Source organism: Triturus cristatus, chromosome 2_2 (genome assembly GCF_964204655.1).
Source record: "Triturus cristatus chromosome 2_2, aTriCri1.1, whole genome shotgun sequence".
Classification (NCBI taxonomy): domain Eukaryota; kingdom Metazoa; phylum Chordata; class Amphibia; order Caudata; family Salamandridae; genus Triturus; species Triturus cristatus.
Window position 1 is genome coordinate 963076026 of NC_140582.1, and position 72089 is coordinate 963148114.

Genomic DNA, 72089 nt, shown 5'->3' on the forward strand with positions numbered 1-72089 from the left:
CCCATGCCACCTTCCGAGGGTTGGTGAACCAAGACCTTGCTGGATTTGAGGCCTTTAGTACTCCACATCTTGATGATATTGCTGTCTTTAGCTGTATCTGGCAGGATCACCTGACCCACCAGGGGAAGGTTTTAAATGCCATGAAAACTGCAGGCCTAAATATCAAGTCATCCAAATGCCAGATAGGGCCGGGAACCATTGTATACTTGGGCCACCTTGTTGGTGGGGGCCAAGTACAGCCTTTACAACCCATGATTCAGTCCATCCTGGACTGGGAAGCTCCAACAACCCAGACACAAGTCAGGGCATTCCTTGGCTTGAGTGGGTTCTACAGGAGGTTTGTGAAAGGGTATGGATCCATTGTGACACACCTCACAGAACTCACCTCCAAGTAGATGCCCAAAAAGGTAAAGTGGACAGTGAGCTGTCAAATGTCTTTTGACACCTTGAAGGAGGCAATGTGCTCAGCACCAATTCTCAAAGTTCCAGATTATACCAAGAAGTTCATTGTGCAGACTGATTCCTCTGAGTTAGGGATAGGAGAGATACTATCCCAGACCAATGATGAAGGACAAGACCGGCCTGTTGCTTTTATTAGCAGGAGGTTGCTCCCCAGGGAGCAGGGTTGGAGTGCCATTGAGAGAGAGGCCTTTGCTGTGGTTTGGTCCCTGAAGAAGTTGACACCATACTGGTTTGGTACTCAGTTCACAGTTCAAACTGACCACAGACCTCTCAAATGGCTTATGCAAATGAAAGTGAAAAATCCTAAACTTTGTAGGTGGTCCATCTTCCTACAGGGAATGGGCTTTACAATGGAACATAGATCTGGGACTGCCCATGCCAATGCAGATGGACTTTCAAGGTTCTTCCACTTAGACACGGAAGACTCTCTAGGGAAAGGATTGTCTCATCCTCTTTCATTTGGGGGACGTTGTGTAGAAAAGTGCCACTTTTTGCATAGTTGCTCCCACTTTTGCCTAATGTTCAAGTACTTTGACTGAGTGCACCCTTGGTTCCTTCCAACCAGGTACCCAGGGCCTATGTTCTTTCCCTAAAACTGTACTGTTGCAAAACCCAATTGGCAACTCTCTGGCCACATGTAAGCCCCTTGTAAAAGGTACCCTAGGTACTAAGGGCACTGTGACCAGGGAAGGCCTCTAAAGGTTGCAGCACTTATTGAGGCACCCTTAGAGGCCTTGTACTTTTACACACACATACTGCCATTGCAGGCTGCGTGTTTTGGTGCGGAAAAAAAGTGAAAAGAGGACATGGCACACATCCCTGCTTGCCATGCCTACAACCCACTGCCATGGGATAGGTAAGTTACCCCTCTAGCTGTGTGCACTATACGAGTGGTGAGGTCACAGGTGCATGAGCCCTGTACCCCTATCATGTCTAAGTTCATTCTTAGACATTGTTAGTGCAGTAATGCCATGAAAAGTATAAGGTCTGGGAGTTTGTCATTGCGAACTCCAGAGTACCATAATGGCTTTACTGAAAACTGGGAAGTTTGATATCAAACTTTTCAGCACATTAAACCCACACTGCTGCCAGTGCACTCAGAGGGCATTTTAGAGAATGCCCCCTGAACAATTACCTAAATCTAGTGTCCTGGCTGAGTGACTGCTCGCCAGCTGCCATCATCAGACATGTTTCTGGACCCTTGGGTCAAGAGCCTGCCGCTCTCTCGGTCCTGAAACAAAGCACATCCTGGGTTGAGGTGCCAAGCCTCCTCCCCCAGGATGGGCTGGGTCCACAAAGAGGAAGCTTCAAAGGCTTGCTGCCTTTGTGAGCTATGCCAGCCATTTGCTACTCCCAGCGACTGGCCCCCACCAGATCTGACCCCAACTATGGGTGGGAGAATCGGCAGGAAAACCAAGTTAGGAAGAGAGGGGTCCCCACCTTTGCAAACCCCACCCCTCAGGTGGGGAGGAGAGGTGAAGCACAATTCTCAGTTCCCTTCATCTTGCGGATGGGGGGACCCAGCCAACCGGAGTGAGGCCTATGCCCCCCTTCCCACTGGCGGGTGGCATAATAGGGGGTGTACCCATCCCAAGGAAGGGACCTATTGGTATTTAGGGGCAACCCTGAACCTTTCCTCCTTGGACCCAAGCCGAAAAGAAGAAGCAAGAAGAAGAAGGACTGAACAGCTGTGTGGAGAGAAGAAGAGGAAGACACCAACTGACTTGGCCCCAGCCTTATTGGCCTGTCCCGACCTCAGACTCCTCCAACAGAACCTCGGTGCATCCTGCATCCAGCAGTCCTCAAAAACCTGGAGAACCTGCCCTGAGTTTGCCGCTAAAAAGGACTTGTACTCCCATGAGCACCAGGTTTGCTCAAAAGTAACCAACTCTGACTCCGTTCCCTGCGCCCCGAGCCTGAGTAAGCCAACATCCTGAGGGGGTCCTCCCAGCAATCCTAGCTTGGATCCCAGTGACCCTTGAACCTCAACAAGCTCCCAAACCCAACCTCCAGCCAACAACCGGAAGGTCCCCTCAACCACAATCGAAGGCGACAGACGGACTGACTCCGTGACCGAAGCGGTCCAGAAAGAGCAACCACGACTGTCCGACCTACTCTGTCACCGAACCCTTGCAGTCACATAATGACTGCTACCAAAGACCCCATTCACCTCAATGCATCCTACACCCAGCTGCCTCTGTGCCGCTGGCGGTGTAGTTCTTGTGTTGGCCATTTGGCCCTACTGTGCTGACCTTGACCCCAGGAGCTTTTGTTTCCCAATCTGGTGGCCTGCTTTCTGCAATCCCTTGCCCACAACCATGTTTAGCCCATTTGCTAACGTGTGGTCCCTGCACTCTGCACACGGCCGCCTCTGTGCCCCTGGTGGTGCGACTCGAGTGCCCAACTGACCTAATCCTACCCACGGACCCCTAAATCTAGTTCTGTCTGCTCAGGACTAAATGTGGCTCGTGAGTAATAGTGTAAACCTGTTGTAAGCTTACAAAACACATTTTCTCCTTTTCCCTTCCTGCAGGAAATGTACCAGCCTAGTACCTAGAGATTTGTGGCTGTGTAAGAAAAGCATCTGAAAGGTAATTCTGAATATTTGCGAATATAAAGTAACGATTCTGTAAACTGATTCACTGCATTCAAACTGTATTTGAACTGCATGTGCTTGCAAAGTATTTTTATTCTTACCAGTACCAGGCCTGGCTTGGTTCTAGAAAATAAATATAATAAATAATATTTTTATAGAAAACAAATTGGTCAGAGTTCAGTCCTTGAGCGTGTGCAATCATTTCTTGCCTGAGTGTGTACAATAGATGCTTAGCACTACCCTCAGATAAGGCCTTACCGCTCACCCACAATACTACAAATAAAGAGTAAGGTATTGTCTACTTTTACTTCTACCTACCTCTGGACTCTGTGCACACTATATCTTACTTTAGTATAGTATATACAGAGCCAGCTTCTAGCAATTTACTACTGCAGATATAATCTATACACTGGGGCAGAGTACTTTACAGTAGCAAAACCATTTACATTGTGCAGAATCCTTTGGTGAATTACTAACAGATGTAAATGAAGGCCTGTTGGACAGTAAGTGTAAGTTCACAGCCAAAAATACGTTTATGAATTAGCTTTAAAGTAAGCTCTTTCTCTTGAGGTCCCATTACACAGACATCACACAGATTGCATGGACCATAAACCTCAGGAGCCTTTTATGAGTGTATATTTGAGTTCTCAATAATGAGTCCCAGTTTAAATCTGCTGAGAATTTCACAGCTGTAGGAATTAGAAACCCAGCACAGCTACTTATTCATCTTAGTTATAGTGCTAATTGGACCATATGCCATGACAGGTGGCATAAATGATTCCAGAGATTCCTTCTCAATTGACTTTTAGATTGGGTAGCATGTTTCATTTCTCTCTTGTCAGGAACATGCATGATTCCCTAAATCATTGAATCTCAACATATGTGTAGGGGTGGGGACGATACCACTCTATAATCAATAGGCTTGTGCATGAAGCGAAAGGATGGAGCATTTGCTTTGGTGATGAAGTGTCTTACTTGTTAAGAAGTCACAAAATAATGTTGGCAAAATGTACATAACCACTGTTTTAGGTGCATCTAGAAACCACAAGCATGGGGAGTAAGATGCTTGAAAAGAGTATGTTCAGCATGTTTTTTATCTCGTGTGAACTGTTACAAGACGTGTAAGAAATTGGTGTATTAGTTGAGGGGAATAACTACCCACCTCAAGAAATACACAGTCCTTATAAGTGCGAATGACAAAAGTCCCTAAATTAATCTGAGTTCAACCCCTGGGTTAGCTATGGTACAGAACAGACAGGCTTAACTTAGAGGTAATGTGCACAGTACTTATGCCGTACCAAAACAGTAATATAGCCAAAACACAGCACAAGAAAAATCCCAAACCAATTTAGAAAAATAAAGGAAATGACAATAAAACAAAAAAATCCAATAAACGGAACTGGAAATATTATTTTTTTAAGTTTTAAACGAAAATAGGTCCGAAAAGCATTAAGTGCCAAACCAAGGTCAATTGGTCTTTAGTAGAGCAGTATATAGGTGTGATCTGAAGCCATCCACGATGGAGCACGGGTTGGATACAGAAACCATGTTCGACCTGGTCAGATGTGTTATGTTCAGTCTTAGTCTCTGGAATGGAAGTCCAAAACCTTAAGCAGGGTAAGGCAGCAGGCTGGGGCTGAGAAAAGCACCACAAGGTCAGAGAGCCATCAGACGAGGTCCCAGAGTCGCAGTTGACTTTTGAAAGGAAAGCACAGTGCCTGACGAATTTGAAGTTCGCGCTCAAGAAAGGCCAATTGCTAGCTGGATAATTATAGTGCCTTCACCTGGGGAAGACATCTACATTCTCACTTAGTTACTTTTTTGGAACTCGGATTCCTCCAGCAGGCTGTAGCTGAAGAGGGCTCCACAAGGCTTAATACTTCCTTTTTGCCATCTCACTGAATCAGATTTGCTGCTGTAGAAAAGCTTCGAGTGGAGAAACCTGTATCTTCAGGATAGCGGTAATGCACCTCAATGACAACACAACTCAGTGGCAGGTTTGTCCTACTCCTCTGGAGTTGTTTGGAGTCAAAAAGATTCTAAGTACCAGGTTTCTCAAGATGTTAGGAGTACTTATTGACACAGGGTTTTAGGACCTCAGTGTGATAAGCTGGCCTGGTATATGATGTACACTTATGCAAGTGGACACCTTGCACCAGTCCAGTTAACCCTTATGGTGATTTAAGAGGTCTTAGACAACCTTAGAAAGCTCTCTAAGTGGTAGCTGTGGAGAGCAGCCTTCAGGCTTAGTCCAGGAGTGTAAAGCAGCTTGTTTTATCAGAATGCAATCTTATAGTATAGATCAAATGACCACACAGGGTATTTATAAAAATATGTATTGATTATATAATACTCTCTAAAACGTTTAGGTATCTCCTGCACAGAGATAAACACAATGCACACAATACTTTGCAAAGAAATACAGTAAATTGCACAAAATACAAGTGGACCCCAGGGGGGAACCAAAGCATATACTAAGAGAGTGGTATAAGAACCATGGCTTGGGTTAAGACAATGTCGAGAGGACATGGAAGTGCTGGGGACCCAAGCAACCGCCCAAGGTGAGTGACTAGGAACTCCATGGAGAGCGTGTGCAGTGTGGGAACACAACTTTGTGCTCAGTACAACTCTACTTGTAAGTTGTAGTTGGAATTTTGAAGATTAAGGACCGTTCCCAGTGAACCATGAAGAAACCCTGTGGAAGACAGAAGGTTGGAGAGCCACCCCACTCATGGATACCTTAGTGCCCACGTTCCCTACACCATGGAAGCAGGTTGCATAGGTGTGAAGTGGTGCCGGAACCCAGTGGAGGACTTCAGGAAAGTGCCGCTGCTGATGAAGGAGACAGTGTCCGGTGGAATCCAAAGGTGGATTCTAGATGAGAGGTACCTGCAAGCAGAGGGTACAGAGTCTATGTCACTCAGGAGTGACCAGGAGATCTGGAAGACAAATGCCCACCAATGTCGGGAGTTGCAGGAGAGTTGACGAGGACCTTGACTCTGCAGCTGTGAGAACCAGGTGATGCTGAGGATACCAGGAGTCATGCACAAGTTGTCCCACGAAGGATGTCCAGTGCTGAGGGGTTGGTGTCTGGCGGGAACACCAACAAGCCTTTGCAAATACAACCAATGCAAGAGTTGAAGAAAGAGCAACGTCAGGACCAGCAAGGTCATGGGGACTCACCACAAGAAGGGGAGTCAGGGCAGGCCCCGTGCAATCAGGGAAGCCCAAGAGAAGCCAAGGTGACCCTTAAATGGACCCACAGGCTGGAGGCACTGAAGTCATGAGAGGACCTTAATCAGCTCACTGAAAGAGGCAGACCACGATGCACAACAGTGTGTTGGGGCTGAAATTTCTAGTCACTGGAGGTGCTCAAGGTTGGGGCTACTTGGAACCCAAAGATTTTCTAGGAAGTAAGCCAACAAGCCTTTGCAACTGCAAGTTGATGGGGTGCACAGGGGTTTGGTTATTGCAACCCACACGAGGGATACTGGCCTCAAAGTTTGTGAGAGGACAGGACAAGCCTCGGGAGCTGTGAAAAACCACCACCTGTGTTGCAGAACTTTTCAGAATCCGGAGGAGTTCAAGATCAGCAGACCAGTCGACTTAGTTGTGGTTCCTGTGAATGCAGGGGAGTGACTCCTTCACTCCAAAGGAGATTCCTTCAAGTGTCTTTAATGCCCACAAGCCTGGGAAGGGTTCCTGTATGGTACACAGGCACAGACAATGCAGCAGACTGGAAGGGAGACGAAGTCGAGCCCAAATAAAGTCCAGCGAAGTCCAGGGTGCCCAGACGGTAGAAGAAGAAGTTGTGTCTGATCTGAATCTTATCCCATGATAAATCTAGGGACCCACCCACAAGTAAGCCCTTAAGTACCCTAAGTAAAGGGTTGGGACGATTTAGGGGACCCTCCCATGTGAAGAGTCTGGACAGGGGGATGTTACTCCCATGTCCTTTGTCCAGTTTTTCGCCAGAGCGGGAGCCAACAGCTCCAGAGATTGTTTGAACTGGACTATGCATGGGGAAACCAAATGGGCCCCTCATGCAGACTGAGTGGTGCTGGCAATCGCACCCACCCTGCCCCAAAACACTAAAACCTGTCTGGGAGGTGGTCACACCTCCCTGTGACAGGATGCCTATGTTCTGTCTTCCCCTGCTCGAGCTTGGCTCAGATGCAGGAGGGCAGAATCATGTCTCTGGTCAGCAGCAACCATTTTGTGCTGTCTGGATCTAGAAGGCTGATACCAGGGACACTGAGAGCCTAAAGGAGAGCTCTTCCACTACTTGGAATCATACCTCCCACATCGTTTACTGTGTTCCTACCTCCCACACCGTTTATGGCGTGGGGTATAATTCCAACATGTTTGATACCAAACATGATAGGATTCATTGCAGCCAGTTTCGAGATGGGCATTGAGTAATTATGCAGTGCCCCTCTATATGGTATATGGCTGCTTCACTTGCAACCCGAGAGAATGGGCTTTGTAGGCTGTAGGGGGGGTCCTGCTCATGCAGGGGCACCCTCACTCTTAGAACCACGCGTCCTGCCTTCAGGATTGCAAAGGCCTGCTATAGGGGTGTGTTAGAAATGGGATTTCTGGCTGGCTAAGGTGTGCGCCAAAGCCAGGCAGAAAACACCACTCTAGTCAGGGCAAGGAAGTTACACACCAAAGATAACCCCTACTCACCCCTTTGGTAGCTTGGCACGAGCTGTCAGGCTTATCCCGGAGGCAATGTGTAAAGCATATGCGCACGCACACAGCAATAACATCCCAGGCCCACCACAAAAGAAACTCCAAACAAGGTTATATATAAAAATAGCCTTTGTATTATCATAACACATTAGAATCGTAAGCGCATATGATACAGGGTGCCACCTGGCACTAGGCCATATTTACAAGGGATTATTTACACATGACAGGGCCACCTCGACCACTGTCCGGACCATCACAAAGGGAACTTAGTAAATGTCGAACTTAGCATAAACATAGAACACAACCAGTAACTACTGGTAACCTCTGTACTTAGCGTCAGCCTGTAACATAAACCATATTATGCACAGTATCAAATTAGGCGCCAAACGCATTGTACGCCAACCTCATCAGCATAAACACATTATGCTATTCTCTCACAAGTCTAAACACATTAGACCCTAACCTCCTAAGTATAACTACATTAGGGAATAAATCTTACTAGCATACACCATAATATGTGAACCAACCTCATAACCATAAAACACATTGAGAAGTATCACCACAGGTGCATAAACCATTCTACAGGAATCACATTTCCTAGCACCAAAATCACATTAGGGCCTGGCGCCCTATTTACCTCCCAGTCCCCCTGGCCAACTGGCTATCTCAGAAAAGGGGCTCAAATGCCCTATGTCCCGAAAGTCAGGGCTGCTGCCAATGCAGCGACAGTTAAGGGTGCGCGCTTTGCGCAGGCCTAAACGTAGCAGCTGGCACTAATTGCTGCGCAGCTGGGGAAGGACTGGCACCTCTGTGCCACTTCTGTCCCTCTCAGGAATTGCGCCTAAACGGTGCAGCTGCCCACTACTTGCTTGGCAGCTAAAAGTAGGGAAAATGCGGTCTCAGTGACCCTTTAAACAAAGGCGCCAAACGTTGGAGCCACGCACGGGCTCTAAAAATACACATGTCCCAATGGAGCGCACTGGCTCCTGAAATAATCCTGCCATAATAAAGAGAAAGAACTGCCCCCTCGGTGGAGCCATCGGGTTCTAATATACTGAGGCCAATCGTTGGAGCCACCTAGGCTCTAAGAATAAACATGCCCACAAGCGTTGGAGCCATCTGGCTCTGAAAATAAACATGTCCTATTGTTGCAGCTGACCCCTGCAAAGTGGGGCAGCTGGAGAGTAATACCCCACAGGGGCGGCGCGGGACCTCGGGACCCCCCCCCCCCGGTGCCCTTTAAAACCAATATCGCCACGTTGGAGCGGCCCGCTGCACAAACGGGGCCGCTCTGACCGTGTGCCTCTGCCAGGCACCGTTTACTGTGAGCCCCACTCACCTGGGCTCTTCACTGGCGCAGGCAGCAGTCTCCTCTCGGCGGTGGCAGCAGGCGGGGCTCTCTCGCTCCTGAGAGCCTCGCGGGTGATCCGCTCCACCGCTCTTCACCCAGGCCCCCTCTCGGGACCCGGGACTTCTCCAGGGAACCCGCGGGGTTCCTTCCGGACTCCTCATATAGCGTAGGGGCTCCCTCCGGCTCACGGAAGCCCCACGTCGTCAGCAACTCTGGCGCCTCTTCCGGCCGGATCTCAGGCCCCGCCCAAGTCCTGGGCAAGGGGCGCCTGACTTCCGGTTTGGGCTCGGCCACGGCGGTGATCAAATGCATGGGTGGGCACCCTCAAAGCTCACCATGAATGCGGGGTGGGCACCCACAAAGCTCACCATGAATGCGGGGTGCGCACCCGCGAGTTAAAAAATGAATAGCACAGACACAGGGTGGGCACCTGCTTAATTAAATGAAAACAAGCAGATGGGGCACCCGCACTCACAAGGAGGGGGAATCCCTACGCTGGGGATTCGCTCCCAAAGGGCTGCCGCACATCGCTGCGCAGCCAACACGCTTTTCTGGAGGAAAATAAAAGAAGTACAGCACAGCACTCCCAGGACGGAAAAGGGCTGCCAAAGTCTCTGTAGGGTCCTGGGATAAAAGCAAGGCAGAAGGGACCCAAAAAGAAGTCCTCCAGGCAGCCAGGGGCTGGGCAGGGCTCAGGGAGGCAAGCCTTCCCCTGGGCCCCAGCAGCAGCACGCCCCTGGTAGTTGTAAGTCAAAAACAAGAACATTTTCATGGGGTCACAGCCCCTTCTTTTATACAGCATTTTCCTTTGTTCTGCAACTGTAGGGCAAGGGGAGAACCAGATACAACTGGTTCAGTAGCACTTTGTTTTGCTCAGCTCCCCTCTCTATTCACAGGACAGGCCAAGTACATCAGACGCACCACAGGAGGTGGAGCCAGCATTGTGAAGGGAATGCCCAGCCCCATTCAGGTCCCAGGTGCAACTCCTCCCTCCCATCTACATGCAGATCTCTCCATTCACCACCGGGTAGACTCACCCTGGCTCCTGGAATTTCCCAGCCCTCTCAGCTCCTGTCAATCACAAGCCAGACAGGAAATTCACAGCACACAGAAATGCCAACAGGCACTTCTCCACCAGTCACACTAAATCTGCGCACACCATTGCGCAGCATTTATTCTCACGAGTTCGCACATACCAAACTCGCCTCTGCACCCCTCTCACATCAGGAACTACCATGGACACACATATCCCCTATGCATTCCTATGGGAGGGCAGGCCAGTCTCACTAAATGTAACACAGAGCGCACGCACTTTACACGGAGATACAGTGCTTAAGTGCCTAGAGGCCTAAAACTACTAACACTACATAGGGAAAAAGGCCAGGATAAATGCAAAATGTTTAGGGGTGAACCTGCCAAAAGGACCAGGTCCAACAGGGTGACTTATAGGTTTTAAGTGCAGTGACCCTAGATATAGGAAACCTATATCTTTAGTAAGGGGTGCTAGTGGTGCAGGGATTCTGCTTATACACAGAACTATGCGTAGAACCCCAGGACCTCAGTGAATTGTGGTGTACCAGAAACTCACCTCAGAACCCAGAACCCAGTATCCGGCTAGCATAAGTGTCCCATTCGTTATCCGAGATTTAGCTCGGCGGTCCCAATGAAAAGACAACCCAGAACAAGCGACTCAGTATACTCTCAGTAATGGTGGGAATCGGAAATACCTGTTCGTATATTATTCTCACATCAGTCCACAACAATAATCAACAGAGACACGGTGTAAATAAAAAGAGTTTATTTTTATAGACCACGTGTCCTAAGATGCAGTACTTTGGCTAATTCAAGCAGACAAATGATTAAAATGAAAACCATCAACATCGTTACAATACCATAGAATATAAAAGGGGTGATCATGTTATAATGACAGTGGATACTACCACCTTCCCTTTACTAAGAAGCTAATATTATTATTAGACTAGTAGAAGGTCTCTTAGGCTTGAATAGGGGACCCCATACCTCAAAGATCAGCTTAGTGAAATCACATCACAGGAGCATCAGGAGTCTTCTCGCAGGAAGGCTCGTCTTCGGTCTGAATAATAAACATGATGTCTGTGATATTAAAAGCACCAACTTTCAGGTATTTGCAGCTGCTCGTGTGTTATGACTAAATAGTGGGTCGATCAACCTAGAGTGGAAAACATGCATTGTCTAACAAATCAGACTGTTTGTCACATCATGTGCAGACCAAGGTCGCTGCGCAGAGCTCGGGATGGTAACAACAGATTGCTCTCGTGTGAGGCAAAACTCAAGTCAGCAGTTTGTTTAAGCAATAACATGTGAACGCAGTGTCGTGCGCCAAAGCAGCAAGATGGCTTTCTAACCTCTAACGTGGTTATGCTAACTTAACAATGTATGTACGTATTAAGGGAGTCCTTACTACATGCCCTCTTGATCGAAGCACTACTTAGTATGCAAGAAAAGAGAGAACGCAGAGTTCAAGTGCGACAGAGCAGAACAAGGCGTATTCAATTTAAAAACAATGGTCAGTTCAGGCAAAGTCCGAGTATGAAAAAACCAAAAGTGGAAAGAAAAAACAAAAAACCTCAAACGTGCAGCGGGGGGTGAAAAAAAATGAAAAAACGCCTCACCGGGCAGAAGTGCAGACGCACAGGGACTGTTCAAGACACGTGAGAAAAACACAGTGGACGATAGTTCACTCAATCCATGAAAGTATATGCAGCATATGTGGCCACTGCTTCCAGCAGAAAATCATTGGCACGGCCACTGAAGGTTTCAGCCATCCAGTTAATCAAAGAAAAGGAACATACATGTTCTTCCATTAGCGGAGCCTCTAGCACCATCAGAGGGCAACCAGCGTGTACTTCCAAATAACTCATATGCAAGAAGTCATATGCCGCTCTCGCGACGTCCCAATTACCCAGGATACCATGCGCCGCACCGCAGGCCATAATCCGAACACCAGAACAGGCGAACTCGTGAGACACTAAGGGCCTCATCAGTCGATCATAATCCGGGTCCGGAGACACCATGTTGGTTAAGCACAAATCCATAGGCCATTGAAAGGGACAATCTAGGCAGTGGAAGACAGGTTGCACGCAGGTGAAGTAGGAATACCGGAAGGATAATCCATATGCCAGGCTCAAAGTCGCCAATGGCAGGACGCCATAGTATTCAAGCATCCTGTCACGAAGAAGCTGCAGACGGGACAGGCTGTCGTGTGGCACAGAAAGAGCAGCCATTCCGTAGGATGAAAAGTAAAAGCAGCACACCTGCCACCAGCGCCAGAATTAAAGGGACACCTCCAAAGACGCTCGAGAAAATAGAATGAAAAAATGCCGGAATCACACCAAAAATAGTTTGGAAAGAGGTCACGAGGCCCGAGCCCACAAGTTTAAAAAAATGAGCCAGGCCAGTTGTGGACGAGGCATTGAAAATTGTTTGGATCAAAGCTCTATCTACCCAGAGCATAGTGTTTCATACAAGAGGTAAACTTAAAAAGTGCGAACGGGAGAGTTATCAATCTGTGTAATAGCCACACTGCTGAATCTACTTCCGCTACAGAGAAAGGTAACGGCTCCAACTTCTCAATATGTAACAAGGAATATGAAGCATCTTTCATGGACATGAACTGCTGTTTGTCAGTAAGGTTAAAGGGAAGAAATAACGATGTCGTATTCAGATAGTCCCAAGGGACCTTCCCTGCCTTCAATGTTTGTAATGTCCATGCAAACTGCATAACAGAACGCAACTGGTTTTGACCATGATACAATACAGACATATCATCATGCACAATATCAACAATTGAAGAAACAATATTATCTAATGTATAAATTCGAGAAGAAAGAGTGCTAATGCTGTTATCAATAACTGCTAATACTTTTTCCATATTAGCCTGATCAATAGCCCTCAATCGTGAAGCTGCCTCAATTTGCGACAGTTTCCATACTTCGTTGTAAATAGCATACGCCCATCTTTTGGATCTGCCACCCACAGGACCCTTAACAAAATCATTCAAATCTATTTTGTCATGTAATTTTGATAAATGAACTTTGACAGATGCCAAGGTGGAATGTCGCAGCCAGGACTGACATAATTTCCCTACAGAGTACGTAGTTACTGTATGTGACGACTCAAACCGTGGGTCTACGCGTTCCTGAGTATACCCCGGTTTCAGTCCCAGAAAACGACGTTGACAGGTATCAGAACTGCTTTGCCAAATTAACCATCCCTCACTATTAAATTTCGAAATATTGAAAGATGAATTAGAAACTAATGACTGCAAAGCAGGAAGGGACAGATCTGTGTGGTTATCCCAATTTGGGTAAGCGCCCAGATCCGGCACAGAAGGCGAATTTAGTTTTTTAGAAGTGGCCAATCCGAAACAGGTGGTTTGGAAGATGGTTGAATTTAAAAACAACATATGATTTGGTACTTGACAGGCACGGTGTAAAGCTTCAGTTCCCTGAACCTGCCACGGTTTGGAACCCCAAACCGACTTAAGATCAATAGTAGCCTTCCATAGATCATAACCCTTGATTGACAACTCATCCATAAAGGACTAAGAATAAAGCAATTTGGTGTGTGTCAGTCTAACCTTGGAGGCAGACTCAGGCTTAACTTTAAAATAAAAGGATGCCGTGGCTGAAACACTGAAATCAGTAAAATAATCTACTTATCTACTAATGTATGTGAAATGCCAAACGAGGGGGTGGGACAGTGTTCCCATTGGGTAAAATTTACAAAATTTCTAAATGTATTCGCTTTATGCAGGAAGTGATTGCCATAATGTTGAAAACAATACTGTTCTGCATAATTAGCCGCATTTTCATACAAATCCTCAGCATCAAAAGCGGCATAATATTTCAAATCTGAAAACAGAGCCTCAATGGCGTGTACATCCCAATCATCAGAACGTATGTTCTGTTTAACTACATCACCCATAGAAACACGAAATACATTAGGAACATTAATGACCTCTGTAGGCCCATGAATTTGAAATTTAACTGCATCCCATGCTATTCCATCCATGACGGGCCAGGCAGTAATATTCACAAAAGTCTGGTCCCTTTTCATGATGTGGGACGAGGAGTGGGGGGCCAAAGTTCCATTGATAAGTCTAATTGTCGATCTCTCTTTGAGATAGTGGCCATCCACCAAACGGAAAAAAACTATAACAAATCCAATGGACATAAACAAAAAAATACTGAAAAGCAGCAACCAGATGTATGTCCAAGGGGCTATCAAAAAATGTCTCTTAAACCAGCTTACAAAAACAGCAATGTTCGATGGGGGAGTTGAGGGCAAAGAGTTAGTGTCAAAGGAGAAACGGGACTGGCCAAGTGCTGTAGATTGTAAAACAGGCGAGGGTCCACGTGTAGGATAAGCATACTCAGTTTCTTCGGGCAAACCACCAGCCGGTGGTATCAGCAAGGGATCAGTAACTGATTGCATCTCGATGGCAATATCAGACAAGGTGTTAGAAGCAGGAACCAACATTGAATTTCTTTGCATCGTCTGGCATGAAACTGCCGGCGTCATACTAAGAAGTATCGGCCACTCGCTGAAGTTTGACATTGTCAATAGAGATGTACCTGTTTTCTTTGCGACCAGGAAGTGGAGGTAAAATGACTGTTCTTGTACCCTGCACTCCAAGCACTGGAACCGGTGCACGATAAGAGGGGCCGAACTCCTTCTTGTTCTCCACCTTCTCACGGACCAGGTCTCCAACTCGGGGTAGCCAGCCGACTACCGGAATCTGAACCTCAGCTTCAGATGTGGAGGGCAAGTGTTCTTTCGAAAGAGAGTCTCTGGCTTCTTGTAGAGTCTGCAAAACAGCACAGTGATCATCTACGTCAAAGGGTGCGGTCGACGCCGCCATGTCTAGACCATCAAGGTCTGGAACAAACATTCTGATTCCGAAGAGCATCATGTACGGGGTCCGCCCACCCAGAGACCTTCTAGGGAGATTATTAAGTGCACGTTGGACGTGATACAAATGGGCTAGCCAGTTCCGGCCTGTGCCTAAAACACGTGCTGTCAATGATTGCTTTAAGTCACGGTTCATTCGCTCCACCACACTATTACCCTCAGGTCGGTAGGGGGACGAAAATTTGACTAGGACCCCCAAATTTCTCATAGCCTCCTTGTAAGCCTTTGAGGCGAACGCAGGGCCCTGATCAGAATGGAAGGTACCACACGCAAAAGTTCCCACAAAGACACGCAAATCCCTGATGACAGTCCGCGAGTCAGCACTCCTTTGTGGCCATACCCAAAGAAAACGTGTGCACGAATCCACTGCAACCAAGATATACTTGTACGCAGTATCAGAAGAAAAAGGACCGCAGTGATCTAAATAAACACAACCAAATGGCTTATTAGAGATGTACAGCTGTGTCTGTGGTGGGCGCGCAACAGTAGAAGGTTTAATCTGTTGGCAAATGTCACAATCAAGAACATATGCGCGCGCTTGTTTATATAAACCAAACCACCAGTAACGTTGTTGTAGCAGAGATATTGTAGCTGACACACCGGCGTGGGCTGATGCCAACCCCTCGTGCGCAGCTAGGATCAGTGCTGGTCTGCAGTCCGCGTTGGGAATAATTCTGTCACCAACGTCGTTAATCCTCACTAATGGGACGTTATCAGGACTTAAATGATAAATATAACGAGAGGGAAAACCCTTTGGGTAATCACTTCCCTTCTCTGTAGCAGCAATAGCTGCCAAGAAGTCATCATCAATCTTACTTTTGGATCTTGTAGCTGCTGCCACTAAGTATGTAGCCACTGCTGTTTTCGCTGCCTCGTCAGCTAAGCTGTTGCCGACAGCATGGACACCAAGTCGTTGGTGACCAAGAGTGTGAATAACATTCACGAGAGGGAGACGTTCTTTAAAGTCTGCCACTCGAACCCAAAGCGTTTTATGCTTAATTGTGCTACCTTTCGTGTCTCGATAATCATTCTGAGACCAGAAGTGTAAATTGTCATTGTAGGACTGGACACAGTAGAAGGAGTCACTCACTATAAGAGTAGTGACTCGGGGATCAGCAAACTCCAGTGCAAGCACCAGAGCCCGAAGCTCCGCTAATTGCGCGGTACAATCACCCAATGACTGCGTATGCACCTCATCAGATTGGAATTCACCATTTACGAATGTACCTACGACAATTGCGCAAGCCGCTGAATAAGCGTGCTTTGATCCAATTGCGGGCTGCGCAGACCCGTCAGTGTAAATGACACAATGGTATTCTTCGAGCGGGCGCAAAGACAGAGGTGCCGGATGAACGAATTCATACTGCAAGTACTCTTGAGTCTGTAATGAGGCATCAAAGATGTAAGTGACATCTGGCGACGTCAGTGTTGTGGCCCATTGTATCCACCGTGGATGCAAAGCTTTAGAATTTGGTACACTTGCCTTAGTCACTGCCTCTAAGGCAGGATACGGTGTTACAACCAGAATCTGTTTCCCATGCGACAGTGCGCGTTCCTTAAGGATCGCCATCTGCACAGCAGTCAGAACTTTTTCGACCGTGGAAAAACGTAATTCAGCAGAGGTGTACAAGTGGGATTTGTACGCAATGGGGACTGTATCGCCCTCATTAAACGTCAAATACGTGAACCCCACGGCGCCTGGCACTATTCTTATTACCAGGTTAGTGCGGTTATCACGTGTCAGCAAGTATTTTGAAGCAAGAAGGTCAGCCTGTAAAGACTGTAAAATTGCAGAGTGTTCTAGCTGTCAGCTAGACTTCGAAAACGAAGGTTGTACCAAGGCGTAAAGCGGCTTGATACGCTGGGCATAATCAGGAATATATGTACGGCCGAAATTCAGAAAGCCCAGCAGAGATTGTAATTTCTTCAGTGTCGTAGGAGCACTTAAGCGTGCACACTTCTCCAGAAAGTGGGGGGCTAACCCCTTACCTTCATTGTTGAGCTCGTAGCCCAAAAACAACACCGTATATTCTGCGATGTGAGACTTCGCAAAATTGAATTTGTAGCCATAGTCAGCAAAACTCACGATAATATTGTCGACTCGAGACAGATGTGGCATCAGCTCATCATCCGTAAGATAGATATCGTCAACATAGGAGTATGCATCGGGGTCAATTCTTTCTAAGAGAGAAACCACGCGAGCAGAAAAGACGCCAGGGCTATTTTTGTAACCCATGGCTAATCTTGTAAACTGTTTTGTTTGCCGCCCGAAGTAAACGCCGTCCACTGGCTACTCAGTGTGGACAGGTTGTGGCTAAAAAAGCCATTGGAAATGTCAAGTGTCGTTTTAAACCTTTTACGCACGAGACTGTCGACTAAAGCCGAGCTATGTGTATTTTGTACCGCGCAGGTCCGGCAATGGGAGTTTAGGTGCCGGTAATCCAAAACTAAACGGTACGAGCCGTCAGGCTTCGTTACAGTGAATAAAGGGTTATTCATAGGGGACACACATGTTTCAATAACACCCTGATATTCCAATTGTTCAAGGATCGCCGCGACGTGGGGTCTAGCTTCACGACGCATGGGATATTGTGGTTGAGGCTGGGGCATAGACCGCAATGGAATCTCATGGCAGGGGGACAAACGGTCCCATCCCACCTGAGTACGATACACCGCCGGCGCAAGCGCAAGCGCCCACTCCCCAGCATACACTTCAGCTTGGCCCTTAGGCACTGTGTGCGCAAAGGACGGGAGGATTACTTCCTCCCCTCTAGGAGCCTCTAAAATGAAAGCTGGGGGCCAATCTGCCTCCGCTAGGAGGATATCATAGGTGGTGGTCAGATTATCCCAAAAAATCCCTTTTATTGTACGTTGTATGTCACCCTCAATTAATAAGACTATTTCATAAAGTCTGTCAGGGGGAGCCACTCTGGTGTCAGCTGTTTCAACAGTAACCAATATATCAGTTGCTGTCACCGCCAGAAATGGACGCAGAGCTTGACGGACTATGGTAATTTCCGCTGCGCTGTCCAGTAGCGTCAGCGCCCATGTCCGGTTCCGAAGCTGTGTCCGCACTATCTGAGGCATACCTTGCCGTCAGAGCCGCCACTTTCTTCTTCTGAAACGGGGGTCTTTGTTGTGCAAATTCGTCCTGCTTGCCTTTACCCTCAGTCTGTCGGGGTTGGTCACGCTGTTGTGGAGCACCCCGACCTTTGCCACCGCCTCCGCCACCGGACTGTGTAGCCGATGTTTCCTGTGAAGAACGAGGAGAACGCTGTTCAGAAACCTGAAATCTATCAGGAGACTTAATAGTAGCACGATCGCGCAGATCATAAGTGCGTTCACTACTTGACTGTACGGGAGAGGCAGGCCGAGAGCCCTGTTTCTGTTGCTGCTGCTTTCCCTGTTGTTTAAACCGCCAATTTTGTTTTGGAAAACTTGTTCGGTCATCCTTACCAGAGGCTTCTGCCTTACCCTGCTGTTTTAGATCGGGATTTTTGATTACAGGCTTAACTCCTAAAGAGCTACGTCCCAAATCCCGGTATGCCTCTGCGATTATTTTCGCAAATTCCTGCGGTTTGTCCTCTTCAGCAACTCGCTTCAGTTCATTACGAACCTGGAAATGCAAAGCATCACCCTTAAGGTTTCCCATTATCATGGTAGCCACCAGGTCAAATTGTCCGAGGAGCCGCATCCCTAATTCTATCGCAGACTCCGCACCATGGTTCTCTTGAACTCGTTTGATAACGGAGGGCAGCTGCAACATAGACGGAGTGCCAAAGCACTGCGCGTACGTCGCTGCAAAGACCTTGCCCCAATTTACACAATCATCTATGTGGGGGACCAAGTCTTTAGGCAAACTAATGGTGAGGATCCTGTGTTTCTCCACAGGAGATGTATTCGGGTATACTGCTTCTATTTGGTCAAATTTTTCAGCAAGCCAAAAGGGGAAATCATCCCTAGTTTGGGGGCGCTTGCCCATAACAGAATTAACCATAACAGGACTAATGACCACCGCGTGGTGGTCAGTAGGCTGCCCCGCAACAGCAGGTGCCCCCGCCTGCACATTGCGCGACACATACTGCACTAACGCCCTATATACCGTAATAAGGGCAGTGTGTAGTACACGCAACTCAGCCACCGTCACCGTGAGGTAACGGGGATGAGGCGTAAATCCGGCTAGTACCGGCCAAGTGGCCCCTGCAATTGATAAAGGGCCCATTCTTGGCGGTATAACCACATGGGGAAGGGCGCCATTAAACCAAATAAGATGCTGCCAAGCAGATATTGGTATTTCTTGTGTCCTATACGGTGTATAGTTCGCTGGCACGGCAGCGGCAGTGTAAGAATGAAAGGTATTATCATCCTCACTCACCGCCGGAATCGTCACCCAAGAGTAGAACAACTCATAGGGATGAGCCGCATCGGCTCCCACCACAAAGATGACGTTCATACCAGTGTCCGGCACCCCATACTGCGTCAAATGACGTTTCAGAGCTGTACGGCTATGCGCCGCAATATCCACCGACATTAGGACAACACACACTCGAAGCTATCAGTAGCACAAGGGTTCAATAACCTTTTTAATGATCAAGCTTGAAGGAACCTATATCAATAGAACTAGGTAGGTTTAAATCCGTCAGACTTGTTATCCGGAAACAAGAATGAGGGTGTTGTGGACTAATACAAGCACTACTAAGGCGTTTCAACTCATAGACCAAACGTTAGGTGCGCCATGTTGCAGGGATTCTGCTTATACACAGAACTATGCGTAGAACCCCAGGACCTCAGTGAATTGTGGTGTACCAGAAACTCACCTCAGAACCCAGAACCCAGTATCCGGCTAGCATAAGTGTCCCATTCGTTATCCGAGATTTAGCTCGGCGGTCCCAATGAAAAGACAACCCAGAACAAGCGACTCAGTATACTCTCAGTAATGGTGGGAATTGGAAATACCTGTTCGTATATTATTCTCACATCAGTCCACAACAATAATCAACAGAGACACGGTGTAAATAAAAAGAGTTTATTTTTATAGACCACGTGTCCTAAGATGCAGTACTTTGGCTAATACAAGCAGACAAATGATTAAAATCAAAACCATCAACATCGTTACAATACCATAGAATATAAAAGGGGTGATCATGTTATAATGACAGTGGATACTACCACCTTCCCTTTACTAAGAAGCTAATATTATTATTAGACTAGTAGAAGTTCTCTTAGGCTTGAATAGGGGACCCCATACCTCAAAGATCAGCTTAGTGAAATCACATCACAGGAGCATCAGGAGTCTTCTCGCAGGAAGGCTCGTCTTCGGTCTGAATAATAAACATGATGTCTGTGATATTAAAAGCACCAACTTTCAGGTATTTGCAGCTGCTCGTGTGTTATGACTAAATAGTGGGTCGATCAACCTAGAGTGGAAAACATGCATTGTCTAACAACTCAGACTGTTTGTCACATCATGTGCAGACCAAGGTCGCTGCGCAGAGCTCGGGATGGTAACAACAGATTGCTCTCTTGTGAGGCAAAACTCGAGTCAGCAGTTTGTTTAAGCAATAACATGTGAACGCAGTGTTGTGCGCAAAAGCAGCAAGATGGCTTTCTAACCTCTAACGTGGTTATGCTAACTCAACAATGTATGTACGTATTAAGGGAGTCCTTACTACACTAGCACCAGCTTACACAGGCGGCAATGGAAGGCCTGTAGTTCCATTTCGAGTCATCTCCCATGGGTGGCACAATGCAAGCTTCAGCCCATGGGGGACATCTGGGGTACCTATGCCCTGGGTACATGGGTACCATATACTAGGGACTTATAAGGGTACCTCAGTATCCAATCTGGGATGTACTTAAGTACTGAACATAACAATTTAAGGGAGAAAACAGAGAGACTGGGGTCCTGATTAGCGGGATCACAGTTAAACTAATCAAAAACTGCTTAGCATCAGGCAAAAAGTGGGGGTAACCATCCAGAAGCATCCTACCTTCCTACACTCAGGAACAGCACTCACTCCAGTAGAAGTTAACAGCAGGGTCAAGGGCAGATGCAGTTGGAACTGATCAGCTGGGCAGTCGCAGGAAGGACTCTTGTAGCATGTTGTGCCACTGGTGCTTGATGATCCTTGGAGTCCACTTCTTTGTTCTGGGGAGGGGGAGAGTAGGTCAAGTCTTTTTAGGATTGTTCTCAAGTCTCAGACAGCAGGTTCAAATCTCTTCTGAACTTCCACATATTCTGTAGTGTTCTAAGGAGGATACTACAGATGCCACATTTATGCATGGCACTAGACTGTGGGTGGAGGTGATTCCATAATCAATAGGGTTAAAGTTTTCTGGGGTATCCTCTTTTCTAAGCATTTCCTGTGTGCCCTATAGCAAACAATCCTGCAGTGTCCCTTTCTGCCTAAATCCAAGATGTTAAAACTCTTCTCTCCTAATGCAGAGCCTGTGTGCTCACCCAAGAGATGTGGGCAGGAAAACGAGTGACCCCCTCCTCTTTGGTCACTACAAACTAGTTCTGTGGGCAACTCCTTACCCACTGTAAATGGAGCCTGGCTGACCAGGGGAACAATTAAGGTGTCTGACATCTGCCTGTGGAAGGGGTGGCCTTTTTGAAGTTAATTAAGTTCCTGGACACTGCTCAAATGGTCATCCTGCGAGACAACCGCAACACCTTCCCACACCCAAGCTTAAGACTCTGCTCTATGAGCTAATGCCTTTTTTCACCTTATTCTTCAAGACTGATAAAATAATTGACTCCCCCTCTCTCAAGGGACCTTCCCTGACACACTCAGATGCTGTCAAATATCTACACTACTTAAAAAACCCAAACTTTACCCCACTTTATTGGAAAAATACTGACTAACCTTTAACCTCCCCTGGCAGGGAAAACCATAGAAAAATGTGTCTCATTACAACACATTTAATTCATCAACAAAGAAAATCTATTAGCACCCCATCAATCCGGGTTCAGAGCGGGACACTGATATGAAAAGGCCACCCTAAAAATCCTGGATGATAACCACTGTGTCCTAGATTACGGTGATTCCTGTCTGCTTGTTTTACTCTGCCTTACAGCAGCTTTCGCCTCAAATGACAACTCCAGACTGCTTAACCTCCTTGAACTTTGTTTCAGAATTAATAGCCTAGTTCTGAAATAGTCTGCATCCTTCCTCTCAAAGTGATTGCAGATTGCAAAAATCATTAACTGTATATCCGATCCTGACCCTATCATCTATGCAGTGCCTCAAAAACCAATCTTATTTTCCGTTCTCTTCAACCTATATGTCGAACCACTAGCTGAAATCTGTATCAGTGGGCCAACGAAAATCAAATTTACCTAAAGACATTTACCATAAATGACATTCTCACCTTAAGAGCAATCCTGCTTCACACCTAATCTTGAGTAGAAAAAAAAACTTTGTCACTCTCATCTCAACTTAGGGCCTGATTTAGATCTCAGCGGATGGGTTACTCCGTCACAATAGTCCACCGAAATCTAAATTCCATAGGATATAATGGGATTTAGATTTCAGCAGGGGCTATCTGTCACTCTTATGTCAGAGTAACTCATCTGGCGAGATCTAAATCAGGCTCTTAATTCATTCTATTTTCTACCTGACTTCACCCCTGCTTTGCCAAAGTTGGTATGTTTATTTGAAAAAACATTAAAGCCCTCTCTAACCATGGCCCAACACACCAATAAACTGAAATGTATCCTGCAACCACCCTCCCTACAAGTGGCTGCCCATGCCTTTATACTATTAAAATTGGACTTTGGCAATGTGGTCTTTCTGGAACGCCTGGCCTACAAATGTTATTTTTTTTTTTTAATCCCTGCTCTCCTTCGGATGCCCAATAAACATCCACTTCTTCAAACTTTACCTGACTCAGTGATTTTTGCTGTTTCAGGACTAGTGCCCTACATGAACTTTATCATATGTACTATTTTAGCCCTACCCTCTACATCTCTAGCCCTTCCCTACACCTTCCAGCAGTCTCTCCATCTTACCACTCTCTTCCTCCACCCTACCCCCTTCTAACTCACCACCTATGCAGCCTCCTGTACCCGCCCTTTTCCACCCAAATTCCTCCTTCCCTTTCCCCTGACTCATACAACAGTTGTAACATCTTTTCATTTATGAAAACTTGACTTGTTCTTTGTAAGACCTATTGTTGCTGTTTTTGTTTGACTTGTAACGCATATCTATGCCTTAGGTGAAGATGGGAGGTATGTCTAAACTTACTTTTTGAAGATATGTTGAGTTGCTGTATGAAGGACATGTTTGATTAGTCTCAATGTGGACTCTGGATAAGCAGTAAGGGATCAGTTGCCTCTATTGATCTGTGATAAGATAAGGATTTAGACTCTGGAGTGGAAGTTTGTAAAAGAGAGAAAGGGCTTGCACAGGATTGTAATATTGTAACCAAGGACATTATTTTCTTGATGTGGTCAAAGATGCACAGAGGAGCATTAATGAGATTTAGCTGAATATGAAAAGCAGTGTACAAGCCATATAAGTCCATACTGGTGATCCACACTTTGATGAGCTGCTCAAGAGTTCCTCTATTTGATTGGCCACCCCCCAATCCGGATCTGAATTTAAGTATGCTGATAGTGAACAACACTTTCATGTATAGTTGCATCTTATTGTTACATTGGTGTACATCACTATGTAGTTAGCTGAGTAGAACTCTAAGTGGCTCCTCATACAGGCTGAACATCATGAAAGTTAGAATGGATTTCCTGTGGAACTCCAAAGGAGATGATATTAGATCATAAGTTATGCAGCAAACCTGTTGCAAATGTCTGCAGTGATAGACTTAAATGGAGAAAATATTCACAAAAGTAAAGTTTGGCACAGGCAGTTTCATGGTCAGTAAGCCTATTAGATGGTTGTTAATAAGTGTGGGATATATGTATCTATTTCACCACCAAATAAGACTCTTTAATGCAGGAAAGGCAATACAATGGGGGATGCCATACAATTTTACTTACAGAAATAAAAACAAAGGCCAATTTAATGAAATCCAGTACAAGCAGTATAGTTGAACATGAAGGATTGCACACAGGGTTGGAGAACAAGTGTACTGGGATGAATAATGTGAATGGGTGAAGCAGGGTTTAGTTCAATTAGAAGAAAGATTAAGCTGGAAGTTGGAAGTACAATTGATTATTAAACCTCTGACAGATCTAAAATGTGTTAGTGACCACTTATTGGTGCCAGCTGACATCATAGCAGGTGGTAAGTTCATTTTTTAGCAAGGCCAAAACAATTTCCCATACTTTTGAAGTCAATTAAATGAGTACAGTTAAGCGGGCGTCATAGTTTAACCCCTTATTTAGAAACCCTAAATTAGTAGTATGAAGCAATTATGTTGTTATTTCGTCATGCATGACCACAGCATAGCAGCCCCTAATACCACAAATTGCCAGGTGTATCATAAAAACTGCATTTTACAATTTTACAATGCTGACCTACCCGAGTCAGAGTTGAAATGTAGACCACTCATGGAGTTTGCCCCTTTTTATTCAGAAACTAACATTTAACCAATTAATTTCCATTGGGCAGTGTCCTTGTACTCTGTGGATTCCCTAAGTCTTCTTATTATCTCTTGTGTTATCCAACCTATACCTTCCAAAACTAATATTTATGGCAGGAGGACCAACTCCAAATTCCACATGTATGCGGATGATATGGAGATTTATTTTAAACTTCTTAACAGGCATGGAGGACTGTTATCTGTTAGCCGACTAATTGAAATGGATTAACAATGAGATGCACAATTAAAGTCTCTGTTTAAAACAGCTCTATGACAAAGCCCTTTTCTCCTCTCCCAGAACATTTTGCCCACATTTCCATTTTATTGGTATCAATCTCTTACTGACAACCAGGAATCCCTAATCTTCAAGATGAACATTCTTGATGAAAGCTTTGACAGTGACCTCATCTGATCTATTAAGAAAGCAAAGTCATTGCTGTTTCACTTAAAAACCAAAAGGTCATGGAGATTATGGTATCCCTATCTCAAAAAGATTATTTTCAAAGGCACCAGTTTGTTCAGCAATGACATTCAACGTATACAGCCTCTTTAATTACTAACTACTTACCAACAAGTGGTCCTGAACTCGGTAGCCTCATCAAGCTGGTCTAGATATAAAGACACCCAGGTTTCTTTTAAGCATATTCAGTCGCTTTCAATAAGGGAATAATTCAAAGCTAGAGTCATCTACCAGGTTAAAAAATGTATTAATAGCTTCAGACCAACATACCAAAAGAGACTATTACGCCAATACCACTATAATCGCTCACGGGTCTCATTGTCCCCATTTCTTCAAAAACATTAGGAATTTTATTCCACCCTTTTGAAAGGAATGGCAGCCTCTATGTTGGATCCATGTGTCTAGAATTCAATACCAGATAACAATAGAACCATAGCAGACCTGCTCCTATACTAAAGGCTTCTGAAAAACAGATATTAGATTCTCTCTGTCAATCTTCGCCGAGACCCTTGCATACTCTTATTCTATTTATCGGTAGAGTGATAGTGCTGTATTAATTATGTACCTCAATCCATCTGTACATCAAACACATCTTTCAAGTATTACCAGAAATTTCTTTAAAGGCCGGGTTTTGTGCAGATCCACCCAGGGATAAAACAGGGTTGACAAAAGAGCATTTCTCACTTTAACTCGCATGGGAGACCTGGCCACAACAGAACACAATTTCCAACCAGGAGTTCCTTATCTTGGTTTGTTTTAAATCTGTTCAATAGTATTTGCGAAATTAATGTTCTTAAAATGTTTTTTTGTTTCCAATATAGGGGTAATGTTCTATGGGGTCTGCGGCACCCAGATATGGCAGGTATACAAGTTTCTCAAGGTGGTAACAAATAACTTGAAATGAGAAGAAAAGAGAGAGAGCAGACTCATACTCAGTTTGGGTACAACAAAAACAGGATTAAACAAGGATGCTGAAGCACACTACTGTCTATAAGAGAATATCTCCTCTCCCTAAATGATGAGGAACAGACTATGCCTCTCCCTTTAACTCATTTCAGTTTGAGAGTTTCTGTCTGATTTTTTCACTGAGACTACCATGTGAAAATTGTTTCGTTTGGTCAAAATTGGTTTGTTGCCAATGCAATATGCATTGGACTCGCTTGATATTCCTGGATTTGTATTATAGGTCTTAGCCATGTTATGTATAAATATGAGATTTTGCCACCAAATTTCAACAGTCGAAGCCTATCATGTGGGGGATATCAACTAGTTCACTATATAGTTTTTATTGCTCATAGTTTACTCACTTTGAAGACCGTATTATTATTGCTTGACAAACATAGAATTGCCTCACATGTCTCATGTAATTAAGAAAAGTAATTAAGGTACTCTACATGACTTTTTAATTGAACTTGGATTTCTCTTTATATTGTGCATTAGTCCACATATTCCTTTTATCAACAAATTACTAACACTTGCATGTTGGTCCCTATTATCTTTTCATCATTTCCTGCCACTATATCATTAATATCATTAAGGTTAATAATAATGACATTACTAACTAGGATACGCAAGAACACATAAAGGTCAGAACACTATGTATTATCACAGCATTTCTCCATCTTCAGGCCTGATTATAATGTCGGTCGGAGTTGCCTCGGACCGACACCATTTCGGTGGAGGAACGACCTGACCATAGGTCAGCGGTTCTGCACACCGAATTATGATTCAACACAAACTCCATTTATCAATGTGAGCTGTGTGGTGGGTGGAAACCGGAGAAATAGGAGTTTGTAAACATCCCTCATGGTGCCTCCCACACCCAAGCCCAGATGCGGAAGGCTAGGGAGAAAGGAGGCCCTGCTAGGGGCACCCAATGTTGCTTTCTGACAGCCTTTTCATGTCGGAAAGGCCGACATGGAAAGGCTGTTGGAAACTGACATAATAATCCCAACTGTGAAAACGCCGTCCTTAAGGGATTATGAGGAGTTTCCGACCGATCGATGGGCTCCATGAGCCCGTTGGAAAGTGTTGGTCGATCCCTCTGACTGCTGCCTCTGACCGCAAGCATCGGAATGCGTCGGTTGGACCACAGCAGTAGATGCGGTTCGGACCGCTACCGACAAGCAATTGGGTGCGGCAGGAACCGCATCGTAATCAGGCCCATAGTGTTAATAATTAATCTGGTTCTCTTCCTTTATAAACAATTAATGTGTCCACAGATAATGCAGCGGGTTGTTCTTTCCCTTCTTTGTAATTGAAAACTTCATGACTCAATGATTACTGTGAATAGGATCCTGCTCTCTTAAACATCAATTAACCCATTATAAGATGGCCACTCCCTTTGTCCTAGTTCCTCATGGTCACAAAATGGCCACCCAGTGCCATGACCATTGACTCATATGACTTTTGCACCGGAAGTATCATATAATACCTCCCTCATGACAGCCGCTAGATAATTACTTAACAACAGGGAGTACCTCTTCCTTCAGAATGCAGGGACATCTTTTTCCAATAACCACATACATATAAGGTAAGCGCTGTGTCTTTCCTTTAGTCATATTTGCCTGAATACTTAGGCTAGGAACAAGACCGTTTCGGTAGGCGGCCCCTTGCATGGTGTTGAGCTTTTCATGCACTAAGAGACACATCTGTGCCTATTACAACAGATCTCATGTTTAGAATATTCTGGTTTCTCAACACTGCATTTTCTCTAGGAGAGCGTTAAATTCATTATATTATTGTACCCCTTTTCTTAAAGAAGTTTCTGCTTCCACGGCTGTCTATGGCCCCACATGCATAAAGATATTCATGTTATCAAGAGTGATTGCATGCATGCATGCAATGCCCCACAGTAATGTTGTTTTTACTGACATCATTTATACATACACACTATATTACATACTTTCTACAAGTGTAAACAATATATTATTTTGAGTAATGATATGGTTACAAATTAATATTGTTATATTTTTCTTCCTGTTTTTCTCTAATTTTTGTATGTTTGTCAATTTGTAAAGACACAAATTACCTGGAATTCAATTACAATATACCATTTATGATTTACAAGTTATCGCTATATTATGATTTTGTTTTACTTCTACAATTTTCTTCTTTTTGTGTATCTTTCATTAAAATATGGATGTATTATGTGTATTTTAATTGATGTGTCTTGTTTTTTATCTATTGATTTATGTTCAACACTATCATTTGCCGACCTTAATTGAACAATAAACACACCGCCTTGAGAAAGCCCCAAGTTTGCTCACCGCGGGGTGGAAACGTGTTGGCTGGTTGCAGCTCGCTTATTTCTGCATTATGTTAGCAATATTTGAGGAGCATCAGGAGCTTGCTAAGTATTAAATGTGATACATCCCAATATCAAGATAGCATATTCACTTGTTTTGAAAACCCATTTGGGTTTATTGATGTATATATTGTATATGACTAACCAGTACCTTTGGATGTAAAAAATGTTGGGTTGGTTTCAAAAAGGTGAATTATAGATGACCATGATTAGACTGGCATTTTGCATAAAGTGTTGGAACTTGGGCTCGCTGAACCATGCAAAGTGGTCTTCCTACATGTGTTGGGTACAAGCAGGACCTTTGGCCAACCCTCACTGCTCAAGTGTGTGTAGTGGGAATTAGCAGACCACACAGATTGGCTGACAATGGAGATTGGGAGCAGCTCCTGGTCTGAGGCTAGACTCAGCAACCTACCTCACTGTCCACAGCAAAAGGCTGTGCACTGTGGAGTTGGCCATGCATGAAGGTTGGGCACCAGGCCAACCAAAGGCCAAGCCCTGCAGCCAACCCCAGTGTGCATGGTCAAAGGCCGTACAGAGCGGAGGTGGTGTCCATGGTAGGTTGAGACCAAGTTCTGTGTTGAGGAAGGGAATAGAATTTAAATGTAGCATATTTTTCAAAAGCCAAGAAATAAAATGAAAATACAGGTACAGTTATGTTATAGATAGCTTGATGATAAGACCATAACATATATTTAAAATACCTCTAAATTTCCCTTCAAAATAATTGAAAGACCATAATTGTTGTGATTGAAACTAAAAAAAGCATGATATTCACCAGATATAGATAGCTCTGGAAATAGTTATCATACACATGGGAGATTAAGTAACTATGAAGGTATTAAAATATCTACTAAAGCAGCCTGATAATATAGTCTTACATGCAGAAGAGCAAGACGTTCAAGCTCTTTATTTAGTTTAAAATTGCTGATATGTATTGAGGAATGATGACCTTTCCAAGTAAAGTTCTTTATCAATCCATAAATTTGATTGATATATATTTTGGTAATTTTACTGGGGACATCTGAAAATAAAAAAGTTAAAAGCAGTATGATGAACATTTTAACCAAGGCAACCCTGCCAATAATTGAAAGAAGGGTTAACCTCTATTGCTCATACAACTTGCATACTTTGTTTATGGTGGTTGCCTAATTTAGTTTGAGGAAATTGAAATAGGTTGAAATACATAAATTCCGAAATATTGAAGAAGCTAGATTTCCAGTTCTAGATTGGCTCTAGAACCTCAAGTCGATTGTACTTTTTCTCAGCATGAGAGCGTAGGGGGAAGAGAAATTGTTAGCAAGTCAATCAATTCAATTGCAGTTCACTAGGGTCATTAAGAATCACAGACAGCTAATTGGGGTTAGATGATTTATTACAAAGCCAGAAATAACTGAACATACAGACACCTCAAAACGAAGGTGTAGAAATACATTGGGACTAATAAAAAGCCAAACCTACAAATGAAGTTAAGGCGGTGCAACATGCACAAGATGTTTAATTCAAGAATCAGAATACGAAAGAGCAGAGTGCAAGAGTCCAGATTTTGTTGCATTTGCAGATTTCATCAAAATAAAGCATGAATCTATCCCTACACTAACTCTAACGTGGCATCCCTAGTGAAACATTCCACGGGCAGTATCGGTTAAGGTGTCAGCGAGTAGAGTCTTCCTTAGAAGTCTCTCAACATTAATTGGGTCAAGCAGCATGAAGCTAATGAGACAGAGCTCATTCTAAGATGCTCTCTTTCCCAAGGTAGAGAAGAGGTGGGCCCTTTCCCTAGTTACCGTGTACCAATATTACAGGTAGCCTCCCAGAAGCCTTTCCGGGTCATGCCATCCGGCCATGCCACATCCTCATAGGTAATTATCCACTGGAGAATGATGATCCCGAGCTGTAGCGAGATGGCCTTGATTCACAGGCTCTCTCTGGTGAGAAAGTTCAACAGTTCTAATCCGTATCAGCGTTCAATGCATCTTCTTCTCTCCTTGCCTAACTCCTAAATCAAAGACATTAATCTAACTAACAAGGATGATTCTTCCACCTTCAACACAAAGTGCGAGAAAGAGCAAAACCTAACGTGCCCATGAAATTCAATTGAAATTCAATTATCAATTCAAATGCTTCCAGGGAAAATGCATTTCAGGCCTACATAATTCGGCTAACATACGAAAGATGGCACATGGATGTTATGAAATTGCATATAAATTGCATATAAAATAAACACAATCTCTCAATATTACTGCATACATCATACATCTAAATTAACACGTTACATAAGCACATTGAATACATGAATAATTGTCAGCGGTATAAACAAATTCTGCAAGTTAATGATTTCAGCTAGTTACAACTGGTTGCTACGTTGATTTCTTCACATTTACATTGATGTGTCCTAAAATCCATTCACATTCTAATGCCTCATGTTAATACAACAAAAGAATATATGTGGATGTGGACTACTCGTGATTATGATGCACCCCTACAAATAAAAAGTGGATTTTGCGCTACATCAGTCCCCCCTCTGATGACCTGTGTCATCACACCCATTACAATTCCCTGTAGAGTACACCAATCTAAACAGATGTCGTAGCTAGTCTCCTCTGTCTGAGCTCTTCTAAGTGTTTAAGATTCTCGTAATGACTTCTCCTCTCTCTCTCTCTCTCTCTCTCTCTCTCTCTCTCTCTCTCTCATGGAATTCTCCAATTGTCTAGCCTTGTATCATTTATGCCCTCACTATGTCCAACAGGATGATAACACAAACTACGATAATTACTATTGGTTTCAAGACATATCCAAGAACTCCTATTCCTAGATTCGCAAACCAACTTCCAACCTTTCCAAATCCTTTCCCATCTTCCTCCCAAATTACCTCAGTTACCAAATCATATATCTCATGATGTATGTCAGTGATCTTACTTATATACTTCCTCAAATACTTACTGTTGTCCAGTATGTAGGTGCAACACTGTTGGACCTGCAGCATTTTACAGACTCCGCTCTCTTTTGCCAATAACACATCTAAAGCAAGACGATTTTGCATCACCACAGCGCCTATTGAAACCATCTCTCCATCAACAAGCGACTGAGCTGTATTGACTGACAACTTATCTACAATAGTTGAAAACCTTCTAATCTTGATATCATTACTCCAAATATATCCCCTACAATCTCCCCTGCACTCGTTTCACGTTTCTCTATATGAGCTGACTTTCCTTTTAAACTTTTCAAATCCTTCACATGATATATCTTTGGAAACACAACAGCTACATAGCAGGTATGATACCAATTGTTCGGAAGCCAAACATATGCATTTATCTCACACACAAAATACAGACTTGGCACCACTTGAACACCTTCTTTCCGAAATTTCTTTCAAGAAGCATCAATCAAAAATATATGTGCGCAGGCACCCTGTCCCACAAAAACAGTGTCATAACGTGTCTGAACTTGTCAAATGCAAAGCTTGCCTCATTGTTCTCAATCTAGAGCTACATGACCATAACTTCCCTTAGCTTGTGAGCTAATTCTTACTTGGTCCATTGGAAAACGTCCTTCCTACTATTTAGTTTAACTGTTAGCCCCCTATGTCTATCCTCTACTTGGTTTATGAACTTCTCTATATCTGTTAGTGTACAAGTTAGGTTATGTCTATGTGCGTAAGCTGTGTCTAATGTAACTGTTGGCACCAAATACTTTCCCATTCTCTCTTCTTGCTTATAATAATCATATTTGTTCAGATGCTTGTAAATTGGAACTGCTGAAAGCACCAAATCGTAATTTGAGAAATAGTACTCGTAATAACCCTTTCTATAAAGCGCGATAAGAAGCAGGCTGCAACTAAAACCATAGGGCAAATGATGGAATTGTATGCCCTCTTCAACAAATGCAAGCAATTGCATACACACATTCAAATCTCTCACATCCATTGTGTTCACGTACTCATGCAACAATTTTGCATAAGCATTCTACATGTAGCAAGCAGCTATTCTGTTCTATCAAACCTCTATCAGATCTTAGTGAACCCTCTTTGATGCTTGTGGTGATAGGTGTGGATGTCCCATGAATCCCCACTCCCTCAATCCCAGCTTCATGTGCACCTATGCAATAATGACTACAGCTATCACAATAATTACCCCTATGATAAGTGTACCTATTGTACATTTGTGTCTACGGTTGAATTTCCAGACCCCACTTTTATGTTGACTTCGCTTGTAGCTGTAAGAGGATCAATACAATGTATTTTTCTCCCGCCTTCTACTTCTGCACAGCAAAGTCTTTGAGTAGCTTCTTGTGATCATGGAAATGTTTTTAACAGTCTCTGGCACAATATTTACACAGCCTGAAAGACTTCCTTAGCCCTCTTTCTTTTTATAAGGAAAAGTCCCTATCTTTATTCTTCTACCACTCAGGCCTAGGTTATCTTCTTTTAAACAAAGATTTTATTTACAGTTCAAAGTTCAATTTACATCCCTTATGAGGTCAGAACCAATCTCGTCGATAACTCGCTGTAACAGTTCAGTTCGAAATGCTGCAATCTCTTGAGGTATGTGGCTGACTTCCGAAACTCAGGAATTTGATGTCTTCCAAGATCAAACTCTGCAACCCACTCAACCTCGGTGGATATGGCACAGCCAATGACAAAACAACATTAGCTTCTTTTCCAGGAACTCTCTGTTCAATATTGATTATCAGTATTGATGTCCTGGACCATACCCTCCCCGGCATTTGTAGCTAGGCAAGTCCACTCAGGAGATGACACAGCACCCTTGCGTTCCTCGATCACCTCATGCTCCGCTGAGCGTGTTCTAGTTCACTTTGATCAGATTCAGAAGATTCAGTTAATGGAGCCAGATCTCTCTCAGACGCAAGTCTCAGGTTTTGCCTTCTCTATCTCACTGGCCAGGATTCATTTGCAACCTCTTCCTTTCTAGTCAACACACAGCCAATTTCTAGACCAGTCTCTTCTGCTGAGTCAAACTCTGCACCACTTGCAATGTTACGTCTCCCTCAGAGTCTAAACCTGGGCCTTGTGCAGCTTGACATCCTCAGCTCGACTTGGTGTGCATCCCCCATAGCTTGGCTTGCCTCCTCGGGTGATCTCGCGATCATGGCTGGAGTTACTTCTAGGAGAGGAGCTGTTTCTTCTGAGGGCCCTGAGAATATATGTGGATGTGGACTACTCGTGATTATGATGCCCCCCTACAAATGGAAAGTGGATTTTGCGCTACATCAATACCGTATGCGACACGTAGAATATCTATCCTTTACCTAAAATGGAAGATCGAAGCTAGATGCTTTGAAGAGATATAGCTCAGATTTGCTATGATTAACCTTACACCCAACAATCAAAGTAAAATAACTGATTTTATAAAGTGTACCTTAGATATTTGAGTTCTGGTTTACAAGAGCTTTTCAAATTTGTAGTAATTGGGCAGAGGAAATCAAATGTATAATTTTATAGTAAAGAGAGCCATACAGTTATGTAGTTCAAACGCTTTCTTGCGTTGATCGGAAGTTATGTTACAAAGTTTATATTTTCAGAATCAAAACATTAATATCCCTTAGGTGGACCCCATCTCGTTATTGTGAATCAACTTTTGTGCAATCCTTGTGATACAATTAACCATTGGTCTTGTAAACGCTTATAGTTAGCATTCAGTAGGATTATTGGTTTATATGAGTTAGGTTTGCTGAGCTTTCCTTTTTTAACAGAACTAACGAGAGCTTCAGTAAAGGAAGATGGGATTTGCTCCCTCCCTCAGATAATTTTATTTAATGATAAAACTTTGATGTCTTATAATTGAGGGGAACATGGGTCTAGTTACCTTTGGTGAATGCATTATGCCCCCTTCTTGAGGTGGTATTAAAAGATCAATGTTTTGCAACCTGATTTTGCTCATAAAACCTTGATACACAAGATAAATATTGGGGACCCGATTCACAGAAGTAATCTGAGACAAAATCCTAAACTTACTACTTTTGGTATTCACAGAAGGCATTTAGTAGTAGTAAAGTTAGGATTTTGTCTTAAGTCTGTCTTAAGTCTGTCCTAAGTTTGTCTTAAGTTTGTCTTAAGTCTGTCTTAAGTTAGTCTGTCTTAAGTCAAACTTAAGACAAAATCCTAACTTTACTACTACTACTACTACTGCCTTCTGTGAATACCAAAAGTAATAAGTTTAGGATTTTGTCTCAGATTAGTTCTGTGAATCGGCCCCTTGGTATTTCGAAGGGATACCTACAACATGTGATATTGAATAGGTATCCATTCAGAAACCATTTTTCGGAGGAAAACTTTTCAGGATATCAAAATTGGATTAGTATATTAGAAAACACATTTTAATGGTCACAAACACAGAATTGGAGCATTTGCAGCTGTTAAAATGCTTAGTACGTTTGGCCCTATATGATTATTTATTACATGCTATTCCCCCAAAAATGAAATGAGTAAGAATCATGGTAGGTAATACAAGCCACTCAGCAAATAATATGCACATAAGGACAAAGGTTAGATACATTTCCTACATTTTTCCTCATACATTTTTTAACAATTAGTCAAATCCATATCTAAGTCAAAACAACATAGTTGTATCAGTTGAGTTGTTTTATACCAAGTCATGCAAAGTTCCTCGTATACCTTATTATGACATTTAGCTTTAAGTCAGAACTCTGTGTTTCAGCATCTCTTCCACAACTGGTCCCTATAGCTATCTCCTCCCTAAACACTACGGTACATTATATACCTTATTGCATGGTACTCAATGAAGCACACAAGGGTCAGCTCACACTCAGATGTTTCTCTGATATCTCTTTAAGAAGGAACTTATAATGCCACTTCTCAAGGATTCATTTCAAATGTCATGCTTATTAAAGCTTCAGAGAACAAGTAAATGTGATACTCAGAAAAATATGACAAACATATACTTTATTAGTTAGCACAATTTAAATACCTCTCCTTAGAAAAAAGAAGGGCTTTTTCTAGCCCAATGCTACTATTTCTAAAGCATTTAATGCATATTATGTGCATGATGGTCATGGTTAATGATCTCTTGCCCTTGTTTTCTATAAATAAAAATAACATAACAAAATATGTTTAGTACTATAACTTCTACACAGTGATTTGTAGGTGTCTTAAGTGTCTTATTATCTAACGATGTGGCTCATGAAGATAAAATATTGCTTAGTGGGCTATCCTGGTCCTACTCAGAGTTTCAGACATTTTGTTCATCCTCGTAATAATCATCAATGAATCACTGAGTGCCAAACTGTGTTCTGAGTGAACTTTCTCCAGAACAATAATTATGAATCAAAATGCACAGGAGCTTTTTCTTGGTACTACAGGTAATCACCCCAACTGATTTGTGCTCTGAACAAAGAGCTAAAACTTTCTCTAGCAGCTCTCTGGATGTGCACCTGTCCAGCCAGTCACTGGTTGCCTCACCAGATGAAAGCTGAGCATTCTGATTGTCAGTCTCTTCAGTGTCTCTGCACCTGTGGGAACCCTGAGAAACTCGTCTCACTTATTGAATGTCTTGAAGTTCATGTAGAAGTGATGGGCATCTAGATTACTGCAATATCAATCTTTGGATTCTTCTTCATGGGATCACAGATTCCATGAGTACCTGATGTAAGCTGAGCTTGGCCACATAACATGCTCAATCCAAGATGGCGGTCAATCCATTGGGAATCCTATGACCTCCCCAATCAAAGATGAGGCAGAGTCTCCTCCGCTAAGGTCAGATCATGTTTTTGTCAAAGCAGCAGCTGGTAAAGCTGCAAGTTTTGCGATGCAATTAATTCCCTGATTTTATGTCATGCTCTATTTCCTAGGACAAAACACATATTGGCTGGAATGGAGGAACTTTCCATTGTATAAAGTTGATTTGGATCACCGTTGAGACTGTAACTTTGGTTGCTTTTGGACTACATGGTGCTACTTGTGCTCAAGGATTTTCTTTTGAGCTTTGGGATTGTGCCGTTTGGGGAGTGTCTGGTAGCCATTCACTCCCTGTTCAAGCATTGAGACTTTGGAATTTTAAGTCTTTGTATTAAAATTACTGGATGTTGTTCACCTAAGATCTCCTAGCTACCAATTTGTAGAACCCTGCTTTGCATGTGGCTGGGTCTAATCTGAGCTGGCATTACAGGCAAAAATAAAGATGGACCATAATGCAACAGGAGTAATTATAAGGGTGGGCGTAACTGGCGTAATTCTCTCTAGCGTAATTGCTCATAATTGCTTCTAAATTACTTGTAATTATGTCTAATTATGTGACAAGCCTAAATCAGCATTCAGCATTATTTTATTTTTGCAAAATGCACCCTTGTGTCCAAAATGGGCAAGAGGATGCATTTAACACTAAGAAAATAGCATTTAATGCTATGGAACACAAACAGTAGTTGCCGGCAGCTGCTGGCTCTCTTAGTTCGCTGTTCCTGTGCTCCTACCGTAGGATTTTTACCCCAAATTACTCTTATTTGCTTACACTCAATCTCATAATTTCGCATCACAAGAGTAATGCATAATTACTGAAATTACTCCGAATGCTCAAGCATAAATGACATTTCACCCAGGACTAGTAGATACCAGTGGCTGAGAATAATTCAAGGATTCCAATAAGCACTTTTTTGCATACTTTAAACTTTATCAATGACAGAGGTGGTTGCAACTCTGTAGTTATAGTAAGGTCACAATTTTCATAGGACGAGTGGCCTTTTGTTTTATTAATATATGTTACATTGTTTGATACTTGATAAAATAATGAATAGCATACTAAAAAATAAAATTCAAATAAAATCTTGTATAAGAGAGGCAGAGTAGTGACGGACTGATCACCTGCACATGTTGGGAGGAGCCAGAGGGACACACACCAGATGTTAAAAACTAAAAGAAAAATGGAGCCATAGGTACTGCAGTATTCCTGCTGCACCCAGCATAACCCTCCCGTGAGGTAACCCTGTACTCCTGTGGGAGCTGCTGCACAAGCATCATTGGTACCGTGCAAGCTTCTCCGGATGAAGCCTGTGCCATTCTGCTGTACTGTGTGGGTGGCTCATGTGCACTGGCATTGCTGGAGTACCATACTTCAAGCAAGAAAATCTTACAATAAATGAATAAAGGAAATGTGACTTGGGGTCTGTTGGAGAAGGCTGCCTGCAGAGGTTTGGAAAGCCAGATCTTGCAGCTAACCTGCTACTGTGCAGAGCCAAAGGCTGTATGCACCTGTGGGTTGACCATATGCAGTGACGCTGGCTGCAAAGCTCGGGTGGAGGCAAGGCGCTGCAAACTACTCCTCCCTATTGCACATGGTCAAAGGCTGTATGCAGGAAGGGTTTTGCTGCTCTTGGGGGTGTTGGGCACAGGTCCTGGCCACAGGACAGGCCCTGTGCCAGCCAGGCGCAGTGGGGCCACCTGAGCTGGGATGGATGCAGAATCTGAACTCTGTTCAGGCCCTGCAGCCAATCCCCCACTGTGCACAGCTGAAGGTCATGCAGAGGGGGCCATTGGCTGCTCACAATGAAGTTGGTTGCATGGCCTGGCTGGAGGCCAGCCCTTGAGGCCAAACCCCCGCTGTGAACTGCCTTGACGCAGGGGGTTGGCAGCCAACAGCAGGAGATTGGGTGCAGGGCATGGGCAGAGGCAATGTCCTGCTGCCAACCCTCTACTGAGCTCAACCTTTGGCCTGCTCAGCAGGAGAGATGGCTAAATATGAACAAAGAAAAACTGAAATTCACTTAAAATCCAAAGGTTAAATTGACATTATAGTTAGGTATGGTAGTAAGAACTTCACTGAACGAAACAAGGGATAAAGTTAAAGTAACATTATAATTAGATGTTGAACTAAGAGAAAAGCTAGCATTTAAAAAACATAATATGACTGAAATGCACCAGTTATAGTTTGCTTAGATACCTATAACTTTTGCCTCCACCATGCACTGCTTATATCTTCACATTTTACATCACCTATCATTGGTTAAATGACGTTTTTTGAGACACCATAGTCATATGCAGCATAGAGTTCCTGAGTGCACATGTGTGGGTCATTAGCATGGGATGCCCTGAAGACAAATGTAATAGTGCATTTTAATTAAATGCCATATGTTGCACCGTTTGCATATCACTAAAGTGTGTTGTCAAACAAGATAAAGGGTGAGCACACCTGATATGGGTTGTAGAGTTATGTTTGAAAGTAAGTTGTGGCTTAAAGTCAAAGCCATTTCTAATACTTTTGTGAGATAGACCAAAACTGAAGTTGACAATACGTTATCCACTAGTGGATATTTAGGAATGTGCCCATGTTAAATAGTTGTAGTACAATGATACAGAAAAATTCCATAAGCTGTGCAAGTTTATTACCTGATCTTCACTAAAGATTTTGAGAAATTGCAGTTTATTGAATAATGTAGAATGTAGGAGTGTCCCACTTAGAGGCAGTTAATCTCATACTGATGTTGTAAGCATGGCTTTAAGATTGTATGCCATTATGCCCACATCAGAAATGTGCAGAGTACTCTGCTAGACTATGCAGCATTGTCCTTAGGGCCTGATAGAAAGTGTCTTTACACTGACTTTAATTTGCTAGTCATATTAAATCTTGAAGAGAGTAGTCTCATTAAGGTGAATAGAAATTGTCCACAAGTGTTGAATTACTTCAACCCTATATGATGGGGTTGCAATAAGTGTATGATGTGATCAGTGATGTCATCAATGATGTACTTTGAGATTTTACCAGTGATGAACCTCATTAGTGATGTAATATGTGAGGTCATAAGCAATGTATGGTGACGTGCAAGTTATAGTTTGCTCAGTGAATTATAACTGGAGAATTTCAGAGGTTTTTAATTAGATTGTATACTATTTTACACCTAATTCTAACTATGTCTGGGAAAAATGTTAAACTTCGCTGGCGTAATCAGAGTAATTTCCGTAATTTCGTGTTACTCTTTTGACTCGTTTGAAATGTTTGCCTTGACTATTTTTGCTGGTGTTCGAAATCTGTGCACTTTAACCCTGGTAAATTTTGGTGAAGCTCCTATGATGCACCTTTAAAAATGGTTGAATTTGTATATTCTAATTGGTATATTACCCCTACCTACAAGTGCCTAGTATACAAAATGTACCCAGGACACATAAGAAAAATGTCACTAGTGGATTGTAGCACCTACTGTGCTATCCACTTTAGAGACAATGTAAAACATGGCTTCAGGCCTACCAATGTAGACTGACTGCGGCAGTTTAAATCCTGTAGTTCGACCTATCAAAATAAACCCTCTTGACAGGTCAAAACCTCCCTTTTAAATAATAATAATTCACCCATATGTAAACCTTTGAGTCCACAAAGCTGTGTGCATTGTATTTAATAGTAGGACATGTAGAAATGTAATGCTAACATGTCCTTATACTTACTAGCACCCAAAAACTACTTTTCAAAGTAGCAGGCCCAGCTATTCTATTTAGAAAAACAGAGTACAGATTAAAATCCAAATACTGCATCTTGGGAATTGGGATAGCTAGAAAAATTACTAAACAACTATTTTAAAAAATCCAATTCAATAGTGAAGTAAGGTTTTTAATAAGTATTAAGGAAGCAACTTTTAATAAAACTATCTTTTCTTGCCTGAATTTCCTGGACACTGCATTTGCATTTCCTCTCCTACTTCTTCCAGTCTGTAATTTGCATTTAATAGGTTTGAAAAAGGTGTGACATGCATCCCATAGCCTGAACTGATTAAGCAGAGATGACTCCTCTGGACCTCACAAAATATACAGGGTGGGGGCTGAGAGCATTCTTTTGGACATCACAGAGTCATATCATTGTTGAATGTCACAGCCTACTTGACAGGTCTGCTGGATTTACACATAACACTGTGGAGCCCAGTTGAAGGCCTGAGAACAGGATGCCAAGATAACTTGGGTGCATCCACTGTCTGGTTGATGAATGACTTACTTTGTCCCATAAGACTTCTGACGCTGGGTTGTACATACAACACTGGAGAAGCAATTGAAAGGAAGATAAAGAGGATGCCAAAATAATGTCTGGCCCCAGTAACTTCTACCCCCTAGGGTCCTAAGGTTGGCCTCCTGTTCAAGCTACAAGGATGTAACAAGCTACAAGAGGTCTTTCTTGCAACTGACCATTTGACCATTAGCAACAGGACCTGTACTGGACCCTGCTGTTGGCCTCTGCTAAGTACCCTGTGAGTCTCTAAATACCTCTCCTAAGGTACTGGCGGCTTTAGAAATGTACTTCTATGATGGATTGGGACTTAAAGGCAAAGTCTTTGAAATAAATGAACCTGGTTGGTGTATCCGACCCACACTCCATCACAGTCAGCATCAAATTGTGTCTAGATCCCAGTCTACCATGACCATTGACTGTGATTGTCACGTTATGCTTCTTGACACTATTCCTACTTAAAACTTTAAAAATAATATCTTCGGTTCACCCTATTAGATTTTTGTCATTTTATTGTTGTTTTGTTTAATACATTTTACTCTATTATTCTAATTCAGTTTGGAATGTTTATTTCTGTACATCTTGACTTTATTGCTGTTTTGGTAGTGTATAAATACTTTACACATCACTGTAAGTTCAGTCTGTCAGCTTGGTGACATAGCCACGTGGAGGTTGAGCTCAGGTTGATTTATCGACTTTGAATTTTCAGCCTGGCAAGGTGAAAAGATGCTGGTTTTAATAATCACAGGAGCCAATGTTCCTTTAACGTAAAATTTACTCCGTAGTTCAACTTTAAAATAATACATTCAAGACCTATGTTCCACATTCCCTCAAACATTCTCCTTCCTTCCTCGAGCTTCCCAGCTAGAACTCAACACATCTTCCCCTTATACAATAATAATATTGATAACAAAATCTTAACAGTCATACAATTCTAAAAGAACATATACCCAGCTTCTCATGAACAAAACATTTCACAATACATAGTCCCGCAGCCACATGGCTGCTTTCCCTTTCATAGGTGTTCTTGTGGACATCCGATTTAAGTCACTAGACATGCAAATTAATTGTTCCTCTCATGCATCAGTGTCTTCACTCACCCCACGGGTAACCCCTGGCCCTCTTTGTAAAGCTAGTTTCTCTTTATTCCACCATTTGCCATCTTCCATCCTGACTACACACCCATTCACACATACCACCTTCTTGGGATTCAAAAATGTCAAATGCCCATGGGCAATTATTCCAGGTAATCTGACTCTGACCCAATCTCCTTCCTTTATTTCTAATCTTCTTCCTTTATTCAAAGAGACATATCTCCTTTGCCCTCTTTCCCATTTATCTTCAGCTCATGCCTTCCTGTCCACAGATACTTCCAACCCATTCATCCATGGGTGTACCAATTTGTTGGCAGCCATCCTTCCCTTGAGTAATGCGAAAGGTGACATACACTTTACTGCACAGGGTGTAGTGCGTAAAGCCCATGTGAAATCCTTCAGTTCTTTCTTCCAATCTAACCCATTTGCCAATGACAATTGCACATTTTCCTTAATCACTCGATTGCACCTCTCCACATGTCCATTACTTCTGGGATGATACAGGGCGGTGGTCACATTTTTCACACCCCACTTACTTATGAACTTACCAAATTCTTCAGACGTAACTTGCACATCATTTTCAGTCACCAATTCATCGGAGCGCCTTCTTGTGAAAACAACACAGTATTTACTGTTCTGACAAACTTAACCCGTGGCAAGTGTGAATAATAATAATAGTTCTGCCTCAGCATATTTATGGGCCTAATAATAGCCATACCCAACTTGACTCATGGTTTGTCAGTCACCGGTACCGCTTCCACAGGACTTGCTACTAGTCATTTGTGATTTATCAATCAGAGCACATGTGGACACTCTCTTACCCAATGCTCCACATCCTTGTCTACTCCTGATCACCAAAACATATCTCTGACTCACCTTTCCATTGCTCTAATATCCACATGTCCCTCATGTGCCAATTCCAATAACTTTGTGTCATGCTATTAGGCACCACCAGCAATTTGGCCCATCTCATAATGCTATTAGATATACTCAATTCCTCAAAAACCTTCGTGTACACCTTTACTGACTCTTCAACCCTCTCCTTTGGCCATCCTTTATCCAAATACTATATCAATTCCAGAAGCACCTTACCTTGTTTAACTGCATCTTACCCCTCCTCTTCCTTCATGCAAACTTATTCATCCATCATGGTACATGCCACTACACAGAAATCATCCTCTTTGTCCTCCTCCTCACTCATCTTAACTTCCATTGGCAACCGTGACAAACAATCTGCAAAAATATTCTTGGATCCCCGTTTGTATTCCAATTTAAATTGAAACTCCTGTAGCCTATAGTGCCATTTGGCTTTCCTGGGTGTTACTTTACAAGCCCCCCGTCGTTGTGAATAGATTGACCAAACGTTTGTGATCCATTCTTGAAGTGAATTCCAACACCAACAAATACCTCCTGAAGTGATTCACACCCCACCAGCAGGCTAACGCTATGTGCTCCGTGACTGAATATGTGCCTTCCACTCCCCGCAAGGCACGCAACACAAATACCACCACTTCACCCTTGCTATACCTTGTCTGCATTAACACTGCTCCCAGTCCATACCGACACACATCTGTCATGACTATGTAAGGATCCTGTGTGTTAAACAACTTAAGTGGTATAGTGCCTGAGATTTCTTCCTTGATCTCACAAAATTCCTTATTGACCTCCTCTGACCACTCAAATCTCAAATTCTTCTTCAATAACCAGCTCATCTTTTTCATCCTCTCAGCACACTTAGGTACAAAATGAGCATAACATTCTAACATCCCAAACAATGACCACAATTGGTCCCTATTTTGGGGCGCTGAAAACTCCTCAAAGGCTTTCACCAAATTCTTTTTGGGTTCTACTCCTTTTCCTGACAACTTATGTCCCAGATAATCAACACCAGTCACACGTACTGGCATTTGCTCGCGTTCAGTGTGACCCCTTTATCCCTTAAAATAAACAAAACTAATGCCAAAGTTTTATCATTCTCCTTCTTATCCACCCCAAAAATCAATATGTCATCCTGGAAACATCCCAATTTGTAGACACCCCTGAATATAGCTTCAAGCACACTTTGGATGATGCTGACACTAACTCAAAAGGCATGCATTTAAACCTAAATGTTCCATTGGTTGTGACAAAGGATGTTAGAAGATGTGAATCTCTATGCAATGCAATCTGATGGTAGGCAGAGGACATGTCCAGAGTAGTGAAAATCTTTGCTCCTATTAGTGTGATAAGCATTCCGGTGATATTGGGCAGAGGATGCCTATCAACCCATATTCTCTCATTAAAATCTCTCAAGTCAATACACATCCTCAAAGTACCATTTGGTTTCCTGGCCAACACACCTGGCAAAAACCACTCCGAGCTTCTATGTGTTCAATTATGTTCTGTTGACACAACTTTTCCAGTTCCTTCTTTAACTCCTCCCTCATAGCTTCGGAAACATGTCTCACTTTGTGCACAACAGGTTCCACTCCTGCTGTCAACTGAATCTGTTGAGTAAAACCTTTAATTGTGCCTAATCCACCTTCAAAAAACCTCTGGTAAGACTTTTGTCCAGTCACATTCTCCTTTTATCTGTTCCACCATCTCCTCACACAATTTCATCTGTTCTGGGATACTGGGCTCCAACATGATACCTAGGTTTCTCTGATCCAACCAACCCAGCAAAAATAGACTGTCACATATACCGTGTCTTCTGCCACATTTCCTTTGAAGTCTAGATTTGCATCAACCTCATCAATCACTTCAATGGGTTTGCTCCCATTTGCCACAGGCTTAACCTGGACTTCTTTAATTCCACCTTTTACAATTTCTTCCATTCTCCCTTACTCATTAGTGTGAACAATGAACCACATTCTGTCATCATGTTGACTTTACTCCCATTGACCTCTATTACACAATAAGGCTTCCTAATGGGCAATTCATTCACTCTTGGAATTTCTTCCTTCCCACATGTGGACTGAACCAGTTCCCTTTCATCCCCCATGAAGTCCACAATTCCTTCATCTGAATCAGTTTGACTGCTCACATCAGGACTATTTCCTACAGTATTCACACTTTTAGATACTTTGCGTCCTTAGTCCCACTTTGTTTTACACACTTTCATAAAATGCCTCTTTTTCCTACCCTTGCCACAGCATTTGTCCACAGCGGGACACATTGCTGAGTTACCTAAATGGTTTTTACTACCACACTGATAGCACTCAAGTGGCTTTCTAATTTCTTCAGATAAAAACCATTTTTTCTTTTCTTTTTCTTTTGTCTTGTTTTGAGACTGCAACACATGCGCCTGCTTACTTAACGTCATCTGCTCCATACATTTTGTGGTTGACTCTATATTACTCACTATTCCAATAGTCTTACCTAAGGTAAGATTTTCCAAAGTTAATAATTTTTCCTGTACCTTTTTGCTATTGGACTTTTCCACAACTTCACATGTGGCAGCTAAAATTCCTAAATCACTAACAAAGTTTTCAACAGACTCCCCCAATTGGTGCCTCCTGTAAAATGCAGGTTGCTCCATTATGACATTTCTTTTTAACTTAAATGCAATACCTTTATAGCTGACGTATACTCATCAACTACATCACCTTCCCCTAATACAGGTACTGCTGGTAGATGTTTTAACACTTTCCTCTGTACCCAAAAGAGTGACGGAATTGTGAATATTTTATTTTGCCTGAACACATCACCTTCAACAGCATTTAAATACGTGTCGAAACCCTCTTTCCATTGCTCCTAGTCAATTTTAAGGCAAACCAGGTTATGACAAAAAGGCAACAGGGGGTATAACAGACTGATGCATTCTAACAAAGACTGCATTTCATATATTTTGTAGTAATCTAGGTGCCCAGGATCGATTACAGTGTTCAACTTGATCCCAAAAAATCAAACAGGCTGCAGAAAGGGAATTGGAACCATTTCAAACACATCTATCAATCTCTTTAATAGCAGAGAAATGCAAGAAAATAAACCTGGATCTGCATCTTTGTTTTATTGACCTAAAAGCCGTCTTCAACAGTGTGGACTGGAAACTTTTGTGGATCAAATTTAAAGCCTGGAATATACCTGAAAGAATTCTAAGGGGCTTAATGCTATTTTACACAGACACTTGGGTCAGAGTAAAACTCGGAGACAGCTCCAGACTCTCAAGAAAAGTGTATACGACCATGGGACTGAAGCGGTACTGTGTGCTGGCAGAGCACCTGTTCAGCCTATTCATAGTAGATTTGTTGGAAAAACTTAACAAAGTTAATTCCCACACGCCGCACTTAGGTCAACTACTGCTCTCTCACCTTGCCTATGCAGACGACATCGTTCTTTTAAGTTTAACTAAAGTTGGTCTGACCAGATTATTAACCGAACTCTCCAAATTTTTGTCAATGAACAAATTGCAAATCAACATATAAAAAAAAAAAAAAATCTATGCTTATTAGCAACCAGCTAGGCCCACATCACAACATTTGGCTAGAAGGCACCCTTATGGAGAACGTATCGAGCTATAAGTATCTGGGATATTATATAGATAGCAAACTATCCCATTGTGAGCAGAAAAAGTATATGACATGGAGAGCGGGTGCTCTAACATTTGAGTATAAGTCGCTGGTAAAGAAACTGGAGGGACCTTCACTAAGGCTGTTGCTCTCGGTAATACCCGCCAAAACCCTTCCAACCTTAACCTATGCTAGTGCTGCCATGTATGGAAAAGATTCCATCCTTCTTAATAACCTAGTGACAAGTATCTACAAAACGTTTTTTCAACTTCCCGGGACTGCTTCGCCAGCACAAATGCATTTGGAATTTGGGTTAATGAATGAATCATTAGGCAGACTTTATACCTCTATAAAGAGTTGGTACCCTCATTGGCAGACGCGCCACTCTGGAAAAATATTGACTCAAAAGTGTGCCGTCTTTGCTGCAGTTAAAAAGAAGACTTTATTCATCTTATATGTCATTGTAAGAAACTACAACCAGCACGAGCCACTTAATTTAGGAGAGCCTTCCTGGAGAGAGGAATACGAACCTCCAGGTCTGCTGTTATTAGAGGACTAGATCCATCCGACCCCCAGATGAACTGTAAATTGATAAAGTTCCTCCATGCACACAATCAGGCTGTGAAAGCTAAGGCCATTTTATAAGGTTACCTCAGTAGGGGGGAGTTCATCATCTTTATTCGATCATGATAGAAATTACCATAAAAGCCCGCATAATAAATACATCAATAAAAATATTGTTACAAAAATATTATCAATAAAATTCCAACATTTTTCTTCATGATCCTAGAATAAGATGAGAATGCATTAAAAAAGACATAATAAAGGAGGCAATTCATTTCTCAGATATTAGTTCATTAAAATTAACAATCAGCTTAATGGGCTAAATATCAACCCCTTCCTTTTCTTCATACAGGCCCATAAGAATGTTGCTACAGAGTAGCAGACCAGGGGGTCGGGTAGTGTTTTTAAAAAGAATAATGCTACCCGGCACTGCATGTGTCCCATTTTCTTTAGAATTGGCTTCAGGTAGGCCTTCCTTTCGCTCTCATAGAGCCCACAAAATAACACTATGTGCAGTTCGGTTTGGGGTGATAAATTATCACACGGGCACATGATTAAATTGGAGTGATTATAGGTTTTTTCTGGATAACCAAGCATTAAGGGGATTAAATTGGTACGGAATCTTAGCAGTATGAATCTGTGGCGTGCGCTGTTTATGTTGGTTAAATAGGAAAAATCTCCCACCATAGGCGGTGGGTTAAAATGATAAACCTGTACTGTGGATTTCTCTTGATAATATTCCCTGTGCTTGTGTTCAGCCTTTAACATAAACATACCGATTACTTTCTGCTTAGACACCTTCTTGCATACCAGGGGATCTTTAAAAAGTTCGTGGAGCCCTATCTCTTTTAAGACTGACTCCACATAACTTAGCCACTTTGACCTTTACCAGTTATCCATCGTTATACAGTTCCTTATTACCATTTGGGTCAATGGTACTGTATCTCTCCTCCATATAGAGTGCCATAGGAGGAGCGGGGCTAGTTGTATATATTCTGATATATAAGGGAGGGCCAATTCCGTATGTAAAATGCCATTTGCAAAGGAAGGGGGAAAACCTACTACTGTTTTGAAAATGTTATTTTCAATAATTTGTAGTGGTGTGGATGTAACCGTGCCCCATACCCCAGCACCGTAGGTCACTGCCGCTTTTACTCTGGCCTGATATATGTTTTTTATTGACAGTAAGGATTTGGCACCCAATTTCTTTGCAAAGGTTTTTATGGCCATGATACCCCTCTCCATCACCAGCCTCCTTCCTTCCATCAATTTTGCTCACGACAAGTCTTTGTCAAAGAGAATACCCAGATAGGGAAAACAGTCTACGACCTCGATTTTCCCTGTATCCGTGCTAAAATATGGGACTTTGTCTCTTTTATTGCTACCAGCTATGATTATAAGAGACTTTGCTTGGTTTACTTTTAGGTGTAATGAATCCATAAAAGAGACATACGCTATTATAAGCTTTTATAGCCCAATCCCTGTTCTTGCAATTAAAACAACGGCGTCTGCATAGGACAGTATTGGTAACATTTGATTTTCGAAGATGGGAACGTCCCTAGTGGCTACTGTAAGTGCCTTCTCAACTCTATTTGTGTATAAGGAGAAAAGGAAAGAGGCCAGTACACAGCCCTGTCTCGCTCCTTTGGAAATTTTGAAATGGCGTGTATAGTCACCAGTTTTAGTGTAGCGCACTGACGCAGCCGCATTTGCATAAGATTGCCTTTCAAAATTTAAAATAACCGGGTCAACCCCCATCGACTCCATTATGTCCCATAATTTATCATGGACCATGCAGTCGAACGCCACGCTGAGGTCCATAAATGCCATATATAGTTTGCCCTCTTTCATATTTGTGTATTTTTCAATGGTCAATGCTAAATTCAAGCATTGGTCTACAGTACCCCTTCCCTGCTGAAAGCCATACTGGGCCTGGATCAAGATCTTATTATCTCTAGCCCAGCTCTCTAACCTAGAGAGAAGGAGACGGCCCATAAGCTTTGATGTTGTGTCCAGCAGGGATATTGGTCTGTATTTTTTTGAGGCAGCTCTATCCCCTTTTTTGGTGATGGGCACTATGACCCCCGAAGATCCCGATCTTTTTAGGGCATTGGTTAAGAGTGGGATCCACAGGTCGGGGTTAGTTTGAAAGAAGTCAATTGGGACCCCGTCAGGTCCGGGGGCCTTACCCGAACTACATGAACTCAGTGCCACCTGTACTTCATTTAGTGAGGAGAATATAGGTGTATGGTGCGTTTCCAGGGTTGTCACTTTATGATTATTAATGTCGGGGTTGAGGCAAAGATGTTCTCACAATGAGTTACCCATGACTCTTCATCAACATTGACATCCGTTGTGGGATCGTTTAGGGTTTTAAAATATGGGGCGTTGACTCACTTCCAAAATTTGCAGCTGTTGCCAGAATAAGCTGCCTTTTCCAAGTCGGCCCATATTGCCTCTCTGAGTTCTTTATCTCTAGCTTTCCTTGCAGAATTATATGAAGCCCGGAGCATTCTTATTTGAGCGGGGTTCCTAGGGTTAGCTTTTAAGGCTAACATCAGGGCCTTTCTAGTTTTAGTGCATGGAGAATTAAACCATCCCTTCCCATTTCCGCTCTTTATGGTTTTTGTTTTTGTTAGGGCCTGTTTTATTTTTGTTAGGATATTACAAAAGGCAGGCACAACTGTCCCTGCCTCAGATTCTGAATCTAGGCATAGTTGGATGTCTACTTGTGCATTTGATATGAGTTCAGGGACCAGCTTAGTTATGTCAATATTGGCCCATTTGAGCTGAATCCCGTTTTTCCTGGAGCTTTTGGAGTTCCAATATTTCTGCGAGGTTGACCCCCAGATATAGGTACCTTCAACTCCATTGAGACCATAGCGTGGTAGCTAAAAGTTGCAAAAGAATTACAAATCCTTTCTACTCTCTCAGCTAAAGGAGCGGTCATTAGTATATAGTCTATTGTAGACTCCACCCCATTTCTTAAGAAGGAGCCTGGCAAGGGATTTGTTGGGTGTTCTGAGTCTGAAATTATTTCTAGATTTAGCGAACCCATTAGCCTGTTTAATCCATTTCCATATTCACTATGTGTAAAATGGTGGATGGGGTTTCCCCTCATGTCCTCTAAGCCGCACACTGGCAAGTTTTTGTAATTATACGGGTGTATATTGAAATCACCTAACCATATGATGTCAATGTTTGGGTTCTTTTTCTTGATTACAATTTCTGATATAATTTTATCAACTTCCCCCATAATCGTGCGCATCATTGTGCCAAATCTATTATTATAGAAGTTTATAAAGACCCACACCCCTTCCTGATGTATCTCCAGTATCAAAACGTGTAAATTTAAGTTGGGCTGTAGATTCGTCTTTACCTTTATTGATACATCATTCCTAATCAGAGTCAAGATGCCCCCCTTTGCCCTCCCTGATGTAGACGGGCTTGCCTGGAAGGATCGATAACCATTTATGAAAACTGGTTCTGTGGCCCATGTTTCCTGAAAGCAGACTAATTCCCGGTCCTGCCATGTCTTTAGTCAGTTGGTATCAGTCATCTTGTGTGCGATACCAGCCACATTCCATGAGGCTATATTGATGACATTTCTTTTAGTCTCCTGTTGTGTAGGGGACAATACTGACAAGCTCACGCTTTTATCCTGGTTGTGGGGATATCACCTTTCATTACACAGCTATGGGCAGTTATGTGGTATATGTAGTCAATCGCAAGCGTCAAGGTCGGAAATGGGAACAAAACTGTTCCTGTACCTCCAGTCCACGGTCTCTTTACTACCCCAGGGTGTTCCCCCCCAGTTTCCTTCCCTGGGGAGTGAGTGGGCCATTGATCTAAATAGAGTGGAAGGTTTTGTAAATAAAGCCCAGTGGTAGGGCGACGATGCAGGAATTTTTAATGTGGTCATTACCCAATTGCTCATGGAGAAAACCAACAACAGATTCACTTTTGAAGTTTAAGACCACACAGTCACCCAATAAGTCTTTCCTTGATGGGCCCACCCACGGTACACTTCTCGCCATAATCATCTGGCTTGCAATGTTCCTGCCTGAAGCCCCCCCCGTTCCAGGTTTTGGGTTACCCAGTAGAGCACTTTGGACATTAGTTGGGATGTTGATTCAATCTGCCCCTTCTGCAACAGTGGCACGTTACCCAGAATTAAGACTAGGGGTACAGCTGCTGGGGGTAAATGTAGGGTCTGTGCGTCATTCGGCTGACTACTCAAACCGAGACTCTTTTCTTTATGACTGCCGATGCCCGAGTCTATCTGTATGCTGTTTTCCCCCTCTCGTCTTACGTTAGCATACCCCCGATCCTGGGTTCTATTATCAGCTGTCTCAATCGGTTTATTAGGCACTAAAAACCTAGTGTTACTACAAGCCTTAGGGGTAATTGTACCTTGTGCCATGTTTAGAATTGGGATTGAGCCCTCCTGATTTTCTCTTAGGTGTAAGTCCCTATTTGTCTTTGCGGGGGAGGATTTTTTTGACATTATACTGGAATGGGATCCGGTCCTCTCCTGGGTTATTAGGGGCTGCCTGTCCATTGATTGTCCAACCCTTATTACTACAGCCTCCAGAGCGCAAATATTTTCTGTGGCCTGATGTTCTAATGCGGTTATTTTTTCCTCAATCTGGGATAGTTTTGATAAGATGGGGTTTAACATGGTACCAACAAGTGTCTCAAGTCTTTGCTACATTATTTCGGACATCCCAGGAAATTCGGCAGTGTCTGCTATTTCCACTATTTCTAAGCCATCTGTGTTTTGCTGAATTATTTCTGGGACTACCTCCCCCTCATGTTTATTTGTCCTTGGGGCTTTCGCTGCTTTTGGTCTCTGCAGCCCCCCACCCCATCCGTAAGGGTCTTCGTTGATTTTTTTGAAGCTGCCACCCTTAAGGACGCTCTTTGTTGGGTGCACGCTGCTGTGTCAGGTTGTATGGATCTCGGGGTTTCGATATCTTCTATATCCCTATCTAGAAGCGGGGGTTCACATGAAGTGATGTTTGGTCCAGATCCTCCCCTTGATAATCTATTGCCATTAGGGGTTCCATCGATAGGCGTCGTTCTGTTAGTTCTATTTCATGTTTCAGGACTGTTGTTGCCCGGGTCAGGAAAGAGTCCAGAGTTCCTACTATGCTTTCATCCCCTCGTTTACTCATCTCTGTTCACTCCTGCAATCGGATAGATAAATACTTCCAATATCCCGTGTCCACAGTCAAATAGCAAGAGGAGCGGGGCAGTATAACAGGAAACTGCTGGTATTATTTAATAGTAGTGTCTGGTGAGAAATATTTCTTAGCTCAAAACGTGCACTTTACCTTGAGTGTTCTTCTGGATGATCGAGGGAGGGCCCAGCCCAGCCTCTTCCCGGCTCCGACGGGCGTGGACGGGCTTGCCCTTGGCCCGGGCTTTGCGCGGGCGCGGCTCAGGCGTGTAACTTCACGCGTCCCGTGCCGCGGGTCAGCGTCTTGCTTTTCAGCGCGACCCGCGCACTAGTGCTGCTGGGATTTGTGGTTCCTGGCACATTGGCAGTCTCAGTTACCGCTTTCCCCAAAACGACCGCTCCTCAGAGTCAATGTCCCTTCATCCCCTTCAAGTGGGGCAAAACAAATGGTACGCTGGTTCTCGGTGCTTCTCGCTCTACAACCGCGCCGCGGGTCAGCGTCTCGCTTTTCTGTGCAACCCGCGTGCTAGTGCTGCTGGGATTTGTGGTTCCTGGCATGTTGACGGTCTCAGTTACCGCTTTTCCCAAAACGACCACTCCTCAGAGGCAGTGGCCCTTCAACCCCTGCAAGTGGGGCAAAAGAAATGGTGAGTTGGTTCTCGGTGCTTCTCGCTCTACAACCACGCCGCGGGTCAGCGTCTCGCTTTTCAGCGCGACCCGCGCGCTAGTGCAGCTGGGATTTGTGGTTCCTGGCACATTGGCGCTCTCAGTTACTGCTTTCCCCAAAACGACCGCTCCTCAGAGGTAGTGGTCCTTCAACCCCTGCGAGCAGTGTTCCCTTGAGGGTGCACGTGCGCACCATGAATTTCCAGAGCGCGCAATCTTGGTTGTGAAGCGCAAAACTTCACTCATCATGCACACGATCAGGCTGTGAAAGCTAAGGCCATTTTATAAGGTTACCTCAGTAGGGGAGAAATATCATTTCCACCTCTATTTGTTAAATCATCATAGTATGGAAAGGAAGACCACACAATCGATTATCATTTAATGTTGACCCAACGTATTGGACTCTCCTTTAGGGGTATCAACCGGTCAATCTGGTAGTAACGGGATACAGAGACCTATAAATGTTTAAAATACAGCCAGATAGAGAGTAAATAATCAGCTTGGTATTGGTTAATTCTGAGTTTTAACATAAATGCACTCTATTAGTATTTTTTTTTAATATGCAGAGCTTGTAAAAAAAATGAGGAAGCTAGAACATCATCTATGCAAGTTACATATGTATGATAGACCGACCTTAAAACAGAATTCATTTCTATTTGCTCCTTTTAAACCCTGCGTGCTCAGTTTTACACTGTTAATGGTGAAATGATTTTTAAACTTGTAGTGTATATCTGATCTATGCAAAATTGCTGTGGTTTTAACTAACTAAACAATAAAGTTCTTCTTTTTTCTAAATTTTTATTCAAGAGTGCCATGACACCAAAATCGTCCATCAAAATAAAACATCGCAAGAAAAAGAAATGCAAGAAACTAACCACAGAACACATCATCTGTATCATGGCTCTTGATTTTTTTACAATTTTCAGCCCCGAACCCCCCCCATTACCCACCCAGCCCACCCGGGGTTGCTGAGAACAGGAGATAGACATGAAAAATCCATTAAACAATAAACCATTTATCTCCAAAATTTAATAGCCACATAGCGCAATATATACAATATATATACTATATATACATTATTATCATGCTTCACTATTTCAGATATCATTGATTTGCCCGATCCAACCAATTAATTACTGGTGCCCAAATGAATTCCCCATTTCTGCGGGCCCTTGGACCTCTCTTTCTAAAGACCAAAAGCTCCCACTTCCCAACATTTATAAATTTGCTAAACCACTCATGTTCTGACGGAGGGGTGGGATCTAGCCAAACTGTTGCTAAACATAATCTAAGCGTAGCCATGGCAACAAAAAATAGCTTCTGCTCTGGAAACGTCATATTCGAATCCACTACCCCCAATATAATTGCCTGAGATGAAAGTTGAAACGTACGATGGAGCAGTACCTCTAACCTTTGCTTAACTTTGTTTAACAAAGGAATTAAATTCGGACAAGAAGAGAACATATAAATAATATCGTCCGCGAACTCCCCACACCTAGGACACTTAACTCCCGTAATCCCACCCCATTGTTGTATGCGCTGTGGGGTTATATACAAATTATGACAGGTTTTAAAACATTGGACCTGAAAATTTGCAGATAAGATGGCAATATAACTGAGCCGTAATGACTCTTCGCAGACCTCCTGCCCAGCATGCAATCCAGTATGCCATCGGCTGAAATGTTTATATAAATCATCTTTCCTTCTTTCATTTATTATTTTATAGATTGAGGATATAGTGGAATGCCCACCTTTAATAGCCTCAACTATGGGAAAAGAAATCCAACTAACAGTTTTACGAGAGAGAAAATCACGAATCTGTAAAAACTCAAAAAAATGTTGATTATTAAAATTAAATTTCTGTTTTAAATAATCAAATGTCCTTACCCCATTATCCGAGACTAAATCCCCTAACTTAATAACTCCTTGGGCACTCCACTCTCTAAAATACCCGTCTGCAAAAATTTGAGGTAAAAGAGTATTTCTATTAACTGGCGTACAGATATGTATTCTTCCTATATTAAATAGTTTCCGAATAGATGTCCAGATTTTGAAAGCAGCTAATAGACCCTTGAACCTCACACGTTTGAAATATGCAAAATCTATATGCCTAAGTAATACCCCTGAAACTTCTTCTCCATAAACAAGTTTATATATTGGTTTCTCCGGATCCTCACAATCTAGACAATCCAGCAACACGGAAATATGCCTCAGAGTAATTGCCCAATAATAGATCTGGAAATTAGGCACAGACCAGCCCCCCCTTTCTCTTGGTAGTGTCATATATTTAAAGGCTCGTCTGGGTCTTTTCCCTGCCCAGACAAACCATGAGACAATACGTTCTATTTTTTTAAACCATAATGGATCAAACAATACAGGAATAGCTCTGAATAGGTACAATATCTTCGGTAAAAAAAGCATTTTTACATTTCATCTCCCCATGAGTGTTATCTGAAGATTATTCATCCTACGGACATCTTTTTCAATCTTACATAACATCGGTTTAAGATTAATCTCCACGATTTCTTCAGGATTTGAGCTTATTAGTATTCCTAGGTATTTTGCTTTATCAGTAACCCTAGGGTCCAGCAATGAAATCTTATCATTACAGATAATTTGGGTTTTTGACTCATTCAGATGATAGCCTGACAATCTGCCAAATTGAGATGTCAAATTTTGAATTTCCAGCAATGCACATTCAGGTAAATCTGTTAAAATGGCAAGATCATCTGCATAGCCCAAAATTTTAGTTTCACCACCCCTAGATCTCACTGGACTAATCAAATTATTCAAAATAATTTTTTTTATTAAAGGATCTATATAAATGGCAAATAATAAAGGGGAACAGGGACAGCCCTGTCGAGTGCCTCTTAAAATATTAATAGTTCCCGACTGGATCCCCATGATTGAGATTTGCGCTGTTAGTTGTCTATACATAATCTGTATTGCTGTAATGATTCCTTCTCCAAAACCATAATGCCTCAAAGCCGCCCATAAAAAAGGCCAGGAGACCCTATCAAAGGCCTTTTCCGCATCAAGCAGAATTAAGGCCATAGGGTCCCCTGAAACTCTGGTGAAATCAAACAATGCAATTGTACGGCGAATGTGATTAATTGTTTCCCGTCCTGGGACAAAGCCATGTTGATAAACAGAAACCAGCTTCTTAATCACCCCAGAAAACCTCCTCGCAAGCACCTTGGCATAGATTTTGATATCGCTATTAATAGTGTAATTGGGCGATATGATCCCATGTCCATTGGATTTTTATCTTTCTTTAAAAATGTAATAATTTGGGCCTTCTGCCAGGACTCGGGGGAGGATTCCCCCTTCTGCACTATCCTAAATAGTGCCAACATAACAGGGGTAAGTTGAAGCCGAAATATCTTATAAAATTATCCTGGCAAATAATCTGGACCAACGGCTTTGCCCCCCGGGAGGGAATCGATAGCTTGCAAAAGCTCTTCCATACTAATTTCAGCATCCAATAAATCACGTTCTTCCGGAGGTAGTGTATCCACACCTATCCCTCTCAAATACTCTCGTATTTCTGCCTGATGCACATCGTTATCACTGATGTCTTCACTGTACAGATGTTGATAAAACTTCTGGAAGGCAAACACAATGGCCCTATCCCCGGATACCAAACCAATATCTGGATCTTGAATATTTTTAATACGCGTAGCTGTCTCCCTCTCCTTAATTCTTAAGGCTAACATATGCCCTGCTCGTTCACTATTCTCAAACATTTTAGATTTCCAAATTAAAAATTTGCTGGCGAAAAAAGTTCTTCTTCTTCTTCTTGATTACAGCGTTCGTGTCCTAGAGTACAGTCAAAGTAGACGTGTACGAATCACTGGTGACCCACAATGCAAAAGACTAAATGCCAGATAATTCACGCTGTTGAGGTGTTCAACTCACCAATGCTTTAATAATACTTGCTACACATGCTGATATGTGCTGACTCCTATGCCTGGTTGGAATGCACAATGCAAATGAGTGTGCAAATCACTGTTATCAGCACTATTAAGGTGTGCATATCACCGGTGAGTTACATTAACTCGCACACTGTCGTGCTGGCAGTTCTGCCACAGCGACAATGTTAGCAGCTGATGTAATGCACATCCATATAGGTGTGCAGATCACTGTGATCTACACTATTAAGGTGTGTGCATCACTGTACAATAACTACTTGCTCGAAGTTCTACAGATGAACCAGTGCCAGTTCAGCCGCCAAAACAATTGCAGAGCAGACAGCTTGAATAATGAATCTGCCCATCATATTCAACAGGTAAGTACGTAACCTTGATGCTGAAAATCTCACCGCATACCTGCTGCCCCGCTATGGCTCTTACCACAGCCAAATGACAGCCGCAGTCTACATAGGTTACCAAGGAAATGGGCAGGCATTGCAGGTAATGACCAAAGAGCACACAATTCTATGAGTTTCACTGAACTGTGCATGCTCTGGCAGATACCGTAAGTAAGCTCCAGTTGACGTCACTGGAACGCACGCACACACTTTATGTTTCAATAATATCAGCACTGACGAATGGCCCCTACCTGCTCCTTAGACCTTCACCTATTTCCCGTTCTCTGCATTGCTTCACAGCTGACATGATCCATACTCCAATGTCATCCAGATACTGCAGTAGCAATGCCATGACGCCTTCATGTGTTTGCTGAAATTAGAGAAAGACTCTACTACCCTACTGGCTGGAAACACGAGTTTCGTCTCGCCAAATCGTTGCGACTGAAAAGATGCCTGTTTTATGGTTGATCACAGGACTCAATGTTCCTTTATGGTAAAGTTTACTCCTTACTTCAACTGATTCAGCCAGCCGGGCAGCCAGGAAAAAAACCACCGCCAGACTTTAAAACAATACATTCCAGTCCTACGTTCCACATTCCCTTCTACATTAGTAAGAGTAGTCAGCCACCCCAAATGATAATCCAATTTCATACTCTTTCCCAAAAAAGTGTGTTCTAAATGATTTTACCCTATGAAAAATGCTGATACTTTGATGGAATTTGATGAAGCATGTTTGAGATGAAACTGTTCTCTCTTAAAATGTTCTCATAGTAGTTATGGAAGGTGCTCAAGAAGGTAAAGTGAGAACAAAGTTTCTGAAAGTTCACACTGTCTTGCTCAGTCATGTGGGAAACAATCTTATATTCTGAGTAAAGCATGCACTTCCAACAGCAGCAGAAGAAGTCTGTCAATGTTCTACTACAGATTCAACACAGTGTTTTAATGAACAACTAGTGTGCTAACATGTAGGACAAAAGTGTGGCACGCCTGCATACCATTATGACGGTATAAAGCTTTTCCTATAGAGGATGCTGCAGTAATTTATGAAATGTGGGGTTTCTTTTTACCATAGACATTATGGTTAGTACTCTGGAAAGCTAAATTCAGAACACATATTCTATGAGTTCTCAAATATCTTCCTCATCCATGTTAGTAAATATTCAGACTTGCAGAATGAAACAAGTACTTCCAACGCCAGCAGCACTCAATTCCAAACTGATCAACTGCAGCTTTACCACAGATCTCTAATGAACAACTAGAGCACTAGCATTTTGTATTGAAGACAAAAATAAGGCCCCTTAACACCGTTTTGTTGGAGAAGGAGTTGTTGCATTTAAAGCCTTTCCTGATGAGGAGGCTGAAGTAAATAAGCGTTGAGATATTAATGCAGGTATAAAATCAGTGGGTTGAAAATATAAGAGAGTATGGGCTTTCAGTAATTTAAGACATAATGCATTTTAACGGGACAAATAATAGATAAAGAGGAAGATGTCTACATAAGTACAGTATCCCCGTTCCATATGTTTACTCACCTAACCTATCTTTTTCAGTTTCTTAATAGCTCCCGAATTTTAGAATAGTGAGCATTTTAGTAGGCAAAGTTTGTGTGCGGTAGAGATTAACCTCCCATGCAGGGTTGATGTAGGATCTGGATGTTAGGCCTTGATGAGCAGGAGGGGGGTGCTCTTGAAAGGTTGGTTTTTGGGACAATTTAGAATATGTACACCTCACATATAAAATCACTCAAAACCTGTTAAATTACATAATTGATGAAATGACTCATTAGATTTTAAGAACTGTTTTGTTCAATTTACTAATGAGTACCACAGTCTCAACAACAATATGGGAGGTCATAAGCAGTGCATGGTGGGGGTGCAAGTTATAGTTAATTTAATAAACTATAACTAGCATTTTTCAGTGCTTTTGGAATGTTTTTTAATTAGTTCTTGTCTATATATATATATATATATATATATATATATATATATATATAAATTCACTGAAAAAAACAAAGGTTACAGGGACATTATGGTTTGGTTGGCATATCACTCATACAAAACTAGAGAAATTCAGAAGTTAGGGTCAGCTGAGATAACTATAACTCGCGCCCCCACAATGCACTGCCTATGACCGCACATATTACATCACTCATGACATGGTCAGTGACATCACTGATGACATCTCAAATGGCATCACTTAAGACATCTTCCACATCATCTCTGAAGCAGTAACTAACACCCCTAAAGAATCTTTTAAAAAACCACTGCACTCCCACTTCACCATTCACAAACTCATTGACAGAGCCATACCAGTACTTACACATTCACTCACTAATTCATAGATCTACACACATATCATCTTGCTCACCCATACTGCCACTCATATACCCGTTCAGTCACCGATACAGCCATTGACATAGTCACTCATATACCCATGCAGGCACTCACACACTGAGAGAGTCGCCCATAGAACTAATCAAACACCTACACCCCCACCCATACTGTCAATCATACAGGTACATACTAACCCAAGCAGTTACATACACATACACATACTTGCTCATACAAATAGTAGCACATACTCATTCACCTATACAGTCACTGAGTGAAGCATGTACTCATCCATATAGCCACTCTCACATTCACTCACTCATGAATACAGTCACTCATATACCCAGTCACTCACCAATACTGCCTTTCACATACACAGTTACTGACGCATACTGACACAAGAACTCATTCACTGACACACCCATACAAACACTCACTCACCCATACAGCTTCTCACACAGGCAGTCTCTACCCCATAGAGGCACTGACTCACTCACTCACTCACTCATCCATACAGGCAGTCACACACCTCCTCACCAACACACACAGACACCCAGACAACCAGAGAGATAGTCAACCAATCAATCATCCATATAACCATTCATGTACTCACTAACATACTCATACACCCATTTAGACATCAACTGACAGACGTTAAATATATATACCAAGGTGTATTGATGAATCAGTGGGTGTATGACTGCCTGTATGGATGATTCAGTGGGTGTGTGACTGACTGTATAAGTGAGTTATTTGGTGTCTCAGTGAATGTATGAGTGACTGACTATGTTGTCTGAATGTCTGTATCAGTCTGTCAGATGGTGTCTAAGTGGCTGTATGAGTTGATGAGTGGGTACGTGAGTGGCTGTATGGGTGATTGATTGTTTGACTGTAAAGGTGACTGAATGTGTTTATGGCTGTGTTGATGAGTGAATGGACGTGTCAGTAATATATGGGTGAGTATCTGGATATGTGAAAGGCAGTATAGGTGAGTGTTGGAGTATATGAGTGACTGCATGTGCGACTTAGGGATTGTGATAGTGGACGTATGGGTGAGTGTGTGCGTGTGTGAGTGACTGTATAGGTGAGTGAGTATGTGTTAGTATGTGTATGAATAAGTACGTGGGTGGGTGTATAACTATAGGTGAGTTAATGGCCATGTGATTGACTCTATAGGTGAGTTAGTGTGTGAGTAGTTCTATGAGTGACTGACTGTGTGAGTGGCTGTATGGGTGTATGAGTGGATATATCAGTGGCTGTATTAGTGAGTGAGTTGGTGTATGATTGGCTGTATGGGTAACTAAGGGGATATGTGTGTAGACCTATGAATCAGTGAGTAGGTGTGTAAGTACTGGTATGGTTGTATCAATGGTTTTGAGAATGTTAGTGTGGAAGTTGGAGTGAGTGTATGAAAGGTTATATGGGGTGTGAGTGGGCGTGTCAGAGATTCTGTAGATGATATCATCAGTGATGCCCTCACTGATATCATTTGAGATGTCATCAGTGATGTCACTGACCATGTCATGAGTGATGTAATATGTGAAGTCTAAAGCAGTGCATTGCAGGGTAGCTTGTTATAGTTAGCTCAGCTAACTATAACTGCTGAATTTCTCTGGATTTGTATGAGTCAAATGTCAGCCTAACTATAACGTCCCTGTAACCTTTGGTTCCTTCAGTGAATTTCAAAGTTTTTTAAATTCTAGTTCCTAACTATAACAGCCCTGTAACCTTTGATTTTTTCCAGGGAATTTCTTAAGATTTTTTAAATGTTAATTTGTAACTATAACGTCCCTGGAATCTTTGATTTTTTCAGTTAATTTCTATGGTTTTTAAAATGTTATTTCTTAAATATAATGTTCCTGTACCTTTGGATTTTTCAGTTAGTTACTAAGGTTTTTCAAATTCTGTTTCCCAACTATAACATCCATGTAACCTATGATTTTTTTATTGAATTTTTAAGGTTTTAAATTGTATTTTCTATCTAAAATGGCTCTATAACGTGTATTTTATAAACTTGTATTTTCTTAAGTGGATTATTAAGCATAGTTTATTTTTTCTTTATAATTTTTATATTTGCGACTATGTCGTGATACTCACGGTGAGGTCGCAATGATCACGATCGCATCGTGAGATTGCAAAACAAATGCAAACATTCAGCGACCACCACCGCATAAAAAAATTATAACTTAAAAAATTCATCCTAAGTATTAAAATATACACATTATTAACTCAAAGAACATGTTTGTACACTTATATTTATAGTAACTTTTTTAAAAACTGTGTTTGAACCCTACTACCTGTGTTCTCAATGACGCTGAGAGTCGCGGTGACTTTGGTAACAACGACAATTGGGACTTTTTTGGAGGTGTAAAACACATAAATGCACACATTTTACAGTATTTTAGACACTAGGGGATTATTACTACACTGTTTAAAGTCATATTTTTGGAGAGAGTTTGTACAAAAACAATAATTTAAACCGATTTTCTGTTTTAGTAGTGACGCCAGGCATTGTGGTGATATTGGTTGCCATGATCACCATGAATATGTCGCAAAATGACAAAAACAAATGCAGACAGTCAATAGCCGCCCACCACCACCACATTCAAAACTTATGACTGCAAATGGATTATAACCAACACACTAAACACATCAATATCTAAATGACTGTATAATTGTATGTGCAGCTCCCTTACTATCTCTATAACACAGTGCAAAACTTTTTTGTGTAATTTATAACTGCATGATTCACTGTATCAGTAAGTCTCTCATTCACTGTATACGTATTTGAGCGAATCTGTAGGATGGTGCATCAGTCTATCAATGCTTCTGTAATGAACTGTGTGACTGCCTCAGTGCATCTATGAGTGGGTGCATCAGTGACACAATTGGTCTGTGATTGGTTGTATAAGTCTCTAAATCAATCTGTGAGTAGGTGCATGAGAAACACTGTGGATTTGTAAGTATATAACTGTCTGACTGGATCAGTGAGTGAATACATGAGTGTCTAAGTGGATGTCTGAGTGGGTGGGTTCATGAGTGTCTCAGTGGGCCTGTGAGTGAGTGCATAAGTCTCTCAGTGGGTCTATCACTGGCAGCAAAAATGCCTGAGTGTTTCTGTAAGTGGGTGCATGGGTCTCTGAGTGTGATTGTGTGTGAGTACATGAGTCTCTGAGTGTATAACTGACTGGGTGCATAAGTCTCTAAATGGGTCTATGACTGGGTTTGTGAGTGACTGTATGGGTGTGTGAGTTTTCTGAGTGGGTCCGTGAGTGGGTGTTTGAGTGTCTGAGTGGATCTGTGAGTGGGTGTATGAGTATCTCAACGGGTCTGTGAGTGAGAGCACAAGTCTCTGAGTGGGTGAGTGAATGGGTGCATGCATGAGTGTCTGAGTGGGTCTGTGACTAGGAGGACGGCTGTCTGGGTGGGTCTGTGAGTAGATGCATGAGCCTTGAGTGGGTGGATGAGTGGGTGCGTGCATATCTGACTGTGTCTGTCAGTGTATGTGTGTGTTTCTGAGTGTAAGATTAACTGACTGAGTCCATAAGTCTCTGAGAGGGTCTGTGACTGAGTGTGGGAGTAACTGTATGGTTGTGTGAGTGGGTATATGAGTGTCTGAGTGGATCTGTTAGTGGGTGTATGAGTGTCTCAGTGGGTCTGTGAAAACATACATGAGTGGGTCTGGAAGTGGGTGCATGAGTCTCTGAATGGGTCTGTACATGGGTGCGGGACTCTCTGAGTGAGCCTGTAAGTTGGTGCATGGATATGTGAGTGGGTCTGTGAGTAGGTACATGAGTGCCCAGGTGGGTCTGTGAGTAGGTGTTAGAGTTTCTAAGTCAGTATGGGACTGTACACATGACTCTATGAGTGGGTCTCTAAGTAGATGCATGAGTCTCTGAGTGGGTCTGTACATGGGTGCATGACTCTGAGTGAGTCTGTAAGTGGGTGCATGAGTATCTGAGTGGGTCTGTGAGTGGGTCCATGAGTGCCCAGGTGGGTCTGTAAGTGAGTGTAAGAGTCTCTAAGTAGGTATGAGACTGTACGCATGAGTCTATGACTGAGTCTGTAAGTAGGTGCATGAATCTCTGAGTGGGTCTGTACATGGGTATGTCACTCTCCAAGTAAGTCTGTAAGCGGGTGCATAAGTACCTGAATGGATAGTTGAGTGAATGCATGAGTACCTGAGTGGGTATGTGACTGGATGTATAAGTGTGTGAGTGGGTATCTGAATTGGTGTATACGTGTCTGAGTGTGTTTGTTAGTGCGTACATAAGTGTGTGACAGTGACAGGCGAGTGTGTACAAATATGTATATATATTTTTTATATATTTTCAATAATGTTTGTGATGACTTTGCGATAGTTGTGACTTCCCCGCAGCAGTACACGGGGACCGCACTGGTGATTGTGTTGGCGTCACGAATATCGCGTGCGATTGAAAAAACCGTTTTGGGCACATAACTTGTGTCACTAACACACCCATTTCTCAAACATGGGGTCAAAGCATCTCCACCCTGACCCCTCATGTTAGCTTTCACACAAATTTGTAGCCTCGGTAATCGTTCCCGGACTATAAAATGTCAGCCACAACTTTCTGTCAGGTTGCGTCCAGCCAATCACAGCATTCCCGTTGGTGTGCTCATCCCTGATTAATCGCGAAACCACCGTGAAATATCCATGGCCAGAGATATATCTATAATTTTCAGATTAAATGTCTCAAAAATTACTGGATGGATTTGCACCAAATACAAAAAGCACAATCTGCGTACCAGCATCTACCTTTCAGCCAAAATTGGTGTAATTCCGTCCAGCGGTTCTGGCTGTAGGTTCGACAACGCGTTCCTATGAAAATTTATATTACAAACGCACCCTTTTTTCATGCCCCTATTTCTCAGTCCCCACTGCACAGATCACCCCCAAACTTTCTATGCCACACAGAACCTACTTTGAAACTTTTGGGGGAAAATTTCAAGAAGGTCGGTCAAAAAGGGCCGAAGTTATAGGCAAGTCAAAAAATGCTTTTCCTATGGAAACAGTAGGTAATTTATATGTAGATAGATAGATAGATAGATAGATAGATAGATAGATAGATAGATAGATAGATAGATAGATAGATAGATAGATAGATAGATAGATAGATAGATAGATAGATAGATAGATAATCAATATAAAATACCATACTCAAGCCTCCTGCAGTAGCTCAATAACTTGAGCCAATAAGTCCCTTGGCCATTCTTATACCTTCAAAGTAATTGAATAAACCCATTTTGTGTCCCGTCAAAAGAGAAAGCTGTTAAACTGTGTGGTTCCGAAGCTATGCTCTAAGTGAAAATTGCATTTGGTACATCAGTAGAGTATTTCTACTTATTGACTGTGAGTCAATAAGTATTATTAACTCACAAAGTGGATTCTGTACTGCCTAAGTTCTACAATCTTCGTTTAGGTCCTAATACACCAGCAATAGTATCCAAGATTTGTCCTTTTTTTTAATATCAGAAAGATGTGGGTGTTCACAGTAGATTGAGCATGGGGTTATAAATATCTGACAATACAATTCCTCTAAATTCTTTTTTAATTCTGCTTATCGTCTGTTTTGAATAGATACTCTTTTTGAATTTAAGGTTTATCAAATGCTGAAATTATATCTGTAATTGTTTTCTTATTCCAATCCGCTTCATTTTCGTATAGAGCTGCTTACCCATATACTGGTCCTTAAGCCGCTGGGGCCCTAGTGAAGAGAAGGGTCCTATTCTTACCTCTTTACCGGAGGGATTGGCTATTACAACTTGTGAGGGCAATACTCTGTTCCCCAATAAAATTTCGACAGGTTTAACATAACGAAGAGTACAAGTGAAGTTATCACACAAAGTTATTATTGAGTATCCTAAACTCTGCATATATTAGAATTCCGACACTTCCAACCCTGAACAAACAGGGTGTTTGCACAGGGGTCAGACGACTCTGGCCCTCTCACAATCAGTCAGGGCTTGAGTCAAATCTAACTGCCCGTCTGGTGTTTCTACCTGAGCAACATCTTCAGTCTCGTTTTTGTTCAGAAGGGGTTTAAATTTCAGGTTTTCAGGTGGGCTATAATGATTTTCCCTGCACTCTCTACTATGGCTATTACCCCTTTTCCCCTCTATGACATCGCACTGTGTTTTTTGAAGCATCCTGTCTCCTGTTGTGGCTATGTTGCTACTACTTTCTACTTTTAGACGTGGTGTTTTTGTCCTGATCTTTTTTCATCCCATCTTCCTGCTGATAGGTTCGCCTTTTTTTCAAGTCCTCGAGAAGAGTTGACATCCACGATATACCAAAGTCTAAGTTTACATGAGTTCCTCTTAAATGACCCTGTCCACAGGTAGGTCGCCCCCCTAGCCGCCACGTGGACCTCCTAGTGCCGCTGACCCGCTGTTACTGCCGCCTGCCCTTGCTGTAAAGTGACTGTTGTGCCCTTTGTGCCTTTTGACCTTGTGCCCCGTTCCGCCTTCTGTGTCTTTTCCCCCGGTTCCACCGCTCTAGTTGCCTTTTGCTTTCTGCTCCTTGTTGCATTCATTTTGTGCCTCCTTGACTGTTGTCCCCCTTGTGCCCGCTTTCGTCCGATCGCCCTCTGTGTCCTCTCCCCCGCTTTCACCGCTCTAACTTCCTTTTTGCTTCTGTTCCTTGTTGCATGTATTTTTACCACCTTTTGACTGTTGTCCCCGTTGTGCCCCTTCGCCCTCTGTGTCCTCTCCCCCGTTCTCGTTTTCATTTCTGTGCCACCTTTTCCGCTGCTGCGTCCCTGCGGCCCCGCCCCCCGCTGTTCCCATTCGCCGCCCCGCTCCTGCCTCCCAGCTGCTCCCCCCTCCCACAGCCCTTCATATGGAGGTCGCGCAGTGGTGAAGGGAGCGACCCTTGACCCTGTCCACAGGTAGGTCACCCCCCCAGCCGCCACGCGGACCTCCTGGTGCCTCTGACCCGCTGTTACTGTCGCCTGCCCCTGCTGTAACGTGACTGTTGTGCCCTTTGTGCCTTTTGACCTTGTGCCCCGTTCCGCCTTCTGTGTCCTTTTCTCCGGTTCCACCGCTCTAGTTGCCTTTTGCTTTCTGTTCCTTGTTGCATTCATTTTGTGCCTCATTGACTGTTGTCCCCCTTGTGCCCGCTTTCGCCCGATCGCCCTCTGTGTCCTCTCCCCCGCTTTCACTGCTCTAACTGCTTTTTTAGGTATTGCCAGACCCAGCGCATGCTCGGGTCTGGCGAGACATTTTGTGAGGGCTCCAAAAAGTGCTACCAGGCCAGCCTAGAGCTACAGTGCATGTGCGCGGGCACGCACGTCATGCTTTACCGCATATAACTTTCACTTTTGCGGCCGCACGGCCGCTTTGATGTTCTTGTGAGGCTTCAATAGATTGCAGCAGTTAAAACAAGCATTGGCATAGCCAATAGGTCTCGCTTTTGGGACCTTATAAGTATTTAGTTATGCAACTGTTGCATGGCTCAACACTTATAAGGTCCCAAAGGCGAGACCTATTGGCTATGCCAATGCTTGTTGTTTCTGTTCCTTGTTGCATTTATTTTTACCACCTTTTGACTGTTGTCCCTGTTGTGCCCCTTCGCCCTCTGTGTCCTCTCCCCCGTTTTCATTTCTGTGCCACCTTTCCCGCCGCTGCGTCCCTGCGGCCCCGCCCCCGCTGTTCCCATTCGCCGCCCCGCTCCTGCCTCCCAGCTGCTCCCAACTCCCACAGTCCTTCATATGGAAGCCGCGCAGCGGCCGCGCGCAGCGGGCGCACCGCTGGCGCGCCAAATGCAAGCCCGTCTGCGCCCGTCCGCGCCTGGACCGCGCCCAGTGCCAGAACCCCTGGCCCCCACCGGAGCCAGGGCACATGGCTGAAATACGACTCCGCCACCCTCAACGCACTCAACACCAGACGACCACCTGCCTGCCACCGAGCCACCCCGAAGCAAACCCACGGACCCTTCACCTGCCAAGCCTGCAAATTCACCTGCCTCCGAACCTTTCCCCCGCCCGCCAGACCAAGCAACAACAACAACCACCTCAAATGCATCCTCCTCAACACCCGCTCCGTCCACAAGCACGCTGTCGAACTTTGGGACCTCCTCGACACAACAGCACCAGACGTTGCCTTCCTCACGGAAACCTGGATGAACACCTTCTCTGCCCCCGACATCGCCATAGCCATACCGGACGGCTACAAGATCACCCGGAAGGACCGCGTCAACCAAACCGGAGGAGGAATCGCCATCGTCTACAGGAACACCATCAACATCACGACCAACACCGAAGACACACTCTCCGCCGCCAAATACCTACACTTCCAGACTCACACCAACCCCAAGACTACCCTTAGAGGAACGCTCATCTACAGACCCCCGGGCCCACGCACACAATTCAGCGAAACCAACGCCAACTTCATCAGCCTGCACGCCCTAGCCTCACCAAAATAAATCCTCCTAGGCGACCTGAACTTTCACCTGGAGAAAAACAGCGACAACAACACCACTACCCTGCTCGACAACCTCGCCAACCTCGGACTCAAGCAACTGGTGAACACCCCCACCCACCTCGCTGGCCACACGCTCGACCCCATCTTCTCCGCCAGCAACCACGTCTCCTTCAGCCACTCCACCGGACTACACTGGACCGACCACAGATGCATCCACTTCATCTTCAAAAAGAATACATCCCACCACCGTACGCAACAACCCCCCGCAGATGCTGGAGCAAAATCACCACAGACCAGCTTCTCTCATCACTAAGCCAGAACCCGCCAGCCAACACCGCTGACACCAACGACGCAGCCCACAACCTTGCACAGTGGATCACCAACTGTGCCGACGACCTCGCCCCACTGAAGAACCCCCATGCATGACCAGCACCAGGAAAACCCCATGGTTCACAGACGCCCTCAAAAAATCAAAGAAATCCTGCCGAACCCTCGAAAAAACCTGGCGCCACGAACGGACAACAGAAAACATGACAGCCTCAAGAACGCCACTCGCGAACACTACCAGCTGATCCGCACCACCAAAGGTCATCGTTCAAAAAGCGGCTCGACAGCAACACCCACAACAGCAAGGAACTCTTCAACATCATCAAAGAGCTCTCCAACCCCAACGCCAGCAACAACGACATCACACCATCACATGACCTCTGCGACTCCCTCGCCACGTACTTCCACCGCAAGATCGCAGACATACACGACAGCTTCGGACCCCAGACTTCGCCTCCAGTCACCGAACCAACGACCCCCACCACCACCCTCAGCGCCTGGACCCCCACCTGCACTGAAGACACCACCCACGTCATGAACACCATACACTCGGGCTCCTCCTCTGACCCATGCCCACATCATATCTTCAACAAAGCCGACATCATCATCGCACCCCACCTCCGGAACGTCATAAACAACTCCTTCACGTCCGCCACCTTCCCAGAGAGCCGGAAGCACGCAGAAATCAACGCCCTTCTGAAGAAACCCACAGCGGACCCTAAAGACCTCAAGAACTTCCACCCCATCTCTCTTCTGCCCTTCCCGTCAATAAACAGCTGACTGCATTCCTCGAGGCAAACAACTAGCTCGACCAGTCCCACTCCGGATTTTGAGCCAACCACAGCACTGAGACCGCCCTCATCGCAGTCACCGACGACATCAGGACCCTGATGGACAACGGAGAAACAACCGCTCTCATCCTCCTAGACCTCTCAGTAGCCTTTGACACCGTATGCCACCGCACCCTAATAACCCGCCTCTTCATCAACACTGGGATCCAAGGAAAGGCCCTGGACTGGATCACCTCGTTCCTCTCCGACAGAACCCAGAGAGTCCGCCTCCCTCCCTTCCGCTCAGAGGCCACCAAGATCATCTGCGGTGTACCCCAAGGCTCCTCGCTCAGCCCAACCCTCTTCAATATCTACATGAGCCCCCTCTCCACCATCGCACGCAAACACAACATCAACATCATCTCCTACGCCGACGACACCCAGCTGATACTCTCCCTCACCAAAGACCCAGCCACCGCCAAAACCAACCTCCAGGAAGGAATGATAGATGTCGCAGAATGGATGAAGCTCAGTCGCCTGAAGCTGAAATCCGACAAGACGGAGGTCCTCATCCTCGGACAATCCCCATCCGCCTGGGACAACTCCTGGTGGCCCACAGCACTGGGCACCACACGGACACCCACGGACAACGCATGCAACCTGGGATTCATCTTGGACTCCTCCCTCACGATGACCAAGCAAGTCAACGCCGTCTCATCCTCTTGCTTCAACACCCTGCGCATGCTCCGAAAAATCTTCAGGTGGATCCAAACCGAAACCAGAAAAACGGTCACCCAGGCCCTCGTCACCAGCTGACTGGACTACGGAAACGCCCTATAAGCAGGAACCACTGCCAAACTTCAGAAATGACTTCAGCGCATACAGAACGCCTCCACACGACTCATCCTTGATGTCCCTCGCCACAGCCACATATCCGCCCACCTGAGAAACCTGCACTGGCTCCCCGTCAAGAGGATCACGTTCAGGCTCCTCACCCACACACACAAAGCGCTCCACGACATGGACCCCGAATACCTCAACAGCCGCCTCTCGTTCTATAACCCCACCCGCCAGCTCCGCTCCACCAGCCTCGCCCTCGCCACCGTCCCACGGATTCGCAGAACCACCACCGGAGGAAGATCATTCTCCTACCTGGCTGCCAAGACATGGAACTCCCTCCCCGCACACCTACGACTGACCCAGGACCATCTCGCCTTCAGGAAACACCTCAAGACATGGCTTTTCGAGCAGTAGCAGCAGCCCCCCCCAGCGCCTTGAGACCCTCACGGGTGAGTAGCGCGCTCTATAAATGCACTGATTGATTGATTGAAATGGTAAGTCATTGTGATTGAAAGTGTCTTGGTGGAATTGAACAATGAATATGATATTATATGCATAGTTTTTTGGACTGATTGTATTTAAAATGAAGGCACTATTCTTATATTGCAAGTTTTATATGTATTATTGTGGTTTTCTGAAACTATATAACATTCATGTGTATGTACTAATGATTTTTGTCATGATTTTTATTGACTATAAAATAAAGAATTCCTCGTTTTCGAGCCCTAATATATTTTCTATCTCTCTAGTTATACACCCAGGCTCTTCGATAATATAGAAATTTATTTTTTCATAACCTATCCCTGATTTTCGAGCCCTACCACTGGAATCTCTGTATATCTTGTTGCTTTTCCTTTGGACTCACTTTCATTTCAGATATAGGTTTTAAGTAACTAGGGTTTCTGAATTTTTGTGTGTTACTTCCATGGATTCATAAACTTGAGAGATAATTTTTGTAACTCCATCTCTCTCTGATCTTATGGAGTTGCAGTGTATCTCTGGGGTACCGCCGAAAAGCAGCTTCTCTCCATGTAATAGATCCATTTCAGCTGCAGTATCTCTGTTGCCTATCTTGTATTCAAAGCTTTATTCGAGGAATATACTCATAAAAGCACAAACATACATTTAAAATACATCACATTAAAAATGTTCCTATTTATACATACTGTTAAAACAGTTGTGCATACATAAACAATAAAAATCTTTGGTGTACATTTACACAGAGATTACTTGTTACTCCGGTATACAACCTTTACAACGCAACTTTTACAACGCACTACACTTACAACGCATTTTTTACAACGCAACATCCACTACAACGCATTCCATTACAACGCAGGACACTACAACGCATTTTTAAAAACTACCTTTACAACGCATTGCATTACATCGCATAGTACCTTTACAACGCATACCATTACAACGCATAATATTACATTAAAACCCCTACACTATCCAACACTTACCCTACTGTTGCACCCCCTGGAGTTAGAATAGTAATTTTTACCCCTATACTATCCAACACTTACCCTACTGTTGCACCCCCTGGAGTTAGAATAGTAATTTTTACCCCTATACTACCCAACACTTACCCTACTATTGCACCCCCTGGAGTTAGAATAGTAATTTTTACCCCTATACTATCCAACACTTACCCTACTGTTGCACCCCCTGGAGTTAGAATAGTAATTTTTACCCCTATACTATCCAATACTTACCCTACTGTTGCACCCCCTGGAGTTAGAATAGTAATTTTTACCCCTATACTATCCAACACTTGCCCTACTGTTGCTCCCCCTGGAGTTAGAATAGTAATTTTTACCCCTATACTATCCAACACTTGCCCTACTGTTGCACCCCCTGGAGTTAGAATAGTAATTTTTACCCCTATACTATCCAACACTTACCCTACTGTTGCACCCCCTGGAGTTAGAATAGTAATTTTTACCCCTATACTATCCAACACTTGCCCTACTGTTGCACCCCCTGGAGTTAGAATAGTAATTTTTACCCCTATACTATCCAACACTTGCCCTACTGTTGCACCCCCTGGAGTAAGATTAGTAATTTTTACCCCTATACTATCCAATATTTACGTTAAATGCAATGAAATATTATGCGTTGTAATGGTATGCGTTGTAAAGGTAGTATGCGATATAATGGAATGCGTTGTAAAGGTAGTTTTTAAAAATGCGTTGTAGTGTCCTGCGTTGTAATGGAATGCGTTGTAGTGGATGTTGCGTTGTAAAAAATGCGTTGTAAGTGCATGCGTTGTAAAAGTGTGCGTTTTAACGACATACATCCGTTACTCCAGTTATATTACATTAATAGAAATTGCCCTCCGTCTGATGGACCATGCCCACCCCAGATACTTTGCTGTACCCAGAACAATAGGCATATCAGTGGTGGTGCAAATAATTCGTAGCACCTCAACACCCCTGGTTGTCCCTAGATTTCTACAAACAGGAGCTAACCAAACTCTTCTCGGGGTGGCATAAGCTTTACACAGGAATAGAAAGTGACCTATATTTTCCTCAGTTGCACCACAAACCGGGCAGCACGAGGTGGTTGAACTCCTCCACCTACCCGTCAGTGATCTCAGAGGAAGGGCACCTGATCTTAACTGGAAGAAAAGCTTCCTATCCCCTGGGTTAGTAATACTGTCCCAGTATAGTTCCAATACAGGACACAGTTTGATTTCTAAGAAACGCCCCGCCATTGTGTCTGATCTCGTTCTACTCCAGAGTCT